This window comes from Taudactylus pleione, unplaced genomic scaffold (genome assembly GCF_031769625.1).
Source record: "Taudactylus pleione unplaced genomic scaffold, aTauple2 ptg000435l, whole genome shotgun sequence".
NCBI lineage: Eukaryota > Metazoa > Chordata > Amphibia > Anura > Myobatrachidae > Taudactylus > Taudactylus pleione.
This window is the reverse complement of record NW_028284837.1, coordinates 862,343-934,431: the sequence shown is the minus strand read 5'-3', so window position 1 is coordinate 934,431 and position 72,089 is coordinate 862,343. Positions and strand designations below refer to the sequence as shown.

At 45.0% G+C, this 72,089-nt stretch overlaps 1 protein-coding gene across 1 annotated transcript; it reads left to right on the top strand.

The window, feature by feature from the left end:
- Positions 1 to 30,698: 30,698 nt before the first annotated feature.
- On the top strand, positions 30,699 to 53,107 carry LOC148505877 (uncharacterized). The gene is made up of 2 exons (XM_088447629.1): positions 30,699 to 30,790; positions 50,781 to 53,107. The coding sequence occupies exon 2, from the start codon at positions 50,959 to 50,961 to the stop codon at positions 52,081 to 52,083; it is 1,125 nt and encodes a 374-aa protein (XP_088303755.1). The 5' UTR covers positions 30,699 to 30,790; positions 50,781 to 50,958; the 3' UTR covers positions 52,084 to 53,107.
- The last annotated feature ends 18,982 nt before the right edge of the window (positions 53,108 to 72,089 follow it).

The following is a 72,089-nucleotide window of genomic DNA, read 5'->3' as shown; positions in this document are numbered from 1 at the left end:
ACAAGTGGAACAGACAGCAAATGCAACATTTCAGATTTAAGGTTTAAGTCTTAAGTTGCGTCTTGCTTTAATATTCTTGAGCACCATGCCTGCTGCTGGCAGTGGATATTTATCCCAGAAGGGATGAAGACATTGTTTCGTCTTCCCAACAGACACAGATCTGAAGAGATGTAAATAACTACTGGCAGGCAAAAGAGGCAATTTGGAGGCCCTTACACAAACTGCCTTTGCTTTACTTGAGCTGCCCGCCTTCTAGTGTGTACGTGGAAAGTGATCGGCCTGAGACTACTTCCCCAAAATGTGGAGAAGATGATGCCCATCAAAATGAAATACACATTCTACGAGAAAGACCTTTAACGTCAATTATGTGCAAAAATTATAGAAGCACCTGTATTGATAGATTCCAGTGGGGATAAATTAAAATTGTGTGAAGAAGATGATGTAAACATCACCCAAGATATACCATCACCCAAGCCTATATCGTCATCCCATCCTGTGTTGTGTATAAATTACAGCTGCGCTCCCTGTTAGTTTGGGGATTTATTGTCCACTTTAGTGGATGTGAGCTCCATTTTAGTCCATATGACCACACCCCCTACACATCTTCTGACCTTGGCTACAGGAGGAGCAGCTGCACTCTGGAATACAGTTGCATGGAGTTGCCCTCTTGACTCGCTGAAATTTAGGTTGAGGGGCCAAGGGTAAGGAGTAGGAACACTGTAATCAGAGTACCCTTTAGCTGCTTTATTCCATTTTTTAAACCATATCCTCTATTTTCACCTTTGAAAATGTTTATGCAAATCTCAGCAGAGGTGTTTGTGATGCCATGGCTAACGCACGCACACACAGACATTGATTGATTAATTATTTTTTTGTGGCACTTGGGAGGGAGAGCACCCGAACGAGGAAGCAGCCTCTTGATAATGACACAGGCAGCACCCCTGACACACACACAAAAAAATTTAATACATTTTTTGGGGGCACTGGGAGAGCACCCAAACGAGGTAGCAGACTCTTGTTAAATGACACAGGCAGCACAGCACCCCCGCGCACTGACATTGCTGATAAATGTGGCAAACTTGCACACAAAAAAAATGTTTTTATTTGAACACTGGTGGTGTGGCACTCTATCACGTACACACAAAAAAATATATTTTCTTTTATTCCCACTGGGGTGATTAGCACCCCTGAATGAGGCAGCAGCCTCTTGATTAATGAGACACAGGCAGCACAGCACCCCTGAGCACCTACATTGCTGATAAGTGTGGCTAACAGGTGCACACACACACACACACAGATAAAAATAAAATACTTAATTTTTTTCACATTGGGGGTTAATAGCACCCCTGATGGACAGAGCACCCCCTGGACAACACAGCAGCACAGCCAGCCCCTATGGAGTGGACAGGACAACAGCCAGCCCCAGTATATAACTATATATGGATATTATGGACAACAGCCAGCCCCTATAGAGTGAACAGGACAACAGCAAGTCAACCCCAGTATATGGACAACATGTCGGTGTAGTGACAGCCCCACCAACCATGGACATAAGCAGCCAGCCACTGACACAACAGTAGCCTAGCCAGCCCCAGTATGCACATATGGACATAAGCATCCAGCCCTGACACAACAGTAGCCAGCCGCTATTCACAGCAGAACAGCACAGCTCCCAGCTCCCTCCGTCTTCAATCTCCACAGCTGTAATGAAAAATGGCAGCAATCGCAGGACCTTTTATAGAATCCAAAACCCGTGAGAATCCGACAGCGGGATGATGACGTTTTGCCTCATTTTCAGATATGAGTCAGGCAGGAAAACCCGAGCTGACTCAGATCTCCTAAGTTTGGGTGGGTTCGGATCTCTTAAATCCAAACCCGCTCCTTTCTAGTGAAAGTGATATGCATAGATGAGGGTATATGATGAAGATGTAGTGACAGTGATGTGTTATAGATGAGGGTGTATGGTGGAGGTGTAGTGACAGTGATGTGTATAGATGAGGGTGTATGTTGGAGGTGTAGTGACAGTGATCAGTATAGATGAAGATGTATGTTGGAGGTGTAGTTACAGTGATGTGTATAGATGATAGTGTATGATGGAGATGTAGTGAAAGTGATGTGTATAGATGAGGGTGTATGATGGAGGTGTAGTGACAATGATGTGTATAGATGAAGGTGTGTGATGGAGGTGTAGTGACAGTGATGTGTATAGATGAGGATGTATGATGGAGGTGTGTTGACAGTGATGTGTATATATGAGGGTGTATGATGGAGGTGTAGTGACAGTGATGTGTATAGATGAAGGTGTATGATGGAGGTGTAGTGACAGTGATGTGTATAGATGAGGGTGTATGATGGAGGTGTAGTGACAGTGATGTGTATAAATGAGGATGTATGATGGAGGTGTGTTGACAGTGATGTGTATAGATGAGGGTATATGTCTCACGCTAAGACCTAGAAGCAGCACCTCAAGTGAAACCCCTGTTAGTGGGCTCCAATCAATAAAATTATATAAAAGATTCCTGGAGGATATAATGTATAATAATACAGACTTAATAAATTCAAATGTAAAATCTTTTGTGTGTTGGTTCAGATGATTTCATTAGAAGACTTATTCAGTCTGTAACTCCAGTTTCATTTGATAATCTCAGAATGAGTGGTCCTGAAAATACATCCACTCACCAGAATGTCACCCAAAAAATGGCCAAATGGCCTCTCATTAGAAAATTCTAAAAATTATTTATTTGGATAAAATACAAATATTGTACAATTTCTTACATTAAAACATGATTTTAAACATCCCACCGTTAGTGTAGAGCAGATGTTGTGTTCTTCCACCACCCTTGCGGATGTGGGCTCACTGTTAGTATGCTCCACATATAGCAGAAAGGCACGATACCAATACCCTACGCGTTTCATCCCAAAACTGGAACTTCCTCAGTGGTACAATCGAACATCAAAAGTTTTGACAAATTAAAGAAAGACATTTTTCCACTGGATATTTGCCAAAACACTGTGTGGCTTGCAATATCCTTCCAAACTAGTGTGATTATGACTCCCCAGCAGTTTCATCCCAGCTGCTGGGCAGTCATTATCACACTAGTGATTGTACCCCTGAGGAAGTTCAGGCAGTCATGCTGGCACCTGTAATTCTACTGTAATATACAATAGTTGTCAACTATTTTACACAATACCCTTGTACCCACAGCCCAGAGGTTTGGGGAAGAGCCCCGGGCTTCAGCCTAAGCCTGGGGTCTTAGTAGAGGGGGGACCCCTTTGTTAATGCTTTGGCCATGGATCCCTGGTGATAGGGACTCCTGGCTGTGCCATTACACCCCGGTTGGTTTGGGTCCAGTGCTGGTTTCAAATATAGGGGGACACCTACGCATTTTTTATCCCCATATATTTAAAACCAGGACTGACCCTGCATCCAGGTGCTAGTTCCTAAATTATGGTGGAACCCTACATATTTTTTTCCCCGTAATTTTAGGAATCAGGACTGGCTGACAAGTCCAGGGCCGGTTATGTCTTTTTTTGGGGAGGACCCTACATAATTTTTTTTTTTTTTAATTTAACCCGTTTTTTACAGGTACAACACACAAGCAGCTTTGCATATCTAACTGATTTCTGCAGGCTGCTTGTTCGGGTGAGTTTGGCAGAGAGAAAACACTTGCAACTTGCAACTTGGAGGGAGAAATCTCGATCTGCTTCACCATCGGTCAACTCACTTATTAGTAAATTTGTGAGTTTAAAAACTGTGAAATCACTCGAGTTTCGGCAATGCAAATCGAGTTTAAAGAGAAGTAAACTCAAATAAACTTGAATCTTAGTAAATTTACCACTAACTTTTTAAAACCTTATTGATAATTCCTTAAAATCCTACTAGTTGGAGATCTGATCCATAATGCAAAAGCAAAATATTTGTTAAAATGAGTGAAGAGATGTTAAGTTAGTGTAGAAAAATGTGCATTTAAACCAAGGCTATGTATTACCGCTATTCTTAATAATGTGTAGGTACTGTATTATTATAGATTGTTTATTTCATCTCCCCAAATATATTACTATGGTACCTGTCTGTTTATATTAGTATTGGTAAATAAAATATATTTTCTATCGTCTATGTTAAACTAAGAACATTTTTGTTGGTTTTATTGAGCAATGTTGTACAAAACTGTAAATATTGGCACTAATGTCATTAAACTGGTTCCTAAAGTTCACTTACATATTCCTCAGTGTATTTACAGTATAAACACAGGGCCATAACTAGGGTAGTGTGACTAGTGCCATGGCACAGGGCACCGCAGGGCAATGGGCGCTGTTTGGGCCTATCAATTATCCTGTTTATTATCATTCTCACTTATAGATTCCTCTTCTTTTATCCCCAGCATCTCCTGCCTCCCCTATCTCTTCCCTGGCCCTCCCCCATGAAGACATGGCCCTTTTTCAAGAGCACTATCTTATGTCCCTATTTAAAAAATGAAGGGGGGTTTGGGGCGCCAATGCTCTATCTGGCACAGGGCACCAAAAAGTCTAATTATATACAGATGTGTACACCTACATCTATCCCCCATGCACATGAGCGCAGTGCGACTCGGTAGCTCAGATCGACTTTTCGTGCAACGTTTTTCATTAAAATGCATCTTATTCACTAAGTGATCCGAGTAAGATGCACAAGCAGCGTATGCTGATTACAATGATATGCAACGTTCCTATATTCTGTGTGTGACTGTGCCTATAGCTGCATGGAAAATACGTACTATGGTACAGTGTCAGCGGCTGTGTCACTGTAACGCAGCATGCAGATATAGCGTAGGAATATACATGGAATATTCCTGCTATCTAGTGTCAACTTAGTTTCATTTAATTGCTATGTGTTATCCACAGATCAAAGCACAAATAGTCAGAGCCCAATAATAACGCTATTCCATATAATTTTACAATTACGCCCCCTTGCTATACTGGAATTTAATCTCACTCACTAATGTAATTTCACTACACACCTGGGAGTAAATTTACAAAAGTGAATTTTAGAAGAGATGTTGCCCATAACAACCAATCAGATTCTAGCCATTATCCTCTAGAAGGTGCTAGTTAAATGTTAAGTAGCATCTGATTAGTTGCTATTGGCAACATTTCTAAAACTCACTTCTTAAAACTCTCACCTTAGTAAATGTACCCCCTGGACTCTTTAGTAAGCACAGTTTTGGCTTTATCACCACCACACAGTGTCTGTGACATGAGCGATAATAAAATAGTTTAGGGTGGCTAAGCTACTGTACACCCTGCAGCTTTGACACGACGTGACACTGGTTTGTTCAGGAGGCAGTCAGGATGCCGGCGGATGGGATGCTGGACACCAAAATACCAACAGCAGAATCTCAACACAGCCATCACAAAGAGATCAAGATTCCGATGCCGGTGTCCCAACCGCTGGCATCCCTATGGTAAGTATGAGGGTTAGGTTTAGAACAGGGATGGGGGGTAGGTTTAGGGACCTCCTGGGGTGGGATACCTTAGGGTTACTCTATGGGGAGGGGGGTTAGGGTTAGATACCACCAGGAGGAGGTTAGGGTTAGGCACCACACTGGGAGGGTTAGGTTTAGGGTGTGGGAAGGGGAGGTTAGGTTTTGGCAAAACCGGGGGAGGTTAGGGCTAGGCACCAATGGGAGAAGTTAAGTTTAGGCACCGACGGGGAAGGGTTAGGGTTCAAGGAGGAGTGTTGGCAGCTTACCAGCCTCTGTTAGGATCCTGAACATCGGGATGCCGTTGACGGTCTCCTAACCACCGGCATCCGGACCATCAGTTAATTGTCTGTATTCCGTTTATTCAATAATTCTGCCCTCTAATGCCATTTGATCAATGTAGCACCATCACTGTAATTCTGTGATATGAAGGGGCATGGGGAGGGGCTTGTCCCTGCCAGTAATCGCTGTATGAACCAGTCTCTCTCAAATGACTGCTCCATTTAAATGCTGCAACCCGGGAAACATTGTTAAACACAGGAAGATCCCGGTCAGAGAACACAATAGGCCAAAGCATCTGTTATATGACAGGAATTTGCTGGGGAAAACACAGGATTATCTGTGGGGTTCTATATTTGTGTGTGTGTGTTTGTTAAACACGTACAGACACACACATACATGAAAAACCTGCACCTACCACATAAGAGGTCCACCTAAGAGCTCACACCTATAAGTGTGTAGGTGGCAGATAACATCTATCCTTCTATACTGGGGCAGGATTATATAAAGCTGTTTTATGCTATCTATGTAATGACTTGTATTGTACATTGGGGTAGATGTATTATAACGACACTTAACGTGCCGCTACAACGCTTCCCGCTTCGCCTCTTTACTGAGGCGACGCAGGAAGCATTACCGATGAGATGTATAAACATCTCATCGGCCAGAGAGGGGAAGCCTAGTGCTGAAGCGCTGTGTCTCTGTCCCGGCCGGCTCCACTGAGCATGCGCGGGATCTCGCAAGTATCACGAGATCCCCGCGTGGAGCCCTGGAGCCGGCAGCCGCTGCAGCAGGGACAGCGCTGTCCCTGCTGTGGAGATAGGGCAGCGCCAGGTTGTAGCTGACGATAATGACAGCTACAGCCGGCCAAACGGTCATGCGTTATGACCGTTCGTACATAGCCCCCCTGTCATTTACCACCCAGACCCCCGATCATACATCGGGGAGAAGCGGTATCAACGCACATAATGTGCGCTGATACCGTTTCTGGGCTTCGTACATCTCCCCCAATGTTTTATATATTTATGCTGCTGTTGATATACCCAGAATAAAATATTCAGGTATAAGAATCATGGGCTGCCATGGGGCTTTTATTTTATGGGTAATATTCCAAACATAAGCAAAGGGGGATTTGAAGAGTAACTAGAAGGTTGTGTTTGACCAACAGCTAATATTGCAATAAATGCACCTAAGTGGAGGAAATGTCTCCAATTCAATTAATATTCAAAGTTGTAGCACAGCAAAGGTTCCCCCTAACTTCCAATTCTATTTATAGCTCCTCTACTAGCAGAGATCCACCTAATTGGTGCAACTGAATCGGTGTAAGCACGATATAAGGGTTAATTTTCTACATATATTCTACATTGTCTACATCTTCGCTGAGGGCACCCACATTGTTGCAGTTCTGAGGGACGAGTGCCGAGCCTATGCTATACACTATTTGTGGGAAGTGGTCTCACTTTCCTCTGTTAAGGCACCACCCCAGCTATACATACTGTTTTTGTCTATTTACACAGACAGGATCTCTGGGCTACACCGATATTGCTGAGTATTACCCAGCAACTGGACCCCATCGAGGGACCTGGTTTTAATTGTGTGGATTTACCTGTGGGTGACATTTTTGCCTTTTCGGACACTGATGCTGAAAGCACCTTGTTTAAAGAAAATCTTACGGCTACAGCAGGTGCTGAAACTGCGGATGTCTATTACACTCAGCTATACAGATTAAAGAGAAATATTTCTTACACGGGGTGACCCTGAGTGACTACTTCAGGATCAAAAAGATACCGAGAGGCTTTCGGATACGCAATACTCCTACTATAGGATGGTTCAATCCGGAATTCTGCCGTAAGTGGGCTGCTATTCTTAATAAGGCATCATTTGATCTTATTCTCCTCGTCACTGAGGAATCGGGGAGAGAATTGAACATTTTAAGACATAAGATCAAGTCTTTTGAGTCTACACATCTCTCCAAATTAACAGAGAATGCCTCCTGCAATTGGGTCTCTAAATTGCAAGAACAAATAGAGAAATATAAAAAGGACCTTATTAAATTCAAGCAGAACAAACTATCCATTGTGAATAAAGATTACGTGGAAAAGAGGGTCTATACCTGGGCTAATAACCCTACTGGTGTAAGAAGACAGCAAAGAACTGGCTTCTATAAAAGATTAAAAAAAATTTCCTTTGGAGACTGATACATCCAGTGGTGGGCAATCTAGTGATCAGGAATGTGCTGGTATAAGTGGCAATACCTCAGGATGCAGACCACCTTTAGGGGTTGTCACGAGAGCACAAAACACCCCTCCCCTAGGTTCTTCACCAGGCGAGGGGGCCAATCCGAAAGGCAGAGGAAAGCAAGTATACAAGAGAAAGAAATAGTATACAATTTGTCAACCAGAACTCTGTCTGCAGATTAACTTTGCGTATTAAGGAAAGGTTTAAGCTTTGTACCTACAGTGCAGTATAATGCATTACAAAGTAAAATTGATGTACATCGTCTCGGTCGACAATTACGCCTTAAAGAGTACTTTGGTCACATACCTGATCGGAGAGCCATTAATCATAATTATATTCCCCGTAAGTCAGTCTCCACTTTTGACCCCTTTTCACAGAACCCATCGATTAAAGGGTTCACTAACATTTTGGATACCCAGATTGCAGAGGTTGCCGTGAAGAGTAACATTCATTCGAACCTGTCTAAAAAAGAAACACTAGCTCTTAAGAGTCTGAGCTCTGATACCAGTATCACAATCCGCCCCGCTGATAAAGTGGGCGGAATTGTGATACAAGATATTTCAGCATACCATACTGAGGGTCTACGTCAACTTACTGACAGTACTGTTTATCGTAAACTGGACTCTGATCCTACCCAGACTTCCTTACAGGAACTTACTTCAGTTCTACATACAGCTCTTGAGTCTCATTACATCCCCCAGTCGACCATGGATGCTTTGCTACCTACCTCTCCTAGAGTGCCAGTATTTTACACCCTGCCGAAACTTCATAAAAATCCTATTAATCCACCTGGGCAGCTGATTATAGCGGCAAGAGACTCTCTATATTATGAAGTTTCAAGATTCATTAACTTTCATCTTCAGCCGGTGATTCAATCAGAAAGGACATACTTGAAGGACACTAATTCCATTTTACAGAAACTTAATGATCTGGGGGAACTCCCCAGCATTTGTTGGTTATGTACTATTGATATAGTCAGTCTATATACCAGTATCCCCATGCATAGGGGTCTGGTAGCAGTTGAAGAACTTCTGACTAATAATTCCACTTATAGTGGTCCTAACCTTACTTTTCTTTTACAGCTTCTGTCTCTTACATTGATGAAAAACTACTTCTTCTTTGATGGGGCATTCTATTTACAAATTCTTGGCTGTGCCATGGGCTCTTGTACAGCCCCTGTGTACGCGAACGCATTTATGTATTGTGTGGAGGCCGAATAGATTTTTGATAACAAGGTTGTCGCTGATAGCATTTGGTTCTTCAAACAATACATAGATGATATTTTCTTGGTCTGGCTTGGTAGTAAAGAGGATTTTATACATTTGATGGATGATGTTAATACTCGTGACCCTGACATTAAGTTCACATATGAAATCAGTTCTCAAGAGGTACACTTTTTGGATGTACTTGTGTTGCTTTCTGAGGGTAGGTTGAATACCTCTCTTTATAAAAAACCTACAGATCGTAACAATTTACTTTTAGCCTCCAGTTACCATCCCAGAAGATTAGTTAAAAGTTTACCATACTCTCAGTACTTTAGAGTACATAGGGTCTGTAGTGATCTCTCTGATGAACTTCATCAAATGGATCTCATGACTGATAACTTTTTGAGTAGAGGTTATTCCCTTAGGTCCTTGAACATTGCTCGACATAAGGCCCTGTCCGCCCCTAAAGGTCTTGATTTTGTACAGAACAAAGAAAAGAAATTGAAGGACAAATTGGTTTGGGTTAATCATTTTAGTGCAGGTAGTGGCATGATTGTAAACACTGCCAAAAAATATTGGCCCCTTATTAATTCTGACACCAACCTGCCAGTTTTAAAAAACACTGCTCTCTTACCTTGTTATAAATGAGGTAAGAATATTTGCGACTGGCTTGTCCATAACAATATCACTGGTTTCAGTAAATTCACCAAAACACATTTCTTATCTAAAAAACCTGGCAACTACAAGTGCCTTAGATGCACGACGTACAGCTTTATGGAAACAGGAGACAGCTTTGTACATCCCCGTACAGGTTATAGATATAGAATCAATCATATACTTACCTGTACCAGCCAGTTTGTTGTGTATTACATTCGATGCCCTTGTGGTCTTCTGTACATCAGTAAGACCACTCGCCAATTCCATGAAAGAATGGCGCTTCACAGATCGGCCATCAAATTGGCCTTAGGTGGTAAAGATAATGAGCAGCCTGTAGCACGCCACTTTAGGGAATACAGACATAGTCTGTCCACCCAGTGCTACAAAATGTTTGACCATGTCTCGGCAAGCATCAGAGGTGGGGATAGTTCCAAGATTTTGTTACAGACAGAAACACGGTGGATATACCATCTTAATACAGTTCAACCTTATGGACTTAATGAGATGCTGCCCCTTGCTTGCTTTATTTGAATCTCCGTATCATGTTTCTTGACCCTTGATTTATATGACTTTATTGTTTCATATATTTTCATATTCTATTTTCTACTTTTGTTGCTATTGTTCCTGCCTTATTGCCGATTGTTCATTTTTTATTTTTCATTTGTGTACTTGCATTGATATTTACTATGTGTCCGTTTAGTTCATATTTATTGTATTGGTGGTGGTGGCACGGATCTCTGAGCCTCGCATTGTGTATTCCGTTGTCATAGTGAGCATTACGTCAGACGTCATGCCCGCCGGACTGTGTGCCGCCGTGATGTCATAGACAGCCTCCGACAGACGTGGTGTGTTTCTCTCGTGGTGTGGTATTTAGGTAAGTGCTGTTTTGTTTGTTTGTTGCTTCCTGAAGAAAATTGTGTATGATTGAAACGTTGAAGTAAATAAGTGGTTCTTATACCCTACTTGTAATGTACTTTACTGAGGAGTGCCGCTGCCATCCTACTACATTATATATATATATATATATACTGTATATGTATTATATGTAGCAAACATGTATATATTATATATAATGTACACACACACGTATATACACACTAACAATAATACATACTGTATATTCAAAAACCCATATATACAAACATATATATAAACTACACTAACACGTCTAAAAGGGATCTGTATGAATGACACATACATACACATAATATACACATATATACACAGTATCACATACATACACATATATACACCGTAATACACACACACATATATACACCAGAACACATACATGCACATATATACACAGTAACACAAACATACACATATTCACACAGTAACACTTGCATACACATATATACACCATAACACATACATACACATATATACACCATAACACATACATACATACATACACATATATACACCATAACACATACATCCACATATATACACAGTAACACATACATCCACATATATACACAGTAACACATACATCCACATATATACACAGTAACACATATATACACATATATACACAATAACACATACATACACATATATACACCATAACACATACATACACATATGTACACCATAACACATACATACACATTTATACACAGTAACACATACATACACATATACACACAGTAACACATGCATACACATATATACACCATAACACATACATACACATATATATTATACACCATAACACATACATCCACATATATACACAGTAACACATACACACACATATATACACATATATACACCATAACACATACATACACATATATACACAGTAACACATACATCCACATATATACACAGTAACACATACATCCACATATATACACACAGTAACACATACACACGCATATATACACAGTAACACATACACACACATATATACACATTAACACATACATACACAGTAACACATACATACACATATATACACAGTAACACATACATACACAGTAACACATACATACACATATATACACAGTAACACATACATCAACATATATACACAGTGGCAAACGCACTTAGCACTTAACCAGCTTTATTATGTGTCATACAAAGTGTATTGTGTGTAATAATTCCAGCATATACAGGATCAGTGATCACAGAAAGCCATTAAATACAGCAGTAGGGCCATCCTGCCTGAGCTGAATGATTTTATTTCAGATGTGGTCTCCATTCCAGAGCACTGGGGCAAGTCTGGGGAGTAGCAGAAGAGCCTAGCACTGCCCTGGACATTTATGTCTATATTGGTTTCGTCATGCACTGGTTAGTGTATTATTATATGGTATTAATAATTAATTCTATTGATGGTCTATAGCAGTGCACCTGTAACAGTGCATTTTTTCCAGATCTCCTAGTTGGTGCACAGGTGTATTTATTACTGGCTAACATTAAATAATTAGCACCACCTGTGGATCTTTTAACACATCTTAAAAGATCCACAGGTGGTGCTAATTATTTCATTTGTAATACTGAGAAGGACATGCAGAAAGAGTAAAATTCGATTTTACTATTTCTATTGTGGTCATGGTGTGGGCTGGGGAGGGGGGTTTCCAGGCAAATGGAAACCCCCCCTGCGTTTGCCTATGATACACAGTAACACATACATCCACATATATACACAGTAGGGGTGTGCACCGGCCACTTTTCGTGTTTTGTTTTTTGGATCTGGATCTTTCCTCGTGTTTTGGATCTGGATTGGTTTTGCCAAAAGCACCCTTCCGTGTTTTGGGTTCTGGGTTTTGTGTTTTGGATCTGTATTTTTTTTTAGAAAAGCATAAAAACAGCTAAAATCACAGAATGTGTTGATTTTTCTTCTCCTATGCTATTATTAACCAAAAAAACCTTAATTTCCACTCATTTACAGTCTATTCTGAACACCAGTTTGTACAGGGGCCTCCAAATTGCCTCTTTTACCTGCCAGTACAGGTATGGACTGTCTGACATGCCTACTTGGATGCTGTCACCGATGTAATCCTCCACCATTCTGTCAATGGTGACAGTATCATATGCAGTGACAGTAGACATGTCAGAAATTGTTGCCAGGTCCTTCAGTCCGGACCAGATGTCCAAACTTGGTCCTGCCTGCCCTGCATCACTGCTAGCGGGTTGCTTAGGATACCTAAGTTTTTTCCTGGCAGCCCCAGTTGCGGGAGAAAATGAAGAAGGAGCTGTTGACGTGTCACGTTCCACTTCAGCTGACAGTGTATTCACCAGCAGGTCTTTGCACCTCTGCAGGCTTGTGTCAGCCAGAAAGAGAGACACCACATAGGCTTTAAACCTAGGATCGAGCACAGTGGCCAAAATGTAGTTGTCTGATTTCAACAGATTGACCACCCTGGAATCCTGGCAAAGCGAATGAAGGGCTTCATCCACAAGTCCCAAATGCTGAGCGGAATCGCTCCATCTTAGCTCCTCCTTCACTTTCTCCAGCTGCTTCTGCAAAAGCCTGATGAGGGGAATGACCTGACTCAAGCTGGCAGTGTCTGAACTGACTTCATGTGTGGCAAGTTCGAAGGGCTGGAGAACCTTGCACAACACGGAAATCATTCTCCACTGCGCTTGAGTCAGGTGCATACCCCCTCCTTTGCCTATGTCATAGGTGGATGTATAGGCTTGAATGGCCTTTTGCTGCTCCTCCATCCTCTGAAGCATATAGAGGGTTAAGATCCACCACTTCACAACCTCTTGCTTCAGGTAATGGTGGGGCAGGTTCAAGAGTGTTTGCTGGTGCTCCAGTCTTCGGCACGCAGTCACTGAATGGCGAAAGTGGGCAGAAATTTTTCGGCCCACCCAAAGCGTCTCCTGCACGCCCCTGCCGCTTTTCAGAAAATTCTGCACCACCAAGTTTATTGTGTGAGCAAAACATGGGACGTGCTGGAATTTGCCCAGATGTAATGCCCGCACAATATTGGTGGCATTGTCAGATATCACAAATCCCCAGGAGAGTCTAAGTGGGGTAAGCCACTGGGCGATGATTTCCCTCAGTTTCTCTAAGAGGTTGTTGGCGGTGTGCCTCTTACTGAAACTGGTGATACACAGCGTAGCCTGCCTTGGAACGAGCTGGCGTTTCTGAGATGCTGCTACTGGTGACGCTGCTGTTGTTGCTGCGTAAGGTGATACATCTACCCAGTGGGCTGTCACAGTCATATAGTCCTTAGTCTGCCCTGTTCCACTTGTCCACATGTCCGTGGTTAAGTGGACATTGGGTACAACCGCATTTTTCAGGACTCTGAGGACACTTTTTCTGACGTTTCTGTACAGTCTCGGCATCGCCTGCCTAGTGAAGTGGAATCTAGACGGGATTTGGAACCGGGGACACACTACCTCCATCAATTGTCTAAATCCCACTGCACTAATGGTGGATACCAGACGCACGTCTAACACCAACATAGCAGTCAAGGCCTCAGTTATACGTTTTGCTTCAGGATGACTGCTGTCGTACTTCATCCTCCTCGCTAAGGACTGTTGGAGGGTCAATTGTTTAGTAAAAGTAGTGGTGTTCCTACTTCCTCTCTGGGATGATGAACGACTCCCAGCAGCAGCAACAGCAGCAGTGGCAGCAGGAGGCGTAGCAATGCAGGATCCTCCAGATGAATCCCGGATATGAGAGTCAGTCATGCCAGTGACATGGCCTGCAGGACTACTTCCGATCCTGACTAAGGAGGAAATAGACGAGAAGGGAGTTGACGGTGTAGTTTGCAGTCGCTTGGATACAACAGGACAATGGGATTTAGGTGTCCCTGGACTGCTTACGGTCTTAGCCAAAGTTTCTGAACTTGACAGTAACTTTTTATGAATGCGCTGCAGGTGCCGTATAAGGGAGGATGTTCCTAGGTGGTTAACGTCCCTACCCCTACTTATTTCACCTTTACATATGGTACATATGGCAAGACAGTTGTTGTCCGGATTTGGATAGAAATATTGCCAGACCAAAGAGGTGGTATGCTTGGTCTTCTGCCCAGGCATGACCGTGATGGGCTTTTTCATCCCAAGGACAACAACTGTCTCCCCCGGAGCCTGATTTAAACAAACCACATCACCATCAGAATCCTCCTCGCCAACTTCCTCCTCAGCGCCAGCTACACCAGTATCCTCATCCGGTTGTACTTCAACAGTGACATCTTCAATTTGCATATCAGCAAGTGGACTGTGGGTGCTCCTTTCAGCACTTGCAGGGGGCATGCAAATGGTGGAAAGAACCATCTCTTCTTGTCAAGTGCTGGGAAGGTCAGGCATTGCAACCGCCACCACACTTGGACTCTCCTTGGGGATTTGTGATATCTTCTTAGAATGCACAGTTCTTCGCTGTGCTTTTGCCAGCTTAACTCGTTTGATTTTTTTAGCTGGAGGAGGGCTTCCATCGTCATGTGAAGCTGAACCACTAGTCATGAACATAGGGAAAGACCTTAGCCATTCCTTGCCACTCCTTGTCATAAATGGCATATTGGCAAGTTTACATTTCTCTTAAGATTATTTAAATGTCTTTTTTAAGGTAATTTTCCTGAACTTTGTCATTTGGGATTGTATGTGCCCTCTACTATGACATTGGGCATCGGCCTTGGCAGACGACGTTGATGGCATGTTATCGTCTATGTCATGACTAGTGGCAGCAGCTTCAGCACTAGGAGGAAGTGGTTCTTGATCTTTCCCTATTTTATTTTTATCGGAGAAAGTTTGGTTCTCCATTTATGTTATATTGATTTGATAAATAAGTGCGGCAAAGGCGCACACAAACACAGAAAATATAATTTTATCTTTGTTGGAGACTAGTGCACTTTGTGGGTTACACCACGCTTTAAGAAATGAGCCTGCTGGCCCTTTACTTATGAGACACAGGCGCACGCTTGGCGCTGATCCTTTGTTGATGCACGTGCAGCCACAGTGCACACAATTCACAAACACAGAAAATATTTTTTTATTTTGTTTGGAGTGTACTTTGGGGGTTACAGCACCCTTTAATGGTCAAGCCAGCCGGCCCTTTACTTATGACACAGGCGCACGTTCGGCACTACTTTGTTGATGCACGTGCGGCTACTGCGCACACAATTCACAAACACAGAAAATATTTTTTTATTTTGTTTGGAGTGTACTTTGGGGGTTACAGCACCCTTTAACGGACAAGCCAGCCAGCCCTTTACTTATGGGACACAGGCGCTCGCTTGGCGCTGCTCCTTTGTTGATGCACGTGCAGCCACAGTGCACACAATTCACAAACACAGAAGAAATATTTAGTTTTTTTGCACTTGGGGGGAGCACCCCTGATGGACAGAGCACCCCCTGGACAACACTACAGCACCCCTTTAGGACTGGGACACTGCACAGGACTTTGAAGTGGACACAGCCCCTATGGACAACTGACTGCACAACACAGTCCAGCCAGCCCCTATGGACTTTGAAGGAGTGGACACAGCCCCTATGGACAACAGCAGCACAGCGCAGCACAACACTACACTGCACTACACTACACAGCCCAGCCACCCCTAACTCCCACCCTCCCTCTTCACTGTCCACAGCCGAGTGAGAAAATGGTTCCGACACGGGTACCTTATATAGGATCCAAAACCTGCGAGACCCGGAAGGCGGTTTGATGATGTTTTACCTCGATTTCAGATCCGAGTCAGGCAGGAAAAGTCGAGCCTGATTGGGATCGTCCTTGGATCGTGGGGGCTCGGGGGGTTCGGATTTCAGAAATCCGAACCCGCTCACCCCTAATATATACACAGTAACACATACACACACATATATACACAGTAAATCAGTACACATACTGTACACACTAACACTGTTTAAGTAGGTGCAGGACGTAAATGGCGGTGGGCAGCTTACATCATTAGGCATGGTGCCCACATCTGCAATAAATACATTCAGCTCAGGCAGGATGACCCTACTGCCACATCTAGTGGCTCACTGTGATCACTGGTCCTGGATATGCTAGAATTATGACAAACAATACACTTAGGTGTAAATTTACTAAAGTGAGAGTTTTTAGAAGAGAGTTTTAGAAGTGATATTGCCCATAGCAACCAATCAGATTCTAGCTATTATCTTCTAGAAGGTGCTAGTTAAATCTGAAGTAGAATCTGATTGGTTGCTATAGGCAACATCTCTTCTAAAATTGAATTCTAAAAACTCTCACTTTAGTAAATTTACCCCTTAGTATGATGTATATTATAGCTGGATAAGTGCTAATTATGCCCTCTTCATGGACTGGCAAGACTCGCTCTAAAATCAAGCATTTGGAAACCCTACTCAAGACATTCTGCAATTGCCATTGAGGGTAACAATGGAAGGAGCACTGCCTGCTTATCTAGAACACACAGGGGTGCAATGGCCTGATAGATGAGCCGTATAAAGGTGTATACTTATGGATTAGTCACTTGCTGCTGGAATTGGACTGAGGTGGTGCCACGATTAAGGTCAGTGAAGGCTTGAGGTGTCAACTGAATATTTCGATATTATAAAATGTTCTATTTGCAATAAAACTGCAATTGTAAAGTAATATATATATATATATATATATATATATACAGTACATATACACACACAGTACTATGTTTCTACAAAAATAGGTTCAGGAAGTCCTGAGAGGAGGATAGGTGATAGCTGTTGATAATGTAGGTGGAGCTACAGCAGGGGTGGGGCATAATTTGGTACCTAAACCAAAGTTTGGGCCATTGGGGTGGGTGTTAATGGGGTGGATCAGGGCCTCCAGACAAAGTGCGATTATGGAACACATTGTCCCGTTGCCTGGTGATCTGTTTGTTTGTGGAAAAGTTATTCCCAAAGGAGTGCCTGGAGTTGTTTGGTTTACCGGCAGAGTGAAAACTTTCATTATCTTCAATATTTGTTATACTATCGGTGGCTATAACTGCTTGCTCTGGTACAGGGGCGGATCTAGACTCTTGCTTTAGGGGGGGCGGTGTGTGTGTGTACGTGCAGTGGTGTCAAGGATGTGCTTGCCACTGCGTCGGCGATCCGTCCAACATCATGGATCCCAATGAGACCCCTGGGAGTGAAGTACATGTTGCCTGTGTCCTCAGGCTCCTCATTAATATGGTTTTAGTCACCTGTAGGAGGGGGACATTGTGTGTCATATCAGGGCTGGTTCTAGACCAAGTAAAACCCAGGGTGAAAATTCCATTGGTGCCCCACTTAAAAGGACAAGAAAATCAATACTGTTTTTGTATGTACTAAATAAAACTCACCTTACCTATATGGTGGTTTCTCTGCAATGGGGAACGTCTGAAGAAATTGATCCTCCATGGGCAGGCAGTGTCCTCAATCAGTAGTAACTATTCACGTTGAAGATCACATGTTACGGAAGATGCTTGTTTGTGTAGGAATTTTATCAATGTCACCATCATACAACAGAAGTTCAACCAGAAATGTGCTCCCTGTGTCCGCTCCAGCCTCCTGCCCGCTGTGTTCCATCCAGCCTACTGCCCCGTGTTCCCTCCAGCCCCATCATTCCCCTCCAGCCCCACATTATTCCAGCCTCCAGACCCCTTTCATTCCAGCCTTCAGCCCGGTGTCCACTCCAGCCCCCTTTCATTTCAGCATCCACCCCTCTGTGTACCCTCCAATTCCCTGTCATTCCAGTCTCCAGTCCTTTGCTTACCCTCCAGCCCCCATCATTCAAGCCTCAACCCCTTTAACATTCAACACTTCAGCTCTGTGTCCCCTCCAGCCATTATTATTCCAGCCTTCAGGGATCTGTGTCCCCTCCAGCTACCTGTCATTCCAGCCTCCTGTCCCCTCCAGCCCCTCATCATTCCAGACTTCAGCCCTCTGTGTCCCCTCCAGCCAGCTGTCATTCCAGCCTCCTGTCCTCTCCAGCCCCTCATTATACCAGTCTTCAGCCCTCTGTGTCTCCACGGTCACTTGTCATTCTAGCCTCCTGTGCCCTCCAGCCCCTCATCATTCCAGACTTCAGCCCTCTGTGTCCCCTCCTGCCAGCTGTCATTCCAGCCTCCTGTCCTCTCCAGTCCCTCATTATACCAGCCTTCAGCCCTCTGTGTCCCCCCTGCCACTTGTCATTCTAGCCTCCTGTCCCCTCATTCAGCCTTCAGCCCCCTGTGTCCCCTCCAGCCACCTGTTATTCCAGCCTCCAGCCCCGTATCCCCCCAACATTCTGGCCTCCTGTCTCCCCTCCGGGCCCCTGTCATCCTGTCTCTCCTCCAGGCCCCTGTCATTCCAGCCACCAGCCCTGAGTAACCTCAACAACTAAACTGCTCCCCGGCCCCCTCCAATTTACCTTCATTTCTGCAGCCGGACTGCTCCTTTTCCTTTCAGTTCGGCGTCTTACTGCTCCTGCTCCACAGGCTCTTTAGCTCTTCCTCAGCACTTGACATGTAGGCTACGTAGCACGTGTCCCTGTAGAGAGCCGGCTGGGTCAAGAGGATGTGGCCTAATCGTGGGTCCATGGTAACGCCTCCTTATGGAGGAAGAAACTGTTCTGGTATGCACGCTGTCTTCAGATTTTGTGTGGATTGCATTAAATCTATTTGATGCATGATGTGGCGCTCCCTGTCTGTGCTTTTATTCTAGATTTATTCCTGACTGGATTCATGTATAGTTATTGGGGAAGGCTCCGGCTGCTGACAAAGTGTGGCCCATGCTGTGGAATTTAAAAGTTGTTCTGTTCTTATAAAAGAGACAAACTTTCTTAAAGCAATCGGTGAAGAGAGATTTAGGGTCTCATTCAGACCTGGTCGCAAGCGCCGATGCGCTCGCAACCGGGTCGATGGTCCCCACAGAGCATGCGCACGATGGAGCAGGCTCCATCATGCACATGCGCGAGACCCGGCTAGCGATGGGCGCTCCGTCGCTAGGGGTCTCATAGCAGATGGGGCGAGCTGTCGATGTTGAGTGACAGCTCACCCCGTTTGCTGGGCGGGCCGGGGGCGTGCCCGGCCAAACGGAGGTGTTCCAGTCGGAATACTTGCCATTTGGGGGCGGCCCCACTGACATCATTGATGATGTCAGTGGGGAACTTCCTGCTCAAACAGAGCAGGAAGTTCCCTGGGGCTTACGAGAGTCCAGACCCAACCTTAGGGTCTGGTCGTAAGCCCCGATGGTCGCGATGGTGATGACCATCGCGACCATCACCCTAATCGCAAGCTAAGCTGTGGGTGGTAACAACCCACAGCTTAGCTTGTGATCTGGAGGCAGCACTTCGAAACAAGAAGTGCCCACCCTCATTCAGAGTGAGCGATCGCTTCTTGCGATCAACTCTGAATGAGGGCCTTAATCTCTTTGAACATTGGCATACCTGCTTTAGTGCACTGACTTTTTTTATTATATTTACATATATTTATATATATATATATATATATATATAAAACCATCACATGAATCCGGCATACCAAAAACAACGGGCCCAGGTGCTCCAGCCAAAAAAATGTAGATAGGTTCATGCAAGGGATGGCACTCCGGGACTTGTACAGCAACGTTTTGGTTTTACTAACAAACAGTCATCAGGTATTAAAACCGAAACATTGCTGTAACATCGACTCTTTCATTGCTGTACAAGTCCCGGAGTGCCATCCCTTGCTTGAACATATATATATATATATATATATATATTAGGGGTGAGCGGGTTCGGATTTCTGAAATCCGAACCCCCCCGAGCCCCCCCGATCCGAGTCCGATCCGAGTCAGGCTCGACTTTTCCCGCCTGACTCGGATCTGAAATCGAGGCAAAACGTCATCATCCCGCCTTCCGAGTCTCGCGGGTTTTGGATCCTATATAAGGTACCCGCGTCGGCGCCATTTTCTCACTCGGCTGTGGACAGTGAAGAGGGAGGGTGGGAGTTAGGGCTGTGTAGTGTAGTGTAGTGTAGTGCTGCTGTTGTCCACTACTTCAAAGTCCATAGGGGCTGGCTGTGTTGTGCTGTGCTGCTGTTGTTAATAGGGGCTGTGTCCACTACTTCAAAGTCCATAGGGGCTGGCTGGACTGTGTTGTGCAGTCAGTTCTCCATAGGGGCTGTGTCCACTCCAAAGTCCTGTGCAGTGTCCCAGTCCTAAAGGAGTGCTGTAGTGTTGTCCAGGGGGTGCTCTGTCCATCAGGGGTGCTCCCCCCAAGTGCTAAAAAAATAATATATTTTCTGTGTTTGTGAATTGTGTGCGCAGTAGCCGCATGTGCATCAACAAAGTAGTGCCAAGCGTGCGCCTGTCATAAGTAAAGGGCCGGCTGGCTTGACCGTTAAAGGGTGCTGTAACCCCCGAAAGTACACTCCAGTCCAAACCAAAAAATAATAATTTTCTGTGTTTGTGAATTGTGTGCGCAGTAGCCGCACGTGCATCAACAAAGTAGTGCCCAGAGTGCCCCTGTGTCATAAGTAAAGGGCCGGCTGGCTTGACCGTTAAGGGTGCTGTAACCCCCGAAAGTACACTCCAGTCCAAACCAAAAAAAAAATTATTTTCAGTGTTTGTGAATTGTGTGCGCAGTAGCCGCACGTGCATCAACAAAGTAGTGCCAAGCGTGCGCCTGTGTCATAAGTAAAGGGCCGGCTGGCTTGACCGTTAAGGGTGCTGTAACCCCCGAAAGTACACTCCAGTCCAAACCAAAAAAAAAAAATATTTTCTGTGTTTGTGAATTGTGTGCGCAGTAGCCGCACGTGCATCAACAAAGTAGTGCCAAATGTGCGCCTGTGTCATAAGTAAAGGGCCGGCTGGCTTGACCGTTAAGGGTGCTGTAACCCCCGAAAGTACACTCCAGTCCAAACCAAAAAAAAAAATATTTTCTGTGTTTGTGAATTGTGTGCGCAGTAACCGCACGTGCATCAACAAAGTAGTGCCAAGCGTGCGCCTGTGTCATAAGTAAAGGGCCGGCTGGCTTGACCGTTAAGGGTGCTGTAACCCCCGAAAGTACACTCCAGTCCAAACCAAAAAAAAAATTATTTTCTGTGTTTGTGAATTGTGTGCGCAGTAGCCGCACGTGCATCAACAAAGTAGTGCCAAGCGTGCGCCTGTGTCATAAGTAAAGGGCCGGCTGGCTTGACCGTTAAGGGTGCTGTAACCCCCGAAAGTACACTCCAGTCCAAACCAAAAAAAAAATTATTTTCTGTGTTTGTGAATTGTGTGCGCAGTAGCCGCACATGCATCAACAAAGTAGTGCCAAGCGTGCGCCTGTGTCATAAGTAAAGGGCCGGCTGGCTTGACCGTTAAAGGGTGCTGTAACCCCCAAAGTACACTCCAGTCCAAACCAAAAAAAAATTTATTTTCTGTGTTTGTGAATTGTGTGCGCAGTAGCCGCACGTGCATCAACAAAGTAGTGCCAAGCGTGCGCCTGTGTCATAAGTAAATGGCCGGCTGGCTTGACCGTTAAAGGGTGCTGTAACCCCCGAAAGTACACTCCAGTCCAAACCAAAAAAAAATTATTTTCTGTGTTTGTGAATTGTGTGCGCAGTAGCCGCACGTGCATCAACAAAGTAGTGCCAAGCGTGCACCTGTGTCATAAGTAAAGGGCCGGCTGGCTTGACCGTTAAAGGGTGCTGTAACCCCCAAAGTACACTCCAGTCCAAACCCAAAAAAAAATTATTTTCTGTGTTTGTGAATTGTGTGCGCAGTAGCCGCACGTGCATCAACAAAGTAGTGCCATGCGTGCGCCTGTGTCATAAGTAAAGGGCCGGCTGGCTTGACCGTTAAAGGGTGCTGTAACCCCCGAAAGTACACTCCAGTCCAAACCAAAAAAAAAATTATTTTCTGTGTTTGTGAATTGTGTGCGCAGTAGCCGCACGTGCATCAACAAAGTAGTGCCAAGTGTGCGCCTGTGTCATAAGTAAAGGGCCGGCTGGCTTGACCGTTAAAGGGTGCTGTAACCCCCAAAGTACACTCCAGTCCAAACCAAAAAAAAAATTATTTTCTGTGTTTGTGAATTGTGTGCGCAGTAGCCGCACGTGCATCAACAAAGTAGTGCCAAGCGTGCGCCTGTGTCATAAGTAAAGGGCCAGCTGGCTTGACCATTAAAGGGTGCTGTAACCCCCGAAAGTACACTCCAGTCCAAACCAAAAAAAAATTATTTTCTGTGTTTGTGAATTGTGTGCGCAGTAGCCGCACGTGCATCAACAAAGTAGTGCCAAGCGTGCGCCTGTCATAAGTAAAGGGCCGGCTGGCTTGACCGTTAAAGGGTGCTGTAACCCCCAAAGTACACTCCAGTTCAAACCAAAAAAAAAATTATTTTCTGTGTTTGTGAATTGTGTGCGCAGTAGCCGCACGTGCATCAACAAAGTAGTGCCAAGCGTGCGCCTGTGTCATAAGTAAAGGGCCGGCTGGCTTGACCGTTAAAGGGTGCTGTAACCCCCGAAAGTACACTCCAGTCCAAACCAAAAAAAAAATTATTTTCTTTGTTTGTGAATTGTGTGCGCAGTAGCCGCACGTGCATCAACAAAGTAGTGCCAAGAGTGCGCCTGTGTCATAAGTAAAGGGCCGGCTGGCTTGACCGTTAAGGGTGCTGTAACCCCCGAAAGTACACTCCAGTCCAAACCAAAAAAAAAATTATTTTCTGTGTTTGTGAATTGTGTGCGCAGTAGCCGCACGTGCATCAACAAAGTAGTGCCAAGCGTGCGCCTGTGTCATAAGTAAAGGGCCGGCTGGCTTGACCGTTAAAGGGTGCTGTAACCCCCAAAGTACACTCCAGTCCAAACCAAAAAAAAAATTATTTTCTGTGTTTAGCCGCACGCATATATCAAATCGATATAACATAAATGGAGGACCAAACTTTCTCCGATAAAAATAAAATAGAGAAAGATCAAGAACCACTTCCTCCTAGTGCTGAAGCTGCTGCCACTATTCATGACATAGACGATAACATGCCATCAACGTCGTCTGCCAAGGCCGATGCCCAATGTCATAGTAGAGGGCACATACAATCCCAAATGGCAAAGTTCAGGAAAATGACCTTGAAAAAGACATTTAAATCAGCTGAAGAGAAACGTAAACTTGCCAATATGCCATTTACGACACGGAGTGGCAAGGAACGGCTAAGGTCGATCCCTAGTATGTTCATGACTAGTGGTTCAGCTTCACATGACGATGGAAGCCCTCCTCCCACTAAAAAAATCAAAAGAGTTAAGCTGGCAAAAGCACAGCGAAGAACTGTGCTTTCTAAGAAGATATCACAAATCCCCAAGGAGAGTCCAAGTGTGGTGGTGGTTGCGATGCCTGACCTTCCCAGCACTGGATGGGAAGAGGTGGCTCTTTCCACCATTTGCACGCCCCCTGCAAGTGCTGAAAGGAGCACCCACAGTCCACTTGCTGATATGCAAATTGAAGATGTCACTGTTGAAGTACAACAGGATGAGGATACTGGTGTAGATGGCGCTGAGGAGGAAGTTGGCGAGGAGGATTCTGATGGTGATGTGGTTTGTTTAAATCAGGCTCCGGGGGAGACAGTTGTTGTCCGTGGGATGAAAAAGCCCATCACGGTCATACCTGGGCAGAAGACCAAACATTCCACCTCTTTGGTCTGGCAATATTTCTATCCAAATCCGGACAACAACTGTCTTGCCATATGTACCATATGTAAAGGTGAAATAAGTAGGGGTAGGGACGTCAACCACCTAGGAACATCCTCCGTTATACAGCACCTGCAGCGCGTTCATAAAAAGTTACTGTCAAGTTCAGAAACTTTGGCTAAGACCGTAAGCAGTCCAGGGACACCTAAATCCCGTTGTCCTGTTGTATCCAAGCGCCTGCAAACCACACCGTCAACTCCCTCCTCGTCAATTTCCTCATTAGTCAGGATCGGAAGTAGTCCTGCAGGCCATGTCACTGGCATGACTGACTCTCCTATCCGGGATTCCTCTGGAGGATCCTGCATTGCTACGCCTACTGCTGCCGCTGCTGCTGTTGCTGCTGCTGGGAGTCGTTCATCATCCCAGAGAGGAAGTAGGAACACCACTACTTTTACTAAACAATTGACCCTCCAACAGTCCTTAGCGAGGAGGATGAAGTACGACAGCAGTCATCCTGAAGCAAAACGTATAACTGAGGCCATGACTGCTATGTTGGTGTTAGACGTGCGTCCGGTATCCGCCATTAGTGCAGTGGGATTTAGACAATTGATGGAGGTAGTGTGTCCCCGGTTCCAAATCCCGTCTAGATTCCACTTCACTAGGCAGGCGATACCGAGACTGTACAGAAACGTCAGAAAAAGAGTCCTCAGTGTCCTGAAAAATGCCGTTGTACACAATGTCCATTGAACCACGGACATGTGGACAAGTGGAACAGGGCAGACTAAGGACTATATGACTGTGACAGCCCACTGGGTAGATGTATCACCTTACGCAGCAACAGCAGCAGCGTCACCAGTAGCAGCATCTCAGAAATGCCAGCTCGTTACAAGGCAGGCTACGCTGTGTATCACCGGTTTCAGTAAGAGGCACACCGCCGACAACCTCTTAGAGAAACTGAGGGAAATCATCGCCCAGTGGCTTACCCCACTTAGACTCTCCTGGGGATTTGTGATATCTGACAACGCCACCAATATTGTGCGGGCATTACATCTGGGCAAATTCCAGCACGTCCCATGTTTTGCTCACACAATAAACTTGGTGGTGCAGAATTTTCTGAAAAGCGACAGGGGCGTGCAGGAGACGCTTTGGGTGGCCCGAAAAATTTCTGGCCACTTTCGCCATTCAGCGACTGCGTGCCGAAGACTGGAGCGCCAGCAAACACTCTTGAACCTGCCCCGCCATCACCTGAAGCAAGAGGTTGTGACGCGGTGGAACTCAACCCTCTATATGCTTCAGAGGATGGAGGAGCAGCAAAAGGCCATACAAGCCTATACATCCACCTATGACATAGGCAAAGGAGGGGGTATGCACCTGACTCAAGCGCAGTGGAGAATGATTTCCGTGTTGTGCAAGGTTCTCCAGCCCTTCGAACTTGCCACACGTGAAGTCAGTTCAGACACAGCCAGCTTGAGTCAGGTCATTCCCCTCATCAGGCTTTTGCAGAAGCAGCTGGAGAAAGTGAAGGAGGAGCTAAGACAGAGCGATTCCGCTCGGCATGTGGGACTTGTGGATGAAGCCCTTCATTCGCTTTGCCAGGATTCCAGGGTGGTCACTCTGTTGAAATCAGACCACTACATTTTGGCCACCATGCTTGATCCTAGTTTTAAAGCCTATGTGGTGTCTCTCTTTCCGGCCGACACAAGCCTGCAGAGGTGCAAAGACCTGCTGGTGAACACACTGTCAGCTGAAGCGGAACGTGACACGTCAACGGCTCCTTCTTCATTTTCTCCCGCAACTGGGGCTGCCAGGAAAAAACTTAGGTATCCTAAGCAACCCGCTGGCGGTGATGCAGGGCAGGCAGGACCAAGTTTGGACATCTGGTCCGGACTGAAGGACCTGGCAACAATTTCTGACATGTCTACTGTCACTGCATATGATACTGTCAACATTGACAGAATGGTGGAGGATTACATCGGTGACAGCATCCAAGTAGGCATGTCAGACAGTCCATACCTGTACTGGCAGGAAAAAGAGGCAATTTGGAGGCCCCTGTACAAGCTGGCTCTATTTTACCTGAGTTGCCCCCCCTCCAGTGTGTACTCCGAAAGAGTGTTTAGTGCAGCCGGGAACCTTGTCAGCGAAAGGCGTAGGAGGTTGCTTCCACAGAATGTGGAGAAGATGATGTTCATCAAAATGAATTATCAGCTCTTCCAGGGAGACCAGCCTCCAGAAGGTACAGAGGGACCTGTGGTGGTGGATTCAAGTGGGGACGAGTTAATACTTTGTGAGGATGAGGATGTACACACTGAAGAGGGTGAGGAATCGGTGGATGAGGAGGATGAGGATGACATCTTGCCTCCGTAGAGCCAGTTTGTGCAGGGACACATTAATTGCCAGCTTGTTTTGTGGGGGCCCAAACGAACCAATCATTTCAGCCACAGTTGTGTGGCAGACCCTGGTGCTGAAATGATTGATTTGTTAAAGTGTGCATGTCCTGTTTATACAACATAAGGGTGGGTGGGAGGGCCCAAGGACAATTCCATCTTGCACTTCTTTTTTTTCTTTGCATTATGTACAGTTTGGGGCCTAGTTTTTCTAACTGCCATCCTGTCTGCCACTGCAGTGTCACTCCTAGATGGGTCACGTGTTTGTGCCGCCCACTCGTGTCGCTTAGCATAGTCATCCAGCTACCTCGGTGCAACCTTTTGGACATGAAAACACTATTGTGAGGTGTGAGGTGTTCAGAATAGACTGGAAATGAGTGGAAATTAAGGTTATTGAGGTTAATAATAGCATAGGAGCAGAGAAACCAACAAATTCTGTGATTTTAGCTGTTTTTATGCTTTTTAAAAAAAAAATACAGATCCAAAACACAAAACCCAGAACCCAAAACACGGAAGGGTGGTTTTGGCAAAACCAATCCAGATCCAAAACACGAAGAAAGATCCAGATCCAAAACCAAAACACAAAACACGAAAAGTGGCTGGTGCACACCCCTAATATATATATATATATATATATATATATATATATATATATATATATATATACTACCGTTCAAAAGTTTGGGGTCACTTAGAAATGTCCTTATTTTTTAAAGAAAAGCACTGTTCTTTTCAGTGAAGATAACATTAAATGAGTCAGAAATACACTCTATACATTGTTAATGTGGTAAATGACTATACTAGCTGCAAACGTCTGTGTTTTAAAGGAATATCTACATAGATATATAGAGGCCCATTTCCAGCAACCGTCACTCCAGTGTTCTAATGGTAGATTGTGTTTGCTATATGCGTTAGAAGACTAATGGATGATTAGATAACCCTTGAAAACCCTTGTGCAATTATATTAGCACAGCTGAAAACGGGTTTGCTCATTAGAGAATCTATAAAACTGTCCATCCTTTGAGATGGTTGAGTATCTGGGGCATCACATTTGTGGGTTCGATTATACTCTCCAAATGGCCAGAAAAAAAGAACGGTGTGTACTACTCCCTTCAGAGAACAGCACAAACAGGCTCTAACCAGAGTAGAAAGAGAAGTGGGAGGCATTGGTGCACAACTGTGCAAGAAGACAAGTACATTAGAGTCTCTAGATTGAGAAATAGACGCCTCACATGTCCTCAACTGCCAGCTTCATTAAAAGGTACCCGCAAAACGCCAGTGTCAATGTCTACAGTGAAGAGGCGACTCCGGGATGCTGGCCTTCTAGGCAGAGTGGCAAAGAAAAAGCCATATCAGAGACTGGCCAATAAAAGGAAAAGATTAATATGGGCAAAAGAACACAGACACTGGACATGGAAAGATTGGAAAAAAGTTTATGGACAGATGAATCGAAGTTTGAGGTGTTTGGATTACGCAGAAGAACATTTGTGAGATGCAGAACAAGTGAAAAGATTTTGGAAGAATGCCTGACACCATCTATCAAGCATGGTGGAGGTAATGTGATGGTCTAGGGATGCTTTGGTGCTGGTAAAGTGGGAGATTTGTACAAGGTAAAAGGATTTTACTCCACTCCATTTTACAACGCCATACCATACCCTGTGGACAGCGCTTGACTGGATCCAATTTTCACCTCCAACAGGACAATGACCCAAAGCACACCTCCAAATTATGCCAGAACTATTTAGGGAAGAAGCAGTCCCCAGATCTCAACCCCATTGAGCTGTTGTGGGAGCAGCTTGACCAGATGGTATGCAAGAAGTGCCCATTAAGCCAATTCAACTTGTGGGAGGTGCTAAAGGAAATGTGGAGTCAGGGCCGGATTAAAGAGGGAGCAACAGGGGCGATCGTCCCTGGGCCCCCACACTTGAAGGGTCCCCACACCCAGCCATCAGCGTTACAGTGAACCGGAGGAGACGGAACCAGTTCCGCCTCCCCCGGCCAACCTAACCCCGGCGCCGCAAGGAGACACCATTGGCCAGGCGCCTGCTGAGATTGTAACCAGCGGGCGCCCTGCTCCCTTACCGCAGCGGCAGCCAGAGCCGGAGGCTAGAGCTCTCTCGTGAACTCCAGCTTCCGGCTCACGCAGTGCACTATGGGAGAGATGTCATGACATCTCTCCCATAGTGCAGAGGAGCAGCCGAGCAGACCAGAAGGCAGCGGGAGCGGGGCTTAAGGTAAGTATGAGCTTTATTTATTTTTAGTGCAAGCACCCTTTCTACTGGGGGCATTACTACTGGGGGCATTGCTTGGGGGGGCATTACTACTGGGGCATTGCTCAGGGGGCACATTACTACTGGGGCATTGCTCAGGGGGGCATTATTACTGGGGCATCACTGAGGGGGGCATTACTACTGGGGCATTACTCAGGGGGGCATTACTATAGGGGGCATTACTACTAGGGGCATTACTATTGGGGACTCTACTACAGAGGGAGCATTACTATTAGGAGCACTAATACAGGGGCATTACTACTGGGGGCATTTGTACAGAAGGTACTACTACAGGTGGCATTACTACTGGGGCCACTACCACAGTGGGCATGACTACTAGGGGTATTACTACTGAGGGCATTTATACAGGGGGCATAACTACTAGGGCATTACTATTGGGCACACAGGAGGCATGACTACTGAGGGGCATTACTATTGGAAGCATAACTACAGGGGTAATTTATACAGGGGGCGTTACTATTGGGGACATAACTAATGGGGGCACAACTAATGGTAGCATTGCATAGGGGGTACTGCATAAGGGGCATCACTCCCTGGGGCACTACTACTGGACACACTGCATAAAGGGCACCACTACTGTGGGTTCTGCATACAGGGCACTACCACTGTGGGCACTGACACTACTGAGGTACCCATTGTGCATACCCCCAGTTTGTCACATATAATAGGGGCCTCCACATGTTTGTTGCCCAGAGAACCCCACAGACCTTAATCCGGCCCTGCGTGATGTCAAATATCTTCAGATTACCTCAACAAATTAACAGCTAGAATGCCAAAGGTCTGCAATGCTGTAATTGCTGTAAAAGGAGCATTCTCTGATAAAAGCAAAGTTTGAAGGACAAAATAATTATTTGAAATAAAAATCATTATTTCTAACCTTGCCAATGTCTTAACAATATGTTCTATTCATTTTGCAACTCATTTGATAAATAAAAGCCAGGTTTCATGTAAAACACGAAACTGTCTGGGTGACCCCAAACTTTATATTATTATTATTGTAGTTTAGTGCAGGATAGGCTTCACTATCATCATCTTGAAGTAATCCTCCAAACCTGAATTATTTACATAAATGTTTTAGTTTACAGTATATTTTAAAGTTCTTTCATCAGGGTAAATGGTATGACACACGTCTGATTATTTATAGTAACACCACAAGTGGTCAGACACCAGCATCCATCACAGACACAGCTTCACTGATGTCACAGTATAATTAAGTGCAAACCATCACCAATATATGCAGCATATACTGTAATATCAGATGTAACATATATAAATACACCAACAACAGGTCAAATTTTGAACAAATAAAAGCCGGATGTATCATATGTACTAACGATGTAAGCAGGCGATACCTTTCATCATCTCTTACACTTGTAGCAGGTTCTATGTGAGCAAGACTGAGCACACTGTATGGCTGTGCATAGGAGCAGTATTAGTGTGTGTGTCTGTACAGTACATGGTGGCTGCTTGCCTAATAATCTGTCATGTTACAGGCTGTGTTTGACAAGTGACAGGAGCTGATTAGTACGTACTTTCTCTCTCCATGCTTAGTACATATGCCCTGCCCTAACAATGTGTGTAATGTGATACAGTGTACTTGGGCTGTTTCCTCTGCATCTGCTCTGTGCTCTCAGCCTCTCACACCAACCATACATTCCTGCAGGCTCACATCATTTCCTGTGGCTGACATACATCTTTGGTGCACACATCTGTGGACATATAGAGACTGGTGAATGCAGCATATTACACGCGTTGCTATAATATATAAAGAAGATCCTTCTGTAGGTGAGTAAGACTGCAGCTAATCACTTTATTGGGGCATAATTAAGATCTCAGAGGGGATCAAAGCCTGACTTACATTGTACTGCTGCTGATTGCTGTATTAGTTACAGTGGATTAGAAATATTTCTTCTGCTTGCATAAGATGTGTGAGTCAGTGCCTCTCTGTGTGTCCCCCATAATAGCCACAATCAACTCCAGACTCTTTATAGTGGGGGTGTTATGCCACAGCTGTGGGACCTGCTAAACGGGGTCCCCTGGCCAAAGCATTCACACCCCACACTACTCAGCCCAGGCCGGGAATCCCTGTTGAGGTGAGGACCCCCCAATAAAGGGGTTCCCCCTCTCCACGGCACCCCAGGCTTGTTTATATAGCCCATAACTAACCCCAGCATCGCAGGGCAGAGGGTGCAAGGTTGATTGTGTAAAAGCTAGAATAAAAAAATATTGTTCTTTACAGGAGAACTAGAGGTTCCAGCAAGCCTCCCCCGCATGCCAGTACTTGGAGAACCACAAGTACCAGCATGCGAGCCATTAAGGGCCTGCTGGTACCACTAGTTCACCTGCAAAATATTTTGTTTTAAAAAGACATGACACATGCACCGAAGGTTTTAATACTTTCTTAACATGCATTCACTCATTCATTATCTCTCACTACATACTTACCTTGTCCCTAGCACTGTAGAATCAGCAAAAAAAAAAAAAAACAACAACCCTCAACATACCCCTTGGTTCCGGTGATCTTCGATCCATGTAGGCATCCACAAATTCTTAAAATAAAAAAAATGAGTACCTGGACGACCGGACACGTGTAGAAATTCATTGGCTGAATGTTCATTGGCTATATTTAATATAATTTCACTTTTCACACAATCCACTCGCCGGCGTGCACATGACGGCAGTCTGAATTCACATAAAAGTGCTTGCAGCCCTATAGGGTTCCGAACAAACTTATGCAAATTTGTGCTTGGAGCAGGCCGCGGCGCACCCTTTAGATGGAATTGGATTGTCTCCATTGGCTGAAAGGTGTAGGCTTGCCTCTCAGCCAATGAGCATTCAGCCATTGCATTTCTATGGCAAATGCAGTGGCTGTAGCGTCACTCGCAAAGTATCATCCGTAGGGGTCAGTGGACCACATAGTCATTTTTTTTATTTTAAGCAGACGGTGTCGGTCTATGTAGGCATCTGAGGAGTGGAACCAAGGGTTAGGTGAGTATGTTTTTTTTTACATGTACTAATGTGGAGTCTACTGGACAAGGGGATAGAACAGCGCGAGGGTATGTATGTAGCATGAGTGAATGAGTGGGGTGTATGTGTACTAAAAGATTGAAACCATCAGTGTGTGTGTGTCCTTTTTAAAAAAATTTCTTTTGTAGGTAAACTAGAAGTACCAGCAGGTCTTTAATGCCCTGCATGCTGGTACTTGTGTTTCTTCAAGTACCATCATGTAATGGAGGTCCTCTAGTTTTCCAGTAACTTACAATATTATTTGTTGTAATTTTTTACACAATCAACCCAGCACCCACCACCAAGGAGTGCCTCAGATAGTTTGGGCTATCAACCCATGCCTGGGGTGCCCTGGTAAGGGGAAAATCCTTTATTGGGGGTCCCCACCTCCACTGGGATCCTCAACCAATCCTTTCTAGAATGGGGTGTGAATTCATTGGCCGGAGGACCCCGTTAAGCGGGTCCCACAGCTGTTGCATAACATCCCCGCTAAAAAGAGTCTGGAGCTGATTGTGGCTAACATGGGAAGCCTACTAATTTTGTCCTCCATATTTCACAACCAGGACTGATCACGTCTTTTTCCCCCTATATTTTCAAAACCAGACCAACTGAAAAAAGCCTGGTGCTGGTTGTTCTTTTGGGGTAGGACCCCCACATCATTGTTTTTTATTTTTAACATTTCACTAGCTTTTTTCACACAGAAGCCTTCACGTATCTCGAGGATCTGTGCAGGCTTCTATCCATACTTGCCTACTTTTGGAAAAGCATTTCAGGGAGATTGTGAAAGCAGCACCTATGAGCGCGTGTTACAGTGGGCGTGTACTGATAAATCTGAGAGGTGTGTCCTAAACCTGACTTACATCCAAATGTAAACCCAGCCCAAAAGCAGTTAGTAAGATCTGTTTGTTGATGAAAACACACTAATACTTTTCAGAAATTCATAGGGATCATTGTGCCTTATAATAACCAATGCAAGGAAATTACACTAATGATCCCATTTGAATGTATATATCTCTTTTTTTTAATATAACAGCTTCATAATGGGGGTAAGAATGAAATTAGGGAGATTGCTAGACTCTTCAGGGAGACAGGGAGATTGCTACTATTTCAGGGAGTCTCCCTGACAATGAGGGAGAGTTGGCAAGTATGCTTCTATGTAACTCACACCTTGTTATGAAAGTAACATTTGAGTTTACCTGCAGTTAGCCCACATGCACTCACATGCCAGTCAAACTCGGACACTTTAACTTGTACCCTATTACATTTGCGTGTCTAGGGACAAAGGCCCTCATTCAGAGCCGTACGCTCTGAGCAGAGCGCATGCTCTGAATGAGGGCCGGGCTCCATTTTCATGGAGCGTCCTCCTGGACGCTCGTATAGCAGTGGGTCACCACCCACAGGCTATACGAGCGTGCTTTGTGATGGCCGCGATGGTCGAGACCATCGCGACCATCGAAATTGCGAGCCGGAGCCTGCGGTTGAGGTTTTCAACCGCAAGCTCCGGAGTGATTTTGGCTCTATCAGAGCCAAAATCACTCCCACTGACATCACTAGTGATGTCAGTGGGCCGGCTTCTGACGGGAGGCGTTCCCGTGGGAACTCCCCCGTCAGGGAGGCACGCCCCCGGTACGCCCACCAAAGGGGGCGTGCTGTCAATCAACATTGACAGCACGCCCCCTTTGATCGGACACAACGAGCAAAGGACTTTCCTTCGCTCGTTGCGTCTGGCGCATGCGCACGACGGAGCTCCCTCCGTCGTGCGCATGCTCAGTCCATAACATCGACCCACTTGCGAGCGGACAGCCGCTCGCGAGTGGGTCTGAATCAGGCCCAAAGTTGCACCTTCCAAATGTGCATTAAGGTGTGAGTTTCATCCCGCACAAACACTCACTCCCTATTACATGTCACCATATAAGCTCTTCAGTTGTGTGTAAACTTCTTTTTGCATTTTTTCATCAATTGATACCTTATGCTTCCCAGGTTTTCATAGCAAGTACTTTTCATTACTATATGTGTGTGTCTGTTTGCGTTTTGTATGTACTCTCCTTGAGCTTGCATATTTTTACTTATAAATGAAACCTAAGTTTTATACAGATGATCTGCTCATAAGGTATGTAAGTGCCCCAGCCAAGGAATTACATTTTCTTGTTTTCTATATTGTTCTTAAATTGTGGTAAATGAGTGTTATAAGCAGTTTTGAAACACAGTAAAAAAATGGAGAAAGTAATATATAAATGCTGTAGTAAAATTAGGGGTACATAAAAATGGGTGCAAGTATATATGAGTAATTTTAGGGCACTTTTACATAAAAAAAAAATACACCTGTCACTGCCTCCTGTAATGTATAAAATGCCTGTCTCATCCATACAGCCCCACAGAACACCTGTCTCATCCATACAGCCCCCCAGGATACCTGTCTCATCCATACAGCCCCACAGAATACCTGTCTCATCCATACAGCCCCCCAGGATACCTGTCTCATCCATACAGCCCCCCAGGATACCTGTCTCATCCATACAGCCCCACAGAATACCTGTCTCATCCATACAGCCCCCCAGGATACCTGTCTCATCCATACAGCCCCCCAGGATACCTGTCTCATCCATACAGCCCCACAGAATACCTGTCCCATCCATACAGCCCCCCAGGATACCTGTCTCATCCATACAGCCCCACAGAATACCTGTCCCATCCATACAGCCCCCCAGGATACCTGTCTCATCCATACAGCCCCCCAGGATACCTGTCTCATCCATACAGCCCCACAGAATACCTGTCCCATCCATACAGCCCCCCAGGATACCTGTCTCATCCATACAGCCCCACAGAATACCTGTCCCATCCATACAGCCCCCCCAGAATACCTGTCCCATCCATACAGCCCCCCAGAATACCTGTCCCATCTATACAGCCCCCCCAGAATACCTGTCCCATCCATACAGCCCCCCAGAATACCTGTCCTATCCATACAGCACCCCCAGAATACCTGTCCCATCCATACAGCCCCCCCAGAATACCTGTCCCATCCATACAGCCCCCCAGAATACCTGTCCCACTATGTTAAACCAAATTTCCAGCACTTTTGACTTTTTCACCCCAAAAAATTAGATGTCAATTTTGGATAAATTTAGCTAATTAAAAAATATATTTTTGCCTAATTAGTCACTAATGAAGGTGTCCCAGTGGTTCTGAACAAAGAGCCAAATTCAGCCCCACTCGCAAAGCTGCGTACGCACACAGACATACGCATCCAAAGTATACAATTCCCATGATTGCTAGCAAGACATTAACACTCCCACTATGGTCCATATTCATTTACCCACGAAAAGCTGAGATCCGCTGAAAGTATTGCTGATTGCGCCTTTTCACCAGTTGGAAACTTATCTCCGTATTCGATTCAAAATAGTTTTTGTGTACACAGAAACTCAATGCAATGTAATACGAGAAAAAGATTCGCCTCTGAATAGTTGCAAAGTGCAAAAACGTTATTTTGGGGGTGCAAAGGTGGGGAAACCACTCAGCACCATTGGGACAGTCCCCCAAAGGATAACTGCGTCAAAAATTCCCTTAAAAAAAGTGAGGAAAACCCCCAAAAAAGTACTTTGAATTTGGGGGCAAAAAAGTACAAAGTGGGGGGATAAACATTAAAACTAGTGAAATAGACTTTTGGGGAGTCTGCAAGTATGGGTGAGGTATTTTTTTTGATTGAAGGTGCTTACTTAAGGTGTGTTTTTTACGTTATTTAAAACTTAACTTGCACCCATTTTCAGGTACCCCAGGAGTACGTATTTTCATTAAAAAAAACTGCTTAATGCTATTCTTCACCACTTGTGCAAAGAAGCTAATTAGAAGCAATTGACACAACTTAAACACCCCAAATAGCTTTATCAGGGCTATTCAGAGACATCTACATTGATCACAATGTTAGACCATCTTTTTGGGGGGGTTCTGGCTGGTTTCCCCAATTCTGACAGCACTTATCACCTGTTTCACATTCGCCGGGATGCGTTTTTTCGCTTCTTTTGGAATTGAATACGGCGAATAGCGGGGGTATGCACAAAAAGTTTTTGCAGCCAAAACATGTGATGTTGGTGAAAAGTATGGCATGCAAAACTTTTCCTCGGGTGCAAAATGAATTTATTACGGCCCTATGTCTTGCCATGCGATTGCGGTATGTATTTAGATTCCCAGCAGCCTAACACAAAACGCCCCCTTTCCCTTCACATCATACGTCATCTCCAGGAAGTGTATTAAGCAATCAAAAACATCAAATGCCATCAGACCCATACGTAGCACCATACCTCACCGCAAGCACTGCGAGTGCTGCTGTGTGTAAAACAGCCATGTGACATGTATGCTGATGCTGCGTCTTAATTATGTATGCCCCAGAAATGGCATTCAGATGCACAGACACGCCTCAGTTACCATCAGCCACCCCCTGTCACCACCAACAAATGGCACGACCTGTCACTTACCGTATATTTGTAGTGCATATGTGTAATGGCTGCAATCGCTTTCCGATCGCAGTGACTGGTTTGCGCACGCGCACTGGGTATTTTGCGCATGTGCAGACTGCGAATGGGTTTGAATCGGGCCCCAAGTCCCAACATTTTTACTGTAAAGTAGGGGTTTTGCTAAATTTTTCACCTGCTTCTTGGGTCCCCCAAAAAAGACCAGCACTAATGCCAATAGCGAATTCACACACAAAAATGCTAGCTATTTGTGTTGCCCAATTACCAAAATTTCTAAAAAGTTTTCACAAGTGAATACTTTTTGGGGAAATACAGGTTGTCATGTCTAATTGAATTCCCCCATAAAAATGATTCACATAACTGCAGTCATCAATTACTGTATATCAGTGGTCGAAGTCGGAATTTTGAAGTGGGGGCAGTGGCGTCACTAGGTAGGTGCGGGGGGTGCGGCCCGCACCGAGTGTCACCCTTCAAAGGGGTGACACCAAGAAGAGCAGCACTCACACCCGCGGGCCGCACCCTTCTCAGATACATCTCCACCGCACTTGGTCCCCGCCGACTCCATGAGCAGGATGCCGCTGGTCCTTCACGCCGCCGCCTTCAGCGCTCAGCTAATTCTGTCATCGCGCCGGCATCCAGAGACACACACAGGCACAGAGAATCTCTGTGCTTGTGTGTGGTGCTGGACGCCGGCCGCGATGACATCATCGCGCGCTGCACGCTGGCTCCGCTTGTGCTTCTGGGAGTCTGCGGGAGAAGAAGAAGGAGCCGGAGGGACTACGACTGTGAGCGCTGCCAGAGAGAGGACCATTTATTTAGCAAGTGACAGGCCTCGAGTGCAGGCCAGGTCAAGAAGAGAGGGTAAGTAGTGGACAATGCACAGGGAAGGGGGCACAGCATAAGGGGCATTACTGGGGCCACTGAATAAGAGGTATTACTGGGGCCACTGAATAAGGGGCATTACTGGGGCCACAGAATAAGGGACATTACTGGGGTCACTGAATAAGGGGCATTACTGGGACCACTGAATAAGGGGCATTACTGGGGTCACTGAATAAGGGGCATTGCTGGGACCACTGAATAAGGGGCATTACTGGGGTCACTGAATAAGGGGCATTTTTTGGGCCACTGCATAAGGGGCATTTTTGGGGCCACTGCATAAGGGGCATTACTGGGGGCACTGCATAAGGGACTTTACTGGGTGCACTGCATAAGGGGAGCTACTGGTGGTACAGTATAATGGGTGCTACAGGGGGTACTGTAAGGGGCACTACTGGGGCTACAGCATAATGGGCTCTAATTCAGGGGCATTGCATATTGGGCACAACTAGAGGGGGTATTGCATAAAAGGGCACTACTACAAGGGGAACTGCATAATGGGCACTACTACTGGGGGCATTGCATAAGGGGCACTACTACAGTCATCATTGTATAAGGGGAACTACTACAGTCATTGTATAAGGAGCACTACTGTGGGCATTATGTATAAGGGGCACTATTACAGTGGGCATTGCATAAGGGGCACTACTACAGTCATAATTGTATAAGGGGCACTACTGTGGGCATTGTGTAGCCTGTTTGGATCGGCACTCACTCTGAGCAGCATTCAGCAGCTCTGGTGCCCTCCACGTAAATACAGTCCACAAGCAGCTACAAAGACGGCGGCACTCAGAGGCTTCCACAAAAATTGATGTATTCAAATAAGCATGTTAGACACCAACATTTCGGGACCACAATGTCCCTTTGTCAAGGTAACACTTGGTGGTCCCGAAACGTTGGTGTCCAACGTGCATATTTGAATACATCAATTTTTGTGGAGTGCACCGTCTTTTATAGCTGTGTATATATATATATATATATATATATTACAAAACAAAAGGTGGATAAGGAGCGCCTCCTAGTGCAATATTATTACATATCGGTAACCTTCACCAGATGTGGTCACCCTCTTTGTGAATAGGGGTGTACCTTTATTAAGTGGAATACACCACTTATGTATCAGCATGAACAACCATGGGAGTCCTCAAGTTTTAGATTCTGGAAACCACTCGATATCTCACCTTCCATAGATGTTAGATTACTGTGACCCTTGTATCCAGCCCATCTGTGTCACCCCTGGATACCGCGGTCACAGTAATATAACATCTATGGAAAGTGAGGGGGGGGGGTGACACCATGAGCTACCACACCAGGTGGCACCAACCCTAGTAACGCCTCTGAGTGGGGGTATGGAGATATGCTGTGTACGCACACCTTCGACGTGCAGGTAAAAATGGGCGTTGTCACGAGGGGCATTGCCACGTGTCATGAGGGGGCAGTGACCATCGCAACTGATGATCACGATGGTGATCCGAGGAGCTCCTCTCATTAGCTTTGACCAACACACCCTCCCCTTTCTTCATGTGCAGTGGTGGCAAGGATGTGCTTACCACCGTGCCAGCAATCCATCCATCATCATGGATATTGGATACCAATGGGGGGCTCTGGGAGTGAGGTACGTGTCTCCTGGGTCCTCAGGTTCCTAATTTTCCTGTTATAGCCATCTGTAGGAGGGGGACCTTGTGTGTCATATCATTGCATGTTCTAAACCAAGTAGAGTGCAAAATTCCTTTTGGCACCCCACTTAAAAGAACAAAAAAAATCTATACTGTTTTTGTGTGTAAATAAAAATTTACCTTACCTATATGGTGGCTTGTCGGCAATGGGGAACCTCTGAAGAAATTGATCCTCAGTGGGCAGACAGAGTCCTCAATCAGTAGTCACTATTCACATTGAAGATCACATGGTCCGGAAGATGCCTGTTTATGTAGGAATATAACCAATGTTGTCATCATCATACAGTAGTTCAACCACAATTGTGCCCCCTGTGTCCCCTCAAGCCTAATGTGTTCCCTCCAGCCCTCTGTATCCCCTCCATCCCTCAGTCATTCCAACCTCCAGCCCACTGTCATTCCTGCCTCCAGCCCCCTGTCATTCCAGCCCCCTGCCATTCCAACCTCCTGTCCCCTCCAGCCCCGTCATTCCAGCCTTCAGCCCCCTGTGTCCCATCCAGCCCCTGTCATTTCAGCTTCCAGCCCTGTGTCCCCTCCAGCCCCATCATTCCAGCCTCCTGTGTCCCCTCTAGCCCCTGTCATTACAGCATCTAGTCCTCCTGTGTTTGCCTCAGTGCTGTTTCCCCTCCAGCACCTTTTCATTCCAGCCATCAGCCCTCTGTCTATCCTCCAGCCCCTCTGTCATTTCAGACCCCTATGCCCCCTCCAATTTCAGCCTTCAGCCCCCTCCAGCCCCCTGTCATTCCATCCTCCATCCCCATCATTCCAGCCTCCAGACCTCTGTGTCCCCTCCAGGCTCCAGCCCACTGTTATTCCAGCCTTCAGCCCTCTTTGTCCCTTCAAGCCCCCAGTCATTCCAGCCTCCAGCCCGTCATTCCTGCTTCAAGCCCTCTGTGACCCCTCCAGTCCCCTGTCATTCCAGCTCTCTCAGTCCACTGCAGACCCCATCATTCCAGCCTCCTGTCATTCCAGCATTCAGCCCTGTCAATCCAGCATCTAGCCCCCTGTGTCCCCTCCAGGCTCTAGCCCATTATTCCAGCCTTCAGCCCTCTATGTCCCAATTAGCCCCCTGTCATTCCAACACTCAGCCCCTGTGTACCTCCAGCCACCTGTCATTCCAGCCCTCAGCCCATGTACCTCCAGCCACCTGTCATTCCAGCCCCCTGTCCCCTCCAGCCCCTGTTATTCCAGCCCTCTCTGTTTATTACAACGCCTGTCATTCCAGCCCCCTCTGTCCATTCCAGCCTCTAGCCCCCTGTCATTTCAACCTTGATCCCCCTGTGTCCTTTCTAGGCTCCAGACCCTGATATTCCAGCCTTCAGCCCTCTATGTCCCTTTCAGCCCTCTGTCCCATCCAGACCCATGTCATTTCAGCCCCATATCATTCCAGCCTCCTGCCCCCTTACATACCAGCCTCCAGTCCCCTGAGTAACCTTGACAACCAACCCGATCCATGGCCCCCTCCAACTTACCTTCATTTTGGCAGCCTTTGCTTTCAGTTCAGCATCCTGCTGCTCCAGCCACGGCAGCCAGTTTAATGCTCGCTGCCTGCTCCTCAGGCACTTCAGCTCTTCCTCTTCTTCCCACGAGCAGCCACACACAGAGAGGATGTGCAGCTTGACGTCATCACTGGGGAACCCCGGACCCTCCCAGCCGCTTCAACCCAGTCAGCCGCCAGCCATGTCAATTAAGGTACAGGCTCCGCCCACATGCCTGATCAGCAGCAGCCCATGTCCGATAGCTGAACTGTGAGTGTGGGACAGAGCAGTGGGGAGGGGGTGGGGACAAGACATGGTAAAAAAGATGAATTGAGTTGGGGCTAGGGGAAATGTGTTGCGCAGTAACCGTTCCTGCTCCAGTAAAGTACCTGTCCCTGTGCCACATGAGGACACACACACCGCCGCATGCTCACAGTCACAGAGAATTGCTCAGTGCAGTCAAAAATTAACCCTGCCGCCACCACCCCTCCGCCGCACAGCCCGCCCCTGCTGCCGGACACCACAGCACAAACACTAACTGCGGCTGCCGGCTGGCTTTAGGTTGGAGTTGTATTTAGGACTGTCCTGTGATTGACAGGTTTTGAGCAGCTCAGGGTACGCATCCGCCCTCATCTCTACTGTCCAACTTGAACTTGCAAAAAAAATGTTTAGTGCTGGAAGTGCCGGTATGCCATACCGTTGCATACCGTCACACTTCGAGCACTGCTGTATACCATAAATACATTTTCAAAACGATTGAGAGTGCCCCTTCATATTGCTGAACAATGGCATTCATGGACATAGATGTCCTAAAGATCTATAGCTATCTGGCAGCATGTGTGTGAGGCTATGGGGACAATGGCTCTCATTCAGACCTGCTCGCAAGCGCTGAGTCCTCGCAAGCAGGTTGATGTTTAGGGCATGTGCACACACAGCGGCCGCACTGCACGTGCGCAAGCCCTGGAATGAGAGAGAAATTCTCTCGCTCCGGGGCTCGCTACCAACGGGGCGGCTGTCGATGTTGATCGACAGCTCGCCTCGTTTGGTAGGCGGGCCCGGGGGGGTGGCTGACCAAACCGGAGGCGTTCCTTAAGGAATGCCTCTTGCGAGCACCTCAGAATTAGGGCCAATGTGTTTGTGAGGGAAGTGACAAAAGATATTCCTGCCCTGGGTTCCACTTAGTCTACAACCGGCATTGATATTACCCTGTGCATCAATGTAGTATATATATAGTGGTATCTAGGTGGCAGTTCCATCATAGTATCTTACATATTACTCTGTACATCAGGTTAGTATATATAAAGGGGTATCTAGGTGGCAGTTCCATCATAGTATCTTACATATTACTCTGTACATCAGGTTAGTATATATAAAGGGATATCTAGGTGGCAGCTCCATCATAGTATCTTACATATTACTTTGTAAATCAGGTTATTGTATCTATAAAGGGGGATCTAGGTGGCAGCTCCATCATAGTATCTTACATATTACTCTGTACATCAGGTTAGTATATATAAAGGGATATCTAGGTGAGAGCTCCATCATAGTATCTTACATGTTACTCTGTACATCAGGTTATTATATATAAAGGGGTATCTAGGTGGAAGCTCCATCATAGTATCTTACATAGTACTCTGTACATCAGGTTAGTATATATAACCTGGCAGCTCCATCATAGTATATTACATACTACTCTGTACATCAGGTTAGTATATTTAAAGGGGTATCTAGGTGGCAGCTCCATCATAGTATCTTACATATTACTCTGTAAATCAGGTTATTGTATATATAAAGGGGTATCTAGGTGGCAACTCTACCATAGTATCTTACATATTACTCTGTGCATCAGTTTAGTATATATAAAGGGGTATCAAGGTGGCAACTCCATCATAGTATCTTACATATTACTCTGTATATCAAGTTAGTATATATAAAGGGGTATCTAGGTGGCAGATCCATCATAGTATCTTACATATTACTCTGTAAATAGATTATTGTATATATAAAGGGATGTCTAGGTGGCAGCTCTACCATAGTATCTTATATATTACTCTGTACATCAGTTTAGTATATATAAAGGGGTATCTACGGTAGGTTGCAATTCCATCATAGTATATTACATATTACTCTGTATATCAGGTTAGTATATATAAAGGGGAATCTAGGCGGCAGATCCATCATAGTATCTTACATATTACTCTGTACATCAGGTTAGTATATATAAAGGGGAATCTAGGTGGCAGCTCCATCATAGTATCTTACATATTACTCTGTACATCTGGTTAGTATATATATATAAAGGGGAATCTAGATGGCAGCTCCATCATAGTATCTTACATTTTACTCTGTACATCAGGTTAGTATATATAAAGGGGGATCTAGGTGGCAGCTCCATCATAGTATCTTACATATTACTCTGTACATCAGGTTAGTGTATATAAAGGGGGATCTAGGTGGCAGCTCCATCATATTATCTTACATATTACTCTGTACATCAGGTTAGTATATATAAAGGGGGATCTAGGTGGCAGCTCCATCATATTATCTTACATATTACTCTGTATATCAGGTTAGTATATATAAAGGGGAATCTAGGTGGCAGCTCCATCATAGTATCTTACATATTACTTTATACATCAGGTTAGTATATATAAAGGGGAATCTAGGTGGCAGCTCCATCATAGTATCTTACATATTACTCTGAACATCAGGTTAGTATATATAAAGGGGTATCTGGGTGGCAGCTCCATCATAGTATCTTACATATTACTCTGTACATCAGGTTAGTATATATAAAGGGGTATCTAGGTGGCAGCTCCATCATAGTATCTTACATATTACTCTGTACATCAGGTTAGTATATATAAAGGGGGATCTAGGTGGCAGCTCCATCATATTATCTTACATATTACTCTGTACATCAGGTTAGTATATATAAAGGGGGATCTAGGTGGCAGCTCCATCATATTATCTTACATATTACTCTGTACATCAGGTTAGTATATATAAAGGGGTATCTGGGTGGCAGCTCCATCATAGTATCTTACATATTACTCTGTATGTCAGGTTAGTATATATAAAGGGGTGTCTAGGTGGCAGCTCTACCTTAGTATCTTATATATTACTCTGTACATCAGTTTAGTATATATAAAGGGGTATCTACGGTAGGTTGCAATTCCATCATAGTATATTACATATTACTCTGTATATCAGGTTAGTATATATAAAGGGGAATCTAGGCGGCAGCTCCATCATAGTATCTTACATATTACTCTGTACATCAGGTTAGTATATATAAAGGGGAATCTAGGTGGCAGCTCCATCATAGTATCTTACATATTACTCTGTACATCAGGTTAGTATATATATATATATATATAAAGGGGAATCTAGATGGCAGCTCCATCATAGTATCTTACATTTTACTCTATACATCAGGTTAGTATATATAAAGGGGAATCTAGGTGGCAGTTCCATCATAGTATCTTACATTTTCCTCTATACATCAGGTTAGTATATATAAAGGGGAATCTAGGTGGCAGCTCCATCATAGTATCTTACATATTACTCTGTACATCAGGTTAGTATATATAAAGGGGGATCTAGGTGGCAGCTCCATCATAGTATCTTACATATTACTCTGTACATCAGGTTAGTATATATAAAGGGGGATCTAGGTGGCAGCTCCATCATATTATCTTACATATTACTCTGTACATCAGGTTAGTATATATAAAGGGGGATCTAGGTGGCAGCTCCATCATATTATCTTACATATTACTCTGTACATCAGGTTAGTATATATAAAGGGGAATCTAGGTGGCAGCTCCATCATAGTATCTTACATATTACTCTATACATCAGGTTAGTATATATAAAGGGGAATCTAGGTGGCAGCTCCATCATAGTATCTTACATATTACTCTGAACATCAGGTTAGTATATATAATGGGGTATCTGGGTGGCAGCTCCATCAAAGTATCTTACATATTACTCTGTATGTCAGGTTAGTATATATAAAGGGGAATCTAGGTGGCAGCTCCATCACAGTATATTACATATTACTCTGTACATCAGGTTAGTATATATAAAGGGGTATCTGGATGGCAGCTCCATCATAGTATCTTACATATTACTCTGTACATCACGTTAGAATTTTTACAGGGATATCTAGGTGGCAACTCCATCATAGTATCTTAAATATTACTCTGTACATCAGTTTAGTATATATAAAGGGGGATCTAGGTGGCAGCTCCATCATAGTATCTTACATATTACTCTGTACATCAGGTTAGTATATATAAAGGGGTGTCTAGGCGACAGCTCCATCATAGTATCTTACATATTACTCTGTACATCAGGTTAGTATATATAAAGGGATATCTAGGTGGCAGCTCCATCATAGTATCTTACATATTACTCTGTACATCAGGTTAGTATATATAAAGGGGTGTCTAGGCGACAGCTCCATCATAGTATCTTACATATTACTCTGTACATCAGGTTAGTATATATAAAGGGATATCTAGGTGGCAGCTCCATCATAGTATCTTACATATTACTTTGTAAATCAGGTTATTGTATCTATAAAGGGGGATCTAGGTGGCAGCTCCATCATAGTATCTTACATATTACTCTGTACATCAGGTTAGTATATATAAAGGGGTGTCTAGGCGACAGCTCCATCATAGTATCTTACATATTACTCTGTACATCAGGTTAGTGTATATAAAGTAGGGGTGTGCACTGGCCACTTTTCGTGTTTTGTTTTTTGGTTTTGGATCTGGATCTTTCTTCGTGTTTTGGATCTGGATTGGTTTTGCCAAAACCACCCTTCCATGTTTTGGGTTCTGGGTTTTGTGTTTTGGATCTGTATTTTTTTAAAAAAAGCATAAAAACAGCTAAAATCACAGAATTTGTAGGTTTTTCTGCTCCTATGCTATTATTAACCTCAATAACCTTAATTTCCACTTATTTACAGTCTATTCTGAACACCTCACACCCCACAATAGTGTTTTTATGTCCAAAAGGTTGCACCGAGGTAGCTGGATGACTATGCTAAGCGACACGAGTGGGCGGCACAAACATGTGACCCATCTAGGCGTGAAACTGCAGTGGCAGACAGGATGGCAGTTTGAAAAACTAGGCCCCAAACTGTACATAATGCAAAGAAAAAAAAGAGGTGCAAGATGGAATTGTCCTTGGGTCCTCCCACCCACCCTTATGTTGTATAAACAGGACATGCACACTTTAACAAACCAATCATTTCAGCGCCAGGGTCTGCCACACAACTGTGGCTGAAATGATTGGTTCGTTTGGGCCCCCACAAAACAAGCTGGCAATTAATGTGTCCCTGCACAAACTGGCTCTACGGAGGCAAGATGTCATCCTCATCCTCCTCATCCACCGATTCCTCACCCTCTTCAGTGTGTACATCCTCATCCTCACAGAGTATTAATTCGTCCCCACTGGAATCCACAACCACAGGTCCCTCTGTACGTTCTGGAGGCTGGTCTCCCTGGAAGAGTTGATAATTAATTTTATGAACATCATCTTCTCCACATTTTGTGGAAGCAACCTCCTACGCCTTTCGCTGACAAGGTTCCCGGCTGCACTAAACACTCTTTCGGAGTACACACTGGAGGGGGGGCAACTCAGGTAAAATAGAGCCAGTTTGTACAGGGACCTCCAAATTGCTTCTTTTTCCTGCCAGTACAGGTACGGACTGTCTGACATGCCTACTTGGATGCTGTCACTGATGTAATCCTTTAACAGACAGACGCACGCTTGTCGCTGCTGCTTTGAGGATGCAAGTGCGGCTACAGCCCACACAATTCACAAAGACAGAAAAATAAAGAAGAATATTTTTATTGTTTGTGGAGCGCACTTTGAGGGTTACACCACCCTTTAACAGACAGACGCACGCTTGTCGCTGCTGCTTTGAGGATGCAAGTGCGGCTACAGCCCACACAATTCACAAAGACAGAAAAAAGAAGAAGAATATATTTATTGTTTGTGTAGCACACTTTGAGGGTGTCACCACCCTTTAACAGACAGACGCACGCTTGTCGCTGCTGCTTTGAGGATGCAAGTGTGGCTACATCGCACACAAGTCACAAACACATTAAAAAAATTGTTTTTTATTTTTTGGAGCACTTTGAGAGTTACACCACCCTTTAACAGACAGACGCACGCTTGTCGCTGCTGCTTTGAGGATGCAAGTGCGGCTACAGCCCACACAATTCACAAAGACAAAAAAGAAGAATATTTTTATTGTTTGTGTAGCACACTTTGAGGGTGTCACCACCCTTTAACAGACAGACGCACGCTTGTCGCTGCTGCTTTGAAGATGCAAGTGCGGCTACATCGCACACAAGTCACAAACACATAAAAAAAATAGTTTTTTATTTTTCGGAGCACTTTGAGAGTTACACCACCCTTTAACAGAGAGACGCACGCTTGTCGCTGTTGCTTTGAGGATGCAAGTGCGGCTACAGCCCACACAATTCACAAAGACAGAAAAAAAAGAACAATATTTTTATTGTTTGTGTAGCACACTTTGAGGGTGTCACCACCCTTTAACAGACAGATGCACACTTGTCGCTGCTGCTTTGAGGACAGTATCATATGCAGTGACAGTAGACTTGTCAGAAATTGCTGGCACGTCCTTCAGTCCGGACCAGATGTCCAAACCAGCCATTGACTTATGACACAGGCGCACGCTTGGCGCTGCTACTATGTTGATGCACGTGCGGCTACATCGCACACAAGTCACAAACACATTAAAAAAATAGTTTTTTATTTTTTGGAGCACTTTGAGGGTTACACCACCCTTTAACAGACAGACGCACGCTTGTCGCTGCTGCTTTGAGGATGCAAGTGCGGCTACAGCCCACACAATTCACAAAGACAGAAAAAAGAAGAATATTTTTATTGTTTGTGTAGCACACTTTGAGGGTGTCACCACCCTTTAACAGACAGACGCACGCTTGTCGCTGCTGCTTTGAGGATGCAAGTGCGGCTACAGCCCACACAATTCACAAAGACAGAAAAAAAAAGAACAATATTTTAATTGTTTGTGTAGCACACTTTGAGGGTGTCACCACCCTTTAACAGACAGACACATGCTTGTCGCTGCTGCTTTAAGGAGGCAGGTGCGGCTACAGCCCACACATTTCACAAAGACAGAAAAAAAAAGAACAATATTTTTATTGTTTGTGTAGCACACTTTGAGGGTGTCACCACCCTTTAACAGACAGACGCACGCTTGTCGCTGCTGCTTTAAGGATGCAGGTGCGGCTACAGCCCACACATTTCACAAAGACCAAAAAAAAAAGAACAATATTTTTATTGTTTGTGTAGCACACTTTGAGGGTGTCACCACCCTTTAACAGACAGACGCACGCATGTCGCTGCTGCTTTGAGGATGCAGGTGGAATCTAGATGGGATTTGGAACCGGGGACACACTACCTCCATCAATTGTCTAAATCCCACTGCACTATTGGCGGATACCGGATGCACGTCTAACACCAACATAGCAGTCAAGGCCTCAGTTATACGTTTTGCTTCAGGATGACTGCTGTCGTACTTCATCCTCATCGCTAGGGACTGTTGGAGGGTCAATTGTTTAGTAAAAGTAGTGATGTTCCTACTTCCTCTCTGGGATGATGAACAACTCCCAGCAGCAGCAACAGCACTAGGAGGAAGTGGTTCTTGATCTTTCCCTATTTTATTTTTATCGGAGAAAGTTTGGTCCTCCATTTATGTTATATTGATATATACGTGCGGCTAAAGTGCACACAAACACAGAAAATATTTTTTTATTTTTGCTGGAGAGTAGTGCACTTTGTGGGTTACACCACCCTTTAAGAAATGAGCCAGCCGGCTCTTTACTTACGGGACACAGGCACACAATTGGCGTTGCTCCTTTGTTGATGCACGGGCAGCCACAGTGTACACAAGTCACAAACACAGAAAATATTTTTTTTTTTGGTTTGGACTGGAGTGTACTTAGGGGGTTACAGCACCCTTTAACGGACAAGCCAGCCGGCCCTTTACTTATGACACAGGCACACGCTTGGCACTACTTTGTTGATGCACGTGCGGCTACTGCGCACACAATTCACAAACACAGAAAATATATATTTTTTTGGTTTGGTCTGGAGTGTGCTTTGGGGGTTACAGCACCCTTTAACAGTCAAGCCAGCCGGCCCTTGACTTATGACACAGGCGCACGCTTGGCACTACTTTGTTGATGCACGTGCGGCTACTGCGCACACAATTCTCAAACACAGAAAATAATTTTTTTTTGGGTTTGGACTGGAGTGTACTTTGGGGGTTACAGCACCCTTTAACGGTCAAGCCAGCCGGCCCTTTACTTATGACACAGGCGCACGCTTGGCACTACTTTGTTGATGTACGTGCGTCTACTGCGCACACAATTCACAAACACAGAAAATAATTTTTTTTTTGGTTTGGACTGGAGTGTACTTTGGGGGTTACAGCACCCTTTAACGGTCAAGCCAGCCAGCCCTTTACTTATGACACAGGCGCACGCTTGGCACTACATTGTTGATGCACGTGCGGCTACTGCGCACACAATTCACAAACACAGAAAATAATTTATTTTTGGGTTTGGACTGGAGTGTACTTTGGGGGTTACAGCACACTTTAACGGTCAAGCCAGCCGGCCCATTACTTATGACACAGGCGCACTCTTGGCACTAATTTGTTGATGCACGTGCGGCTACTGTGCACACAATTCACAAACACAGAAAATTATTTTTTTTTTGGTTTGGACTGGAGTGTACTTTGGGGTTTACAGCACCCTTTAATGGTCAAGCCAGCCGGCCCTTTACTTATGACACAGGCGCACGCTTGGCACTACTTTGTTGATGCACGTGCGGCTACTGCGCACACAATTCACAAACACAGAAAATAATTTTTTTGGGGGTTTGGACTGGAGTGTACTTTGGGGGTTACAGCACCCTTTAACGGTCAAGCCAGCCGACCCTTTACTTATGACACAGGCGCACGCTTGGCACTACTTTGTTGATGCACGTGCGGCTACTGCGCACACAATTCACAAACACAGAAAATATATTATTTTTTTAGCACTTGGGGGGAGCACCCCTGATGGACAGAGCACCCCCTGGACAACACTACAGCACCCCTTTAGGACTGGGACACTGCACAGGACTTTGGAGTGGACACAGCCCCTATGGAGAACTGACTGCACAACACAGTCCAGCCAGCCGCTATGGACTTTGAAGTAGTGGACACAGCCCCTATTAACAACAGCAGCACAGCACAACACAGCCAGCCCCTATGGACTTTGAAGTAGTGGACAACAGCAGCACTACACTACACTACACAGCCCAGCCAGCCCTAACTCCCACCCTCCCTCTTCACTGTCCACAGCCGAGTGAGAAAATGGCGCCGACGCGGGTACCTTATATAGGATCCAAAACCCGTGAGACTCTGAAGGCGGGATGATTTCAGATCCGAGTCAGGCGGGAAAAGTCGAGCCTGACTCGGATCGGACTCGGATCGGGGGGGCTCAGGGGGTTCAGATTTCAGAAATCCGAACCCGCTCACCCCTAATATAAAGGGTATCTAGGTGACAGCTACATCATAGTATCTTACATATTACTCTGTACATCAGGTTAGTATATATAAAGGGGTATCTAGGTGGCAGCTCCATCATAATATCTTACATATTACTCTGTACATCAGGTTAGTATATATAAAGGGGTATCTTTATTTGGCAGCTCCATCATAGTATATTACATATTACTCTGTACATCAGGTTAGTATATATAAAGGGGTATATAGGTGGCGGCTCCATCATAGTATATTACATTTTACTCTGTGCATCGGGTTAGTATAAAGGGGTATATAGGTGGCGGCTCCATCATAGTATCTTACATATTACTCTGTGCATCAGTGTAATAGTGACAGGATCAGTAGTATGTGTTACCCATCTATAGTCAGTGCAGTGGTTGAGTATAGTATAATCTGCATGTACTGGGGTCAAAGTTTGAGGTTTCATAATAACATTAATAGACCATGTTTATTATAAAAGTATTGATCCTTCTGAGGGGAGAAGTCTTTGTGCTGCACATCTGACTGGGAATGGAGTCCTCCCAAGTTGGCAATGTACACAAGTATAAAATCAATGGTTAGTGACAGCGATATGTTATTGTATATAAATATACATTATGTTCCTTATACAATATAACAACGCTATTTAAAACTTTCTTATAGGACAATTGAGCAAGATCCTACTAAGAATATTAGAAGACTCTGTGGGAAGGAACATTGCTCTCCAACCAAGCTAAATAAATACGTTATTTCTTCTTACACTTCTGGAGGATTCACTATATCTATTCTCATTTTCTGGATAGAATAAACATTCAACACGAATTTGTTACTCATCAAATACATGATGAGTCTCACAGGAGAGAAACCGCATCTGTGCTCTGAGTGTGACAAATGTTTTACATGTAAATCAAAGCTTCTCGTACATCAGAGGAGTCACACAGGAGAGAAACCATTTCCATGTTCTGAGTGCAACAAGTGTTTTACCATTAAATCAAAACTTGTCACACATCAGAGGAGTCACACAGGAGAGAGACCATTTCCATGTTCTGAGTGCAGCAAGTGTTTTACCATTAAATCAAAACTTGTCATACATCAGAGGAGTCACACAGGAGAGAGACCATTTCCATGTTCTGAGTGTGGCAAGTGTTTTACCATTAAATCAAAACTTGTTACACACCTGAGAAGTCACACAGGAGAGAGACCATTTACATGTTCTGAATGCAGCAAGTGTTTTACCATTAAATCAAAACTTGTTACACACCAGAGGAGTCACACAGGAGAGAGACCATTTACATGTTCTGAATGCAACAAGTGTTTTAACATTAAATCAAATCTTGTTATACATCAGAGGACTCACACAGGAGAGAAACCATTTACATGCTCTGAATGTAGCAAATGTTTTATCCAAAAGGCAAGTCTTGTTATACATCAAAAGATTCACACAGGTGAGAAACCATTTACATGTTCTGAATGTAACAAGTGGTTTACCATTAAATCAGAACTTGTTATACATCAGAGAAGCCACACAGGAGAGAGACCATTTACATGTTCTGAATGTAGCAAATGTTTTATCAGTAAGTCACTACTTGTTATACATCAGAGTAGTCACATAGGAGAGAAGATTTATAAATGCTCTGAATGCAGCAAGTGTTTTACCAGTAAATCAAGTCTTGTTATACATCAGAGGAGTCACACAGGAGAGAGACCATTTACATGTTCTGAATGTAGCAAGTGTTTTACCCGTAAAGCAAGTCTTGTTATGCATCAGAGGATTCACACAGGAGAGAGACCATTTACATGTTCTGAATGTAGCAAGTGTTTTACCCGTAAAGCAAGTCTTGTTATGCATCAGAGGATTCACACAGGAGAGAGACCATTTACATGCTCTGAATGCAGCCAGTGTTTTACCCGTAAGTCACATCTTGTCAGACATCAGAGGAGTCACACAGGAGAGAGACCATTTTAATGCTATGAATGCAGCCAGTGTTTTACTACAAAGATAATAATTATTAATGACCTGATGAGTCACTCTGAGGGCCTGAATGTAGCAAGTGTTTCATCATTCGTACTTGCCTACATTCCCGGAAATGGTCAGGAGACTCCAGAAAATTGGGTGGCACTGCTGACCACCCAGAAAATAGGCAAGGCTCCCGCACCACTAACCATCTCAAGCACCTCCACGACCGGACCTCCCTTCAATTATAGTTTATATAGAATTATAGTTTTCATGTAATAACAGGTTCGTAATTAGAAGACACAGAATAACTGGTTTTCTAACTGTGAGGAAAGTGTGAGAGCAGCGAAGCTGACTGCCTATATTAGGTCATGTGTCCTATGAGTCCTGTTACAGGTTAATGATAGACAGGACAGATGCCAAGCTAACCATGTGACATGCAGATGTAGCCTAGCTCTGTATGTTCCCAACAAGGCCTCTTTTCACATTTAGGAGCCACAGCTTCATTTTAAGAATTGTAAAGTGCACCCAGGAATTGGAAATCGGATCAACATCTCACTGTCACATGATAACTATTCTTTTGAAATGTACAGGGCAGAAAGACCTTTTGGTTAAGGTTCCATCATAATAGCCCAGGTAACAGAATCAAGAGCCCATCTGTGTGTTCATTCAGTTAGGGTAACGTTGTCACCAGGACATGTAGATTGCTCTGCCCTTTGTGTTTGCAGCTACAGGTAGAAAGCACCGTAGGGGGGTAAAACAAAGAGTAGTCAGTCTGACGTTCAGGTGTGATTAGATATAGCCAGATCACAGATCAGTCATATTTCAGATGGTTTATGAGATATAATTGATATATCAGTGATCGCTGGAAGCTTGGAAAATCATATACACATAACTGGTATCAGCATCCAGGTTGGGTGCGATTCACAAACCACTGAGATGCACAGTTTCAAAGATATGAGATATCTCAAGAATGCACAAACACATGATATCTACACTCATATAATAGCTAAATAAGGACAAGTAAGATGAACAGCCCATATTTTCGGTAATCTTTCCACCAGGGAAGTTATTAAGGATTGTTCAGTTTTAAGTTTAAAGGAATTTAGAAGTTAGCTGGGAGGTTCCTGGCCCTCAATTATCTTAATCCACCAATCAGATACGACTGGGATAACATCATCTTAGGTGTGATGCTCTGCTGTTAAAAAGGATTGAAGTTCTGTGTTTTTTGTTCAAACTGAGGGATCTATGTCGCATTGAAGTGTAACCTGCATTGCTTGCATTTCTACCGTTCCTTCCAGGGCAAATTAGCTGAGCTTTAATCTGTAAATCTTCCTGTTTATTTTAAATTGCTGTACATGTATGTACCTTTGTAACTATTCTTTCCTTTGTAACATTCTTTTTAAGCATTGGCCTCCTTTTTGTAAATAAAGTATTCTTTATTCATTTATTTCATATATGCTCCGAAACCTAGTATCAGCGAACTGTATGGTCATCTGTGACGCCGAACCTGCACAAGTGGGTTAGAGGTTACGCTATAACGGTGTCAATTGCAGAAGCAATGGGTGGTCTCAGCAAACTGAGTGGTCGGCTGTGACACTGAACTTGCACAATTGGGATAGAGGTTGTACAATTACTGTGCAATTATTGGGTAAATAGAGGACTGGTGGCCTCTTTGAATCGTTTCCTTCATTGGTGGCAGTAAGGTATTTGTATTACGGTGCCCTGGCTATACCAGAGTTGCACGCCCACATCAGGGATACTTGTTATGGTACATGACACTGCCTAATTGCTCTCATACCTTACCATTGCTGCTCTACCTCTCTCTATTAAAAATTACTATCTATTATATTGTAAAACAATGCAACTAAGACACTGGTCACATATATTGCATAGTAACCAATCATAACTTTTGTTAGTTTGATGGCACTAGTTAGCTATTAGCTGCTATTTTGTTGCTATTAGTTACAACGCATCTTTGCTTTTCATATTATTTATGTCATTTTAATTCTTTTACATTTCATTAACACATTGATTTATCCTTACACATCTATCCTTTACACTTCACTATCCCCTTTTTTCCCCTTTTCGTGTAATGACCTGGGGATGGTCCTTGGCTCAAATTTTTTGGGGTACCTTGCTTCTCGGATGTGAACCCTTTAATGTTAGGGATGCCAGTATAGAGGAGCCTTGGCGATTGGCCTTGTGCTTATTCATATATTTGCAAATGTATGTAACTAATACCTATGAATTTCTATTATTATGTAGGATTTAAGTATTTTTTGTTGATTTTGCTACAGTGTGCTGGAGGGCAAATCCCTTTTTTCTGTTTTCATACAATGGGTCTGATTTGGAGATGGACACATTGCCTAAATTTACACAGATTACCTGATTGTTAGTGACTATGCATGCTTGATAGCTGCACTGTGCACACACAGCGATGTTTAGTGTCTGTGCATGTGTGATAGCCACACTGTGTACATGCAGTGATTGTTAGTGACTGTGCATCTGTGATAGCCGCACTGTGGGGCTGATTCAGACCCGCTTGCAAGCGCTATGCGCTCGCAAGTGGGTCGATTGTGGGGCTGTGCTCATGCACGGCGTGCGCAAGCCCCAGTACGAGCACAACATTCAATTGATCTGGGGCTTACAAAAAACAGGGCGGCTGTCGATGTTGATCGACAGCTAACCCCGTTTTGTAGGCGGGATGGGGAGGTGGCTTCACAAACAGAACAGAGGCATTCCCGAAGGAACACCTGCCATTTTTGGGTGGCCCTACTGACATCACAAGTGATGTCAGTATTGAGCTTCTGGCTCTATTAGAGCCGGTGGCTCACTGAGGCTTGCGGCAGATGAGACCCTACTGGAAGGGTCTCGTCACAAGCCCAAAGGTCGTGATGGTCGTGACCATCGCGACCATCAACCTGGCCACTCGCTAAAGCTGTGGGTAACCACCCACAGCTAAGCGAGTGGCCAGGAGGCCGGATTTAAAAACACAAGCGGCCGCCGTGATTCAGGTCTTGTAGAGAGGGAATCTGCTTGACTAGTTAGAGCCCAGATGGGCTAGGATTTATATTTATGTTTTATTTATTTCTCTTCTTATATTGCATAATAAAGACTAGCGCCGACCAGCTTGTATTGGAAACCAGACTGGTGCACTGTTTCCGGGCTGCTGTGTGTGTAAAGAAGGAGTCTGTCTACCCCAGGAGAGGGACCCCTAATCCGACTGTGTCACAGTACACACAGCGATTGTTAGTGACTGTGCATGTGTGATAGCTGCACTCTGCGCATGCAGTGATTATTAGTAACTGTGTGTGCATGATAGCCGCACAGTGCACACGCAGCAAATGTTAGTTTCTGTGCATGCATGAGAGCCACACTGTGCACATGCAGCAATTGTTAGTGACTGTGCATGATGGATAGCTGCACTGTGCACACCCATTGATTGTTAGTGACTGTGCATGCGTGATAGCCACCCTGTGCACATACAGCGATTGTTAGTTACTGTGCATGTGATAGCCGCACTGTGCACACGCAGTGATTGTTAGTGACTGTGCATGTGTGATAGTCACACTATGCACATGCAGCGATTGTTAGTGGCTGTGCATGTATGATAGCCGCACTGTGCACATGCAGCGATTGTTAGTGACTGTGCATGCATGATAGTCACACTGTGCACAAGCAGCGATTGTTAGTTACTGTGCATGTGTGATAGCTGCACTGTGAGCACACGAAGCAATTTTTATTGACTGTGCATGCATGATAGTTGCAATATGCACACGTAGTGATTGTTAGTGACTGTGCATGTGTGATAGCCGCACTGTGTACATGCAGTGATTGTTAGTTACTGTGCATGTGATAGCCGCACTGTGCCCATGCAGCAATTGTTAGTTACTGTGTATGTGTAATAGCCACACTGTGCACACGCAGCGATTGTTAGTTATTGTGCATGCATGATAGCCGCATTGTGCACATGCAGTGATTGTTAGTTACTGTGGATGTGTGATAGCCGCACTGTGCACATGCAGCAATTGTTAGTGACTATGCATGTGTTATAGCTGCACTGTGCACATGCAGCGATTGTTAGTTACTGTGCATGTGTGATAGCCGCACTGTGCACATGCAGCAATTGTTAGTGACTGTGCATGTGTGATAGCCGCACTGTACACATGCAGCGATTGTTAGTGATTGTGCATGCATGATAGCCGCACTTTGAACCTGCAGCAATTATTAGTTACTGTGCATGCATGATAGCCGCACTGTGCACGCAGCAATTGTTAGTGACTGTGCATGTGTGATAGCTGCACTTTGCATGCAGCGATTGTTAGTGACTGTGCATGCATGATAGCTGCACTGTGCACATGCAGCAATTGTTAGTGACTGTGCATGCATGATAGCCGCACTGTGCACATGCAGCGATTGTTAGTGACTATGCATGTGTCAAAGCTGCACTGTGCACATGCAGTGATTGTTATTTACTGTGCAAGTGTGATATCTGCACTGTGCACATGTAGCTATTGTTAGTGACTGTGCGTGCATGATAGCCACAATGTGCACATGCAGCGATTGTTCGGGACTGTGCATGTGTGATAGCCACACTGTGGCCCTGATTCAGAGCCGGACGCTCTGACAGAGCGCTCGCTCTGAATCAGGGCCATCCCTCTTAGTTTTTAGAGCGGCCTCCTGGCCGCTCGCATAGCTGTGGGTGACCACAAACGGTCAAGCGTTCCTTAAGCCCAACCACCCACCCTCCCCGCCTACTAAACGGGGCGAGCTGTCGATTACCATCGACAGCCGCCCCGTTTGTAATGAGTCCCGAAGCGAGAGAATTTCTCTCTCGCTCCGAGGCTTGCGCACGTGCAGTGCGGCCGCTGTGTGTGCGCAGGGCCTCACCATCGACCCACTTGCGAGCGCTCAGCACTTGCGAGCAGGTCTGAATGAGGCCCAAAGTGTATGTACTAATATCTTACTGTGTGATCGCAGCCGTTGCAGATATTAGCAGCTGAGTGTCTATGTGCAAATGCATCTAGCGAGCGGGTCTGAATCAGCTCCTCAGATCTTTACTGCATGTAGTCTGAGGGATCCTGTCCAAATAATAACTGTAATAACCATTTATGTTATTATGTGATGGCAATCTGGTGAACATAATATAACCCCCATAGGATCACAAATCATTATTACCATTTAGCAAATGTGTTTCCTGTCCTTTTATAGCTGGTGTTGAAATGTAAACATAGGGATTGCTCACTAGAAGGAAAGATACATAGGGGCTTATGCACAGTACTAGGGTTTGAACTGCTGCTGGAACTCCCGTGAGTCTTTTTGTATTTTTAAAGCGTCAATCATTTTAAAAGGTAAAACCAAGCTGGTTTTACCTTTTAGAATGATTTCCGCTTTAAAACTTTGGAAAGACTCGCCGGAGTCGATGCAGCAGCTGCAGATCACACCCTAGTAGATAAGCCCCCTAGTGTCCCCTGCCATTATATGTCCTTATCAAGGCACAACACCAGATCTCCACTGGAAAAAGAATGCACACACATTGGCCCCCACGGGGGGAAAAACACACACATAGGCCCCCCACAGGAACAAATATATAACACATTGGTCCTCACAAGAAAAAACAAAAAACACTGGCTCCCACAGGAAAATAAAACAATGACACTGGCCCCCACAGGAAAAATAAATAAATCTCAATTATCACCCCAGCCCCCACAAAAGATTTACCTGACCTGATGGTTGCAGAGATAGGAGCTCCCAGTCATCCCTGTCCCTCAGAGACATGTGGCAGCAGCACCCAGAAGTCAGTTGTGTGTATGTAGCCTCAGTCACACTCAATCACACACACTGCAGAGATAGAGCAGTGAGCCTGGGCAGGACGGCGATGCGACGTGCTCGACCTATGAGGTCACGCCATCTCATCTCATAGGTCACGGTCCAGGCAGCATTTGAGCTACCTGAAAGAGCCCAGTGCTGACTGGGATTGAAGTCAAACTGACAGTGGCTTCTCACTGGGGGGGCAAATCCGGCGGCACACTTGAGGACCGCTAGTATGCCATAGTACACCGGTTGAAAAACGCTGGTGTATGGGAAACTTTAAAGTGAATGACTGGAGCGGCTTAGACCACCAGAAGCTTTAGGGATTATGAATGTATGAAATACATTTTAGATACTTTTTAATATTCCTGCCACCAGCTGAGACTGCAATTTTACATCACTTAAATTAACAATTTATTCTTTTTTGCTGTTTGAGTTAGTTTTATGGAGTCTCCTCAAAGAAATCTTTGTCAGATGAGTGCCCCATATTATTTATTTTATTTTTCAACCCTTATGTATCCCCTTTGCTAGAGATTTTTTTCTTACCTATATAGTGATTTCTCTGTAATAGAGAACCGCTGGAGAAATTGAGCCTCCCAGGACACACACAGTCTTCAGCTGATATTTACTATTTATATGGGTGATCTCATGGTTTGGATGCTGCCTATTGCTTAGTAATATAACAATGTCATCAGCATACAATGGAGGTTCCAGACATTACATAGTAATAGAAGTTTTGGGACAGGGCAAAATGAACTTCACCAAATGATTTGATATTAATAAATAGTATTTGCTGCTAATTTAGTATACTATTTGTATCAGTAATATGGTATTTTAGGTTGTGTGTTAAGCATCTCTCAGCCACATCCCCCTTTATTGCCATGCCCCCTGCATCTCACCAGCAACATCTCATTTGAGATGCTGGATGCTGGAGCACCATCCTCCAGCATCTTTGAAGCAACATCTCTGCTGTGTCTCTCCAGTGCCTCCTCCCCTCTCATCTGTGTCGCTCCATCTCAACCTCCTGTGTCTCTGCAATTCAGACCTTTGTGTCCTTCCAGCTCAGCCCCCTGTGTCTGTCCAACATCACCCCTCAAATACCTCTCCAGTCCACTCTTATCTTCTACTTTGCCTTCTGCACAGTGCAGATGTGTCCACATACATCTTGCTTCTTTGCATGTTACAAAAGAAACAAGGGTATCCTACACAGGACAACCAGTGGTGGGCTGGGCTGGGGGCAGGGTGCCATGTGCCCCACGGGCCACAGCACCATGCGGGCCGCAGGCCGTGGGCAGTCTGTGTCTGTGTGACACAGCTGAACCGCGTGTGTAGCGCTAACTGGACCGAGTTCGGTCAGTGCTACACAGTGACTGACAAACACACAGCCACCGGCTCCAGCAGCTGTGTGTTTGTTTTGAGTGGCTGCCAATGAGAGTCTGTCAGACTCTCACTGACTACTGCTGCGCCCACTGCAGCAGCCGCTCCATCTTCCGGCTCCTGCAGTGGGTAATGGGAGAGACGTCATGACGTCATATGATGTCTCTCACATAATGCAGAGTGGCCCGGCCCGGGAGGACAGATGGAGGAGCAGATGGCGGCGGCAGGAGCGGGGATTCAGGGAAGTGGTTTTTTTTTATTATTTATTACGTGTGTGTGTATTGCGGGAGGGGGGGACCACTACTGGGGGCAGTACAAGGGGATAACACTACTGAGGGCACTACAAAGGGGAGAGCACTACTGGGGACACTACAAGGGGGATTACTACTGGGGGCAGTACAAGGGGATAACACTACTGGGGGCAGTACAAAGGGATAACACTACTAAGGGCACTTCAAGGGGGAGAGCACTACTGGGGGCACTACAAGGGGGTTGCTGCTACTGGGAGAACTAAAAGGGGGGGAGACCACTACTGGGGGCACTACAAGGGGGAGAGCATTACTGGGGGCACTACAAGGGGGTTGCTGCTACTTGGAGAACTAAAAGGGGGGGAGACCACTACTGGGGGCACTACAAGGGGGAGAGCATTACTGGGGGCACTACAAGGGGGGGACTATAATTGGAGGCACTACAAGGGGGGGAGTACTACTGGGGGCACAACAAGGGGGGGGGTACTACTGGGGGCATTACAAAGAGGGGACTACTACTAGGGGCACTACAAGGGGGAGAGCACTACTGGGGGCACTACTACTGGGGGCACTACAAGGGGGGGGACTACTACTGGGGGCACTACAAGGGGGGGACTACTACTGGGGCACTGCATAGGGGGTACCACTAATGGGGGCACTATATAAGGGGCTTACTACTGGGGGCACAAGGGGCACTGCACAGGGGGGACCACTACTGGGGACATTATATAAGAATCTTACTACTGGGGGCACAAGGGGCACTGCACAGGGGGGACCACTACTGGTGGCACTATATAAGGGGCACTGCATAGGAGGATCACTACGGGTGGCCTGTATAAGGGGGTCCTCTCCTGGGGCACAGGGGGCACTGCATATGGGCACCACTACAGGGGGCTGCCCCATATCTTTATTTTTACTTTACATTAATTCCATATGGACCTGCCTCCACCCTGGAACACTTGAGGGGGGGGCTAAGCACACACGTGCTCCCGGCACCCTGGCTACATGCTACTTCTCTGCCAGGGCCACCTGCATACATTTGCCCCCCAGGCTAAAAGTTGCCAGCCAGCCCCTGAGGACAACAATAATAAAAGTTGTAATATAAAGTAAATCATTTAGAAAACCAACTAATAAGTCATAGATATAAATCTACAAAGTAGTTTGTATTAACTGAGGTTGGTGGTGCTCCCCTGGGTCAGCAACAGTACATATGCATACAAAGAAAGGATTGTTGCAAAAACAGGTAGAACCCTCAGTGGGGGCACGACTAATGCTGGGCATACACTATACAATTATTTATCAGATATCTGTCCAATCTGGCTGTTTGGAATGAAAACCTGGTAATGTATGGGAGCAAATGGCAGTCAATCATATGGTTTTAAACACTGGAAAATGGACAAAAAACAATTGTTCAAATTGGTTAAATTTGTGTGTTTTAACAAATTTGTCCGAATGACCATTTTTGTCTGTTTTCTAGTGTTTGTGAGCAAATGGTCGATTGTCATTTGCTCCCATACATTACCAGGTTTTCACTCCAAACAGCCAGATTGGACAGATATCTAATAGATAATTGTATAGTGTATGCCCAGTTTAAGGGTTAGCCTTAGCATTAGGGTTACTTTTAGGGTTTGCTTTAGAGTTATGGTTAGGCATCAACCTTTCAACATTTGACATTTTGGCATATTCCAAGTGTTGAATTCGTAAATAAACCTTTTAATACATTCCTCTCTATAAACCTCTAAGATTCACCTGCCTAGAACCTCTAAGACAAAACCTGCCTGTACCTTCTAAAACAACAAGATGTCGCTATTTTGATTATACCATTAATGAAATACTGAGACAGTTGTATAGCGGTCCAAAGCGCTAAAGATTATTATTCAGGTAAAAGTACAGATGTTACAACGCTATGATCTAATAATGAGCGCAAGTAAATTGTACAAACATTAGGTCATAAGGTACAGTTAAAATACATGAAACGGTTATTAAAGATCAAAATACAATGAGCAATATGAGACAGAGAGAGAGAGAGAGAGAAAGAGAGACACATTAAAATACAATGAGAGATATATCAATGTCTGCTGAGAGCACATGTTCAAGATGGCTGGTGATGGAGTGTGTGTGTGTTTGTTTGTGTGTGAGGGGGGGTTGGGAATGCTTCCTGCCCTATTGTCCAAACCGCATGGTCTACAAACAAACTCCATTATGAAGCTACCTCATTGAAATCTCCCATAATGCCATAGTTAATTAAAAATGCAAGCTGAATATCATATGCCAACACATCAGGCAAACACTGCACCATTTAATATTCCAACATGTACCACACAAGCTGATTCCAATATACAACAATACCATCCTACTACAGACCTCATCCAGTAGTCACTAGACCGTGGGGAGGGGGAAGGGCCGAAGCACATGTTTTTCCTTTGTTTGCAAGCCTCATGATCCCTAGGCAAACTTCACCCTGCACCAAGCTGCAACTCCGCAAATCATACATCCATCGACAAAATACAACCACAACAAAGACAATATACCTATCTGACCCACACCACACCACACCACAACTGGGCCGAATCACAATTTCCCTTGTTCACCCCACATGGAGGCAAGCCATCTCCAACAATCCGCAGACAACATACCCATCTGACTCACACAACACCACACGGCAACCACCCACGACCATTCAAAGCTGCCATCAATTCAACCTCCACGATACAACACTGACACCACCCTATGATCACATTCATGAGTATACAACACACACCAAGCCCATCTCTCCCAAGCAGAGATACCGTTCAAACACATGGCAAGGACCTAACACAGAACACATGGCAAGGCCCTAACACAGAACACATGGCAAGGCCCTAACACAGAACACATGGCAAGGCCCTAACACAGAACACATGGCATCTCAATCAACCAGCATCAATCATTTACAAATATCACAACAATTCCACAATCAATCCCTTTCCTGCATGCTGACAACAGACCACTGTACCCTACAGTGCAGATGAAAAGCACAGACCAGACAACACATCATCCACTGCATGCCAACACAGACCCATGAATATCCTTAGAAAACTACAAACCACACACCATGCTAAGCTAATAACAGATTAACACCAAACATAGCTACAGACACCCAAATAGGCTAAATATTGCACATTTCATACTCAGCTATAACCCAGAGGAACTGAGACCCATTCTTCCGTTGTCTTGTCAGGGAGTGAACCTCTCTCTTCCTTCTAAAATCTGCAAGTGTCCCTGCTAAACTGTATTTTCTCAGGATGTGCATGCTATGTTCCCGCCCCCTTTTACCTGTGAGGTCATCAGAAAGGGAGTATCCTTTTGGGTTACCTGAGACTACTGTTAATTAGATTCTACTCTCAGCTAGCTAGCTCTATTGATTAGACTGGAATAACCAGTCCTTTGGAGAAATCTGTTACAGGGCATTTATTGGACAATTCCAAATGGATACAAAAGGTCTCCAACCTCCTTTTGTATCCCCCAACATGCAAATCTAAGCTGCTATGGAAAACAACATTTCAAATAGATATTCTCTCTAACATTCATATTTCATAGCCGCATGTTCTGATCTTCATATTGATGTCACCGGAATGCTGTGGAAACAGAGTCGATCAGTACGGTTCCACAGACAGTTCAATTGTCACTTACTAAGCCATAGTTACAGAAAACATTTCTTTATATACTGACAAAGCGTTTAAACTAGGGGTGTGCACCGGCCACTTTTCGTGTTTTGTGTTTTGGTTTTGGATCTGGATCTTTCTTCGTGTTTTGGATCTGGATTGGTTTTGCCAAAACCACCCTTCCGTGTTTTGGGTTCTGGGTTTTGTGTTTTGGATCTGTATTTTTTTGAAAAAAAGCAGAAAAACAGCTAAAATCACAGAATTTGTGGGTTTTTCTGCTCCTGTGCTATTATTAACCTCAATAACCTTAATTTCCACTCATTTCCAGTCTATTCTGAACACCTCACACCTCACAATAGTGTTTTTATGTCCAAAAGGTTGCATCGAGGTAGCTGGATGACTATGCTAAGAGATACGAGTGGGCGGCACAAACACGTGGTCCATCTAGGAGTGGCACTGCAGTGGCAGACAGGATGGCAGTTTGAAAAACTAGGCCCCAAACTACACATAATGCAAAGAAAAAAAAGAGGTGCAAGATGGAATTGTCCTTGGGCCCTCCCACCCACCCTTATGTTGAATAAACAGGACATGCACACTTTAACAAACCAAACATTTCAGCGCCAGGGTCTGCCACACGACTGTGGCTGAAAAGATTGGTTCGTTTGGGCCCCCACGAAACAAGCAGGCAATTAATCTGTCCCTGCACAAACTGGCTCTACGGAGGCAAGATGTCGTCCTCATCCTCCTCATCCACCGATTCCTCACCCTCTTCAGTGTTGTGTACATCCTCATCCTCACAGAGTATTAATTCGTCCCTGCTGGAATCCACAACCACAGGTCCCTCTGTACGTTCTGGAGGCTGGTCTCCCTGGAAGAGTTGATAATTAATTTTATGAACATCATCTTCTCCACATTTTGTGGAAGCAACCTCCTGCGCCTTTCGCAGACAAGGTTCCCGGCTGCACTAAACACTCTTTCGGAGTACACACTGGAGGGGGGGCAACTCAGGTAAAATAGAGCCAGTTTGTACAGGGACCTCCAAATTGCTTCTTTTTCCTGCCAGTGCAGGTACGGACTGTCTGACATGCCTACTTGGATGCTGTCACCGATGTAATCCTTTAACAGACAGACGCACGCTTGTCGCTGCTGCTTTGAGGATGCAAGTGCGGCTACAGCCCACACAATTCACAAAGACAGAAAAAAGAAGAAGAATATTTTTATTGTTTGTGTAGCACACTTTGAGGGTGTCACCACCCTTTAACAGATAGACGCATGCTTGTCGCTGCTGCTTTGAGGATGCAGGTGGAATCTAGACGGGATTTGAACCGGGGACACACTACCTCCATCAATTGTCTAAATCCCTAAATCCAGCTGCACTAATGGCGGATACCGGACGCACGTCTAACAACAACATAGCAGTCAAGGCCTCAGTTATACGTTTTGCTTCAGGATGACTGCTGTCGTACTTCATACTCATCGCTAGGGACTGTTGGAGGGTCAATTGTTTAGTAAAAGTAGTGATGTTCCTACTTCCTCTCTGGGATGATGAACAACTCCCGGCAGCAGCAACAGCACTAGGAGGAAGTGGTTCTTGATCTTTCCCTATTTTATTTTTATCTGAGAAAGTTTGGTCGTCCATTTATGTTATATTGATATATACGTGCGGCTAAAGCGCACACAAACACAGAAAATATTTTTTTATTTTTGCTGGAGAGTAGTGCACTTTGTGGGTTACACCACCCTTTAAGAAATGAGCCAGCCGGCTCTTTACTTATGGGACACAGGCGCACGCTTGGCGCTGCTCCTTTGTTAATGCACGTGCAGCCACAGTGCACACAATTCACAAACACAGAAAATAATTTTTTTTTGGGTTTGGACAGGAGTGTACTTTGGGGGTAACAGCACCCTTTAACGGTCAAGCCAGCCAGCCCTTTACTTATGACACAGGCGCACGCTTGGCACTACTTTGTTGATGCACGTGCGGCTACTGCGCACACAATTCACAAACACAGAAAATATATATTTTTTTGGTTTGGACTGGAGTGTACTTTGGGGGTTACAGCACCCTTTAACGGTCAAGCCAGCCGTCCCTTGACTTATGACACAGGCGCACACTTGGCACTACTTTGTTGATGCACGTGCGGCTACTGCGCACACAATTCACAAACACAGAAAATATATATTTTTTTGGTTTGGACTGGAGTGTACTTTGGGGATTACAGCACCCTTTAACGGTCAAGCCAGCCGGCCCTTTACTTATGACACAGGCGCACGCTTGGCACTACTTTGATGATGCACGTGCGGCTACTGCGCACACAATTCACAAACACAGAAAATAATTTTTTTTTTGGTTTGGACTGGAGTGTACTTTGGGGGTTACAGCACCCTTTAACGGTCAAGCCAGCCGGCCCTTTACTTATGACACAGGCGCACGCTTGGCACTACTTTGTTGATGCATGTGCGGCTACAGCGCACACAATTCACAAACACAGAAAATATATATTTTTTTGGTTTGGACTGGAGTGTACTTTGGGGGTTACAGCACCCTTTAACGGTCAAGCCAGCCGGCCCTTTACTTATGACACAGGCGCACGCTTGGCACTACTTTGTTGATGCACGTGCGGCTACTGCGCACACAATTCACAAGCACAGAAAATATTTTTTTTTTTGGTTTGGACTGGAGTGTACTTTGGGGGTTACAGCACCCTTTAACGGTCAAGCCAGCTGGCCCTTTACTTATGACACAGGCGCACGCTTGGCACTACTTTGTTGATGCACGTGCGGCTACTGCGCACACAATTCACAAACACACAAAAAATATTATTTTTTTAGCACTTGGGGGGAGCACCCCTGATGGACAGAGCACCCCCTGGACAACACTACAGCACCCCTTTAGGACTGGGACACTGCACAGGACTTTGGAGTGGACACAGCCCCTATGGAGAACTGACTGCACAACACAGTCCAGCCAGCACCTATGGACTTTGAAGTAGTCGACACAGCCCCTATTAACAACAGCAGCACAGCACAACACAGCCAGCCCCTATGGACTTTGAAGTAGTGGACAACAGCAGCACAGCGCAGCACAGCACAGCACAACACTACTCTGCACTACACTACACTACACTACACAGCCCAGCCAGCCCTAACTCCCACCCTCCCTCTTCACTGTCCACAGCTGAGTGAGAAAATGGCGCTGACGCAGGTACCTTATATAGGATCCAAAACCTGCGAGACTCTGAAGGCGGGATGATGAAGTTTTGCCTCGATTTCAGATCCGAGTCAGGCGGGAAAAGTCGAGCCTGACTCGGATCGGCCTCGGATCGGGAGGGCTCGGGGGGGTTCGGATTTCAGAAATCCGAACCCGCTCACCCCTAGTTTAAACCAAGTAATAATAATCCTTTTTGCGTTACGGGACCATTGCTTTTAAATGTATGTATGCGGGGAAAACTCCACTGAATTGCGTTGTGCATCTGAGGGTCGGTGGGGCACTCAGCGAGCAGCACTAAGCTGGAAGAGCATCTATGTGTGTGTGTGGCCATGCCAGTATGATTTTGGGAAGGATCACTAAAAAACTGACTATTCTGTTTAACATTGTGTGTATGAGTTGCAGGGAATTTTGCTACTTTTCAAATATAAGTCTGTGTGATATTATAAAGTCCACGCATGATGGGCCACATGTACACACACACATATATATATATATATATTAGGGGTGTGCACCGGCCACTTTTCGTGTTTTGTGTTTTGGTTTTGGATCTGGATCTTTCTTCGTGTTTTGGATCTGGATTGGTTTTGCCAAAAACACCCTTGCGTGTTTTGGGTTCTGGGTTTTGTGTTTTGGATCTGTATTTTTTTGAAAAAAAGCATAAAAACAGCTAAAATCACAGAATTTGTAGGTTTTTCTGCTCCTATGCTATTATTAACCTCAATAACCTTAATTTCCACTCATTTCCAGTCTATTCTGAATACCTCACACCTCACAATAGTGTTTTTATGTCCAAAAGGTTGCACCGAGGTAGCTGGATGACTATGCTAAGCGACACAAGTGGGCGGCACAAACACGTGACCCATCTAGGCGTGAAACTGCAGTGGCAGACAGGATGGCATTGAAAAACTAGGCCCCAAACTGTACATAATGCAAAGAAAAAAAAGAGGTGCAAGATGGAATTGTCCTTGGGCCCTCCCACCCACCCTTATGTTGTATAAACAGGACATGCACACTTTAACAAACCAATCATTTCAGCGCCAGGGTCTGCCACACAACTGTGGCTGAAATGATTGGTTCGTTTGGGCCCCCACAAAACAAGCTGGCAATTAATCTGTCCCTGCACAAACTGGCTCTACGGAGGCAAGATGTCATCCTCATCCTCCTCATCCACCGATTCCTCTCCCTCTTCAGTGTGTACATCCTCATCCTCACAGAGTATTAATTCGTCCCTGCTGGAACCACAGGTCCCTCTGTACGTTCTGGAGGCTGGTCTCCCTGGAAGAGTTGATAATTCATTTTATGAACATCATCTTCTCCACATTTTGTGGAAGCAACCTCCTACGCCTTTCGCTGACAAGGTTCCCGGCTGCACTAAACACTCTTTCGGAGTACACACTGGAGGGGGGGCAACTCAGGTAAAATAGAGCCAGTTTCTACAGGGACCTCCAAATTGCTTCTTTTTCCTGCCAGTACAGGTACGGACTGTCTGACATGTCTACTTGGATGCTGTCACCGATGTAATCCTTTAACAGACAGACGCACGCTTGTCGCTGCTGCTTTGAGGATTCAAGTGCGGCTACAGCCCACACAATTCACAAAGACAGAAAAAAAAAAGAATATTTTTATTGTTTGTGGAGCACACTTTGAGGGTTACACCACCCTTTAACAGACAGATGCACGCTTGTTGCTGCTGCTTTGAGGATGCAAGTGCGGCTACAGCCCACACAATTCACAAAGACAGAAAAAAGAAGAAGAATATTTTAATTGTTTGTGTAGAACACTTTGAGGTGTCACCACCCTTTAACAGACAGACGCACGCTTGTCGCTGCTGCTTTAAGGATGCAGGTGCGGCTACAGCCCACACATTTCACAAAGACCAAAAAAAAAAGAACAATATTTTAATTGTTTGTGTAGAACACTTTGAGGTGTCACCACCCTTTAACAGACAGACGCACGCTTGTCGCTGCTGCTTTACGGATGCAGGTGCGGCTACAGCCCACACAATTCACATAGACAGAAAAAAAAAGAACAATATTTTAATTGTTTGTGTAGCACACTTTGAGGGTGTCACCACCCTTTAACAGACAGACGCACGCTTGTCGCTGCTGCTTTGAGGATGCAAGTGTGGCTACATCGCACACAAGTCACAAACACATTAAAAATAGTTTTTTATTTTTTGGAACATTTTGAGAGTTACACCACCCTTTAACAGACAGACGCACGCTTGTCGCTGCTGCTTTAAGGATGCAGGTGCGGCTACAGCCCACACATTTCACAAAGACCGAAAAAAAAAGAACAATATTAATTGTTTGTGTAGAACACTTTGAGGGTGTCACCACCCTTTAACAGACAGACGCACGCTTGTCGCTGCTGCTTTAAGGATGCAGGTGCGGCTACAGCCCACACAATTCACATAGACAGAAAAAAGAAGAATATTTTTATTGTTTGTGTAGCACACTTTGAGGGTGTCACCACCCTTTAACAGACAGACGCATGCTTGTCGCTGCTGCTTTAAGGATGCAGGTGCGGCTACATCGCACACAAGTCACAAACACATTAAAAAAATAGTTTTTTATTTTTTGGAGGACTTTGAGAGTTACACCACCCTTTAACAGACAGACGCACGCTTGTCGCTGCTGCTTTAAGGATGCAGGTGCGGCTACAGCCCACACATTTCACAAAGACCAAAAAAAAAAGAACAATATTTTAATTGTTTGTGTAGCACACTTTGAGGGTGTCACCACCCTTTAACAGACAGACGCACGCTTGTCGCTGCTGCTTTAAGGATGCAGGTGCGGCTACAGCCCACACAATTCACAAAGACAGAAAAAAAAAGAACAATATTTTAATTGTTTGTGTAGCACACTTTGAGGGTGTCACCACCCTTTAACAGACAGACGCACGCTTGTCGCTGCTGCTTTAAGGATGCAGGTGCGGCTACAGCCCACACATTTCACAAAGACCAAAAAAAAAAGAACAATATTTTAATTGTTTGTGTAGCACACTTTGAGGGTGTCACCACCCTTTAACAGACAGACGCACACTTGTCGCTGCTGCTTTAAGGATGCAGGTGCGGCTACAGCCCACACAATTCACAAAGACAGAAAAAAAAAGAACAATATTTTAATTGTTTGTGTAGCACACTTTGAGGGTGTCACCACCCTTTAACAGACAGACGCACGCTTGTCGCTGCTGCTTTAAGGATGCAGGTGCGGCTACAGCCCACACAATTCACAAAGACAGAAAAAAAAGAACAATATTTTAATTGTTTGTGTAGCACACTTTGAGGGTGTCACCACCCTTTAACAGACAGATGCACGCTTGTCGCTGCTGCTTTGAGGATGCAGGTGGAATCTAGACGGGATTTGGAACCGAGGACACACTACCTCCATCAATTGTCTAAATCCCACTGCACTAATGTCGGATACCGGACGCACGTCTAACACCAACATAGCAGTCAAGGCCTCAGTTATACGTTTTGCTTCAGGATGACTGCTGTCGTACTTCATTCTCATCGCTAGGGACTGTTGGAGGGTCAATTGTTTAGTAAAAGTAGTGATGTTCCTACTTCCTCTCTGGGATGATGAACAACTCCCAGCAGCAGCAACAGCACTAGGAGGAAGTGGTTCTTGATCTTTCCCTATTTTATTTTTATCGGAGAAAGTTTGGTCCTCCATTTATGTTATATTGATATATATACGTGCGGCTAAAGCGCACACAAACACAGAAAATATTATTTTATTTTTGCTGGAGAGTAGTGCACTTTGTGGGTTACACCACCCTTTAAGAAATGAGCCAGCCGGCTCTTTACTTATGGGACACAGGCGCACGCTTGGCGCTGCTCCTTTGTTGATGCACGTGCAGCCACAGTGCACACAATTCACAAACACAGAAAATAATTTTTTGTTTGGTTTGGACTGGAGTGTACTTTCGGGGGTTACAGCACCCTTAACGGTCAAGCCAGCCGGCCCTTTACTTATGACACAGGCGCACGCTTGGCACTACTTTGTTGATGCACGTGCGGCTACTGCGCACACAATTCACAAACACAGAAAATAATTTTTTTTTCGGTTTGGACTGGAGTGTACTTTCGGGGGTTACAGCACCCTTAACGGTCAAGCCAGCCGGCCCTTTACTTATGACACAGGCGCACGCTTGGCACTACTTTGTTGATGCACGTGCGGCTACTGCGCACACAATTCACAAACACAGAAAATAATTTTTTTTTTGGTTTGGACTGGAGTGTACTTTCGGGGGTTACAGCACCCTTAACGGTCAAGCCAGCCGGCCCTTTACTTATGACACAGGCGCACGCTTGGCACTACTTTGTTGATGCACGTGCGGCTACTGCGCACACAATTCACAAACACAGAAAATAATTTTTTTTTTGGTTTGGACTGGAGTGTACTTTCGGGGGTTACAGCACCCTTAACGGTCAAGCCAGCCGGCCCTTTACTTATGACACAGGCGCACGCTTGGCACTACTTTGTTGATGCACGTGCGGCTACTGCGCACACAATTCACAAACACAGAAAATAATTTTTTTTTTGGTTTGGACTGGAGTGTACTTTCGGGGGTTACAGCACCCTTAACGGTCAAGCCAGCCGGCCCTTTACTTATGACACAGGCGCACGCTTGGCACTACTTTGTTGATGCACGTGCGGCTACTGCGCACACAATTCACAAACACAGAAAATAATTTTTTTTTTGGTTTGGACTGGAGTGTACTTTCGGGGGTTACAGCACCCTTAACGGTCAAGCCAGCCGGCCCTTTACTTATGACACAGGCGCACGCTTGGCACTACTTTGTTGATGCACGTGCGGCTACTGCGCACACAATTCACAAACACAGAAAATAATTTTTTTTTTGGTTTGGACTGGAGTGTACTTTCGGGGGTTACAGCACCCTTAACGGTCAAGCCAGCCGGCCCTTTACTTATGACACAGGCGCACGCTTGGCACTACTTTGTTGATGCACGTGCGGCTACTGCGCACACAATTCACAAACACAGAAAATAATTTTTTTTTTGGTTTGGACTGGAGTGTACTTTCGGGGGTTACAGCACCCTTAACGGTCAAGCCAGCCGGCCCTTTACTTATGACACAGGCGCACGCTTGGCACTACTTTGTTGATGCACGTGCGGCTACTGCGCACACAATTCACAAACACAGAAAATAATTTTTTTTTTGGTTTGGACTGGAGTGTACTTTCGGGGGTTACAGCACCCTTAACGGTCAAGCCAGCCGGCCCTTTACTTATGACACAGGCGCACGCTTGGCACTACTTTGTTGATGCACGTGCGGCTACTGCGCACACAATTCACAAACACAGAAAATAATTTTTTTTTTGGTTTGGACTGGAGTGTACTTTCGGGGGTTACAGCACCCTTAACGGTCAAGCCAGCCGGCCCTTTACTTATGACACAGGCGCACGCTTGGCACTACTTTGTTGATGCACGTGCGGCTACTGCGCACACAATTCACAAACACAGAAAATAATTTTTTTTTTGGTTTGGACTGGAGTGTACTTTCGGGGGTTACAGCACCCTTAACGGTCAAGCCAGCCGGCCCTTTACTTATGACACAGGCGCACGCTTGGCACTACTTTGTTGATGCACGTGCGGCTACTGCGCACACAATTCACAAACACAGAAAATAATTTTTTTTTTGGTTTGGACTGGAGTGTACTTTCGGGGGTTACAGCACCCTTAACGGTCAAGCCAG

Bases quoted from the DNA above. Each gene is read 5' to 3' on its own strand.
- LOC148505877 (XM_088447629.1), top strand. From the start codon at position 50,959: ATGATGAGTCTCACAGGAGAGAAACCGCATCTGTGCTCTGAGTGTGAC.